This window comes from Lissotriton vulgaris, chromosome 1_2 (genome assembly GCF_964263255.1).
Source record: "Lissotriton vulgaris chromosome 1_2, aLisVul1.2, whole genome shotgun sequence".
Classification (NCBI taxonomy): domain Eukaryota; kingdom Metazoa; phylum Chordata; class Amphibia; order Caudata; family Salamandridae; genus Lissotriton; species Lissotriton vulgaris.
This window is the reverse complement of record NC_141686.1, coordinates 322041860-322113948: the sequence shown is the minus strand read 5'-3', so window position 1 is coordinate 322113948 and position 72089 is coordinate 322041860. Positions and strand designations below refer to the sequence as shown.

Genomic DNA, 72089 nt, shown 5'->3' with positions numbered 1-72089 from the left:
CGCAGTGTGCCTCCCACACACTTAAAGGAACCGCAGGCATCCGAGGTTTAGTGAGCCAGGTACAGTGACCCCCCACAAGCACACAGTTGTGCTCCGACAAAGTCAGTTCTCAGCTTGTCCCGCTCCTTCGTTAGTTGTGTGGAGCATGGCGAATTACATCCCTCGAACCAACTCCAAAACAGACCAGCTGTTACTCTTTCCCCATTGCTCACACAGAGTCCAGGCTGGGGGGGCGCCGCATTTGTGCAGTCCATGCACGTAATCCAAAAGTTCATCGGCAAATGCGGAGCACCAAACCAAGAGGCGTGCCAGTACAGCGGGGCCGACCCATAAATCCAAGGTTGCCGTCATGGAGTCGCCACACACGGAAGGTTGACAGCACAAACCGCCACAGGTGGCAACAGTAACAGCATGCCCCCAGCTTCTCATGTGGCCATACGCGTTTCGAGCAATGGGCTGCTCTTGTTTACTGGCACTGAAGACGGACTAAGCAGGTGAGTTTGAACACAGCAAATGTATTTAATGTTAAGTCCCGCCCACGTGGGCGTCACCACAGGCATTCTGGTCATAGTAGTTCCATAATATGCCCCAAGACTTGAAAGTTCGTAAAAACAAGTGCACTGCTGCCTCCGTCTTGTACAATATCAATCCCTGTCGGGTGAAAAGTCCTGTCGACGTTGCTGCCAAAGCACCAATATGTACCTGTAGCTGAGGCCCCTCCGTTCCCAGCCGTGTCCGTGGTTACAAACACTAAGGATCCGCTTGCAGCGGCGGGGCAACTTCGCGGCCAGGCTAGCCGCCATAAATCATAAATCCAAGGTTGCCCTCATGGAGTCACCACACACGGAAGGTTGACAGCACAAACCGCCACAGGTGGCAACGGTAACAGCACGCCCCCAGCTTCTCATGTGGCCATACGCGTTTCGAGCAATGGGCTGCTCTTGTTCACTGGCACTGAAGACGGACTAAGCAGGTGAGTTTGAACACAGCAAATTTATTTAATGTTAAGTCCCGCCCACGTGGGCGTCACCACAGGCATTCTGGTCATAGTAGTTCCATAACATGCCCCAAGACTTGAAAGTTCGTAAAAACAAGTGCACTGCTGCCTCCGTCTTGTACAATATCAATCCCTGTCGGGTGAAAAGTCCTGTCGACGTTGCTGCAACAGCACCAATATGTACCTGTAGCTGAGGCCCCTCCGTTCCCAGCCGTGTCCGTGGTTACAAACACTAAGGATCCGCTTGCAGCAGCGGGGCAACTCCGCGGCCAGGCTAGCCACCCCTAGCACACATAGCAGAAGCATATGGTGCAAAGATCGTATCCTACGCAGACAATACGCAGTTGATTTTCACCTGCGAAAAAGGAGCAGATTTCAACGGAGCAGGTATCAGGACCTGCCTTTCTAAGGTTTTCCAGTGGCTGAAGGCGAACCAGCTCAAATGTAACTCGGATAAATCCGAGATTGTTTTCTTAGGCCACCCTGCTGTCAGTAACTGGAACGCATGGTGGCCTAAAGAATATTCGCCGCCGCACACCGAGCAATAAGTCATAAGAAACCTCAGATTTTTGCTGGATAACACCATATCCACGAAGTCTCAGGTCCAAGCTCTGGTTGGGACCAGCTGTGGCATTCTGCGCACGTTGAGAACATTTCTCCCTCTCTTGACGTTTGAGTCCAGGAAAATAGTAGTCCAGACCTTAGTGACATCATGACTGGACTACTCAAATGCCTTGTATTTGGGTCTTCCATGCTGTCTTGTACAGCGCCTACAAGTGGTACAGAACGCTGCAGCCACGGGGGATTCTTCAACCAAAACCAAGGTCTTCATTGCCCTCCCTCCTGAAATCACTTCACTGGCTGAGACTGAAGGAGAGGATTAAGTTCAAAGCTCTTGTTGTCTTCTTTAAAGCTTTTTATGGGATAGGAGACGGCTACCTTACCAAACGAGTCAAGCGTTATATCCCGGCTCAATCATTAAGAACCTCCTTCTCCAACTGTGCTTGTACTCCTAAAGTACGTCTAGCGCAGATGGGTGGTAGGTCCTTTGGGTTCCCAGTCTCCCTTCATTCCATCTTAGATGTCTTAGTCTTTAACACTTGAAAACTTGACTTTTTAAAAGCTAGTAGCGCTCCACAGCTTTCCCAACCATTTCCGGCAGTGCCGGGACACTCATTTGAGTAGCCGTTTTGCGCTTTAACAAATAGGTTTCATTCATAAAGAATAATCTCCTAGTTTGTGCCTATATCATAAGATCAATTTTACCTTGCAGATAACTTTTTATAATAAAATAGCTTATCCTTAGTTTTTCAAATGGATCCGCTCTCATTAATGTTGCCTCACATTTATTTCGAGCTGGGCTTGTATCCGTTTCGACAGGGATAGGCCATGTTGTAAAAACAGAAAAATCACATTGGGCTGTGCGTCATATTATGTGCAGTACCTACTTATAAAAAGTTGTGCAATTCCTCTTCCATATTTAATCCATTGGGGGATTTTGAATTGAGGCTGAGGAAATACATACTTTCCAGTCGTCGTAGGGCTTTCACCCTGTGACATAATACGTCATTTGTGTTACATTCTTCTGATGGCTTTCGGCACAGTGCCGGATAATTGGGTAAGCCAAATCCTTGTTTTTTATGGCACACATGTGTTGCAAAATGTGTTTATGCACCTGTAACACTGTATTGCCAATACAGCTCATATTACAGCTACACGTTAGAACATATATAGCAAAATAATTTTTGCAATTATAATTTCCTTTGATCGGTATTCTAGCACGAATAAACAGACAATATTATTCCTTAGTATTAATTCCTATTTTGCAAGCTTTGCATCTAGGACATTTGTGAAAACTGTTTGTACCTCTTAGCCGGCTTTCGGATCTTATTGTTTCTGGGAGAGATCTTACAAGGCTCTCTCTAATGGTGCTGGTCCTACACTATGTTATACAGGGTTTAACTGATACCTTTGTGCCTATGACGGGATCAGCACAAACTATATGCCAATTCTTTTTAACTGCCTTTTCAAGCTGTTTATGTAGATTACTATATCCAGTAATTAACCCTGCTGTGTTGTCTATCTTCACTTTTTTGCTTGTGCCAAACAAAATATGTTCCCTTGGTATTTTGCTCATCGTTTTCATTGTTCGGTGGATGGTCTGTGTTTGTACCCTCTTTCTGTAAATCTTTTGATCATCTCTTGTTGACTGGATTGAATGTGTTGCAGTAAACTGCAGTTCCTCTTGGCGGGCAATAACTTGCCATAAGTAATACTCGCTATTGCATGCCTGGGATGAAAACTAAGCGATACAAAAGGGGATGATGGACGGAGCGTTTGAGCAAATCAAACACTCACCCCTAGTCAATTGATCTGGGTTTAATCCATCACTATTCTTTAGCTCACTCAGCCACCCCAGTACTGACATGGCCATATGCAAATCAGTCTGACCCTGTGCCTCATGGGAACAGTCCAGTCCGAACTGCCAAGCCATGTCTTCCCTGGACCGGAAACAAGCATCCTGAGACCAGTTTCGGATTCATAATCCACATCAGCCAGGCTATCTTGAATCCAGTGGCCAAGTGAGCAAGGGACTCACGTCTGAGCATATCCTGCCAACTTAGGGCAAACAAAGCGATACAAAAGGTGAGGATGGACGTAACGTTTGAGCAAATCAAACACTCACCCCCAGTCAATTGATCTGGGTTTAATCCATCACCATTCTTTAGCTCACTCAGCCACACCAGTTCAGACATGGCCATATGCAAATCAGTCTGACCCTGTGCCTCATGGGAACAGTCCAGCCCGAACTGCCAAACCATGTCTTCCCTGGACCGGAAACAAGCATCCTGGGACCGGTTTCGGATTCATAATCCTCATCAGCCAGGCTATCTTGAATCCAGTGGCCAAGTGAGCAAGGGACTCACGTCTGAGCATACCCTGCCAATTTAGGGCGAACAAAGCGATACAAAAGGGGATGATGGACGGAGCGTTTGAGCAAATCAAACAATCACCCCCAGTCAATTGATCTTGGTTTAATCCATCACCATTTAATCCATCGTTATTTTGCTCACCAAGCCACCCCAGTTCAGACATGGCCATATGCAAATCAGTCTGACCCTGTGCCTCATGGGAACAGTCCAGCCTGAACTACCAAGCCATGTCTTCCCTGGAAAGACATGGCTTGTCAGTTCGGGCTGGACTGTTCCCATGAGGCACAGGGTCAAGGCTGGTTTGCATATGGCCATGTCTGGACTGGGGTGGTGTGGAGTTCAAAAAAACGATGGATTTAGGCCCAGATCTCTGTACTGGGGTGAATGTATGACATTGTTCTGCATTCTGTCCATCAACTGTTGTTTTGCATTTGTCACCCCGAGTGGGATGGGTATGCTTAGACGTGAGTCCCATGCTCTCCACACCACTGGAGTCAAGCTATCCTGGCGGAAGACGGCTGATAGCCAGACACCGGTCCTAGGATGCTTGATTCCGGTCCAGGAAAGACATGGCTTGGCAGTTCGGGCTGGACTGTTCCCATGAGGCACAGGGTCAAGGCTGGTTTGCATATGGCCATGTCTGGACTGGGTTGGTGTGGAGTGCAAAAAAACGATGGATTTAGGCCCAGATCTCTGTACTGGGGTGAATGTATGACATTGTTCTGCATTCTGTCCATCAACTGTTGTTTTGCATTTGTCACCCCGAGTGGGATGGGTATAGTCAGACATGAGTCCCATGCTCTCCACACCACTGGAGTCAAGCTATCCAGGCTGAAGACTGCTGATAGCCAGACACCGGTCCTAGGATGCTTGATTCCGGTCCAGGAAAGACATGGCTTGGCAGTTCGAGTTGGACTGTTCTCATGAGGCACAGGGTCAAGGCTGATTTGCATATGGCCATGTCTGCACTGGGGTGGTGTGGAGTGCAAAAAAACTATGGATTTAGGCCCAGATCTCTGTACTGGGGTGAATGTATGACATTGTTCTGCATTCTGTCCATCAACTGTTGTTTTGCATTTGTCACCCCGAGTGGGATGGGTATGCTCAGACGTGAGTCCCATGCTCTCCACACCACTGGAGTCAAGCTATCCTGGCTGAAGACGGCTGATAGCCAGAAACCGGTCCTAGGATGCTTGATTCCGGTCCAGGAAAGACATGGCTTGGCAGTTCGGGCTGGACTGTTCCCATGAGGCACAGGGTCAAGGCTGATTTGCATATGGCCATGTCTGGACTGGGGTGGTGTGGAGTGCAAAAAAACAATGGATTTAGGCCCAGATCTCTGTACTGGGGTGAATGTATGACAATTGTTCTGCATTCTGTCCATCAACTGTTGTTTTGCATTTGTCACTTCGAGTGGGATGGGTATGCTCAGACGTGAGTCCCATGCTCTCCACACCACTGGAGTCAAGCTATCCTGGCTGAAGACGGCTGATAGCCAGAAACCGGTCCTAGGATGCTTGATTCCGGTCCAGGAAAGACATGGCTTGGCAGTTCAGGCTGGACTGTTCCCATGAGGCACAGGGTCAAGGCTGATTTGCATATGGCCATGTCTGGACTGAGGTGGTGTGGAGTGCAAAAAAAACAATGGACTTAGGCCCAGATCTCTGTACTGGGGTGAATGTATGACATTGTTCTGCATTCTGTCCATCAATTGTTGTTTTGCATTTGTCACCCCGAGTGGGATGGGTATGCTCAGACGTGAGTCCCATGCTCTCCACACCACTGGAGTCAAGCTATCCTGGCTGAAGACAGCTGCTAGCCAGAAACCGGTCCTAGGATGCTTGATTCCGGTCCAGGAAAGACATGGCTTGGCAGTTCGGGCTGGACTGTTCCCATGAGGCACAGGGTCAAGGCTGATTTGCATATGGCCATGTCTGGACTGGGGTGGTGTGTAGTGCAAAAAAAACGATGGATTTAGGCCCAGATCTCTGCACTGGGGTGAAGGTATGATATTGTTCTGCATTCTGTCCATCAACTGTTGTTTTGCATTTGGGATGAACACTAGATGCCTTTAAGATTGAATTGCCAGCCGTGCTTTTCCTATAAAGATTAGTTTCTAGTTTATCACGATCACGTGAAATTGTGAATATTGGTGAAAAGTATCTATATACACACCCTCACTGGGAACAGTCTCATATACCTACTCATATATCCATTCAGACACCCATTAACATACCCACTCACACACTTATGCATCGTCATATACCCTCTCAGATACTCATGCACCCACTCAATATACCCATTCAGGTACGCATGCACCCACTTACAGACTCGCTCAGAGAGCAGAGCGACGCACCCTATGTACTGACCCATGCACCTACAAACCCACTCATAGACTCATGTGCACAGTTTCATTCCCACTTAGAGACTCTTACACTCATTCACAGATCTACCTGGGTAGTCATGTACCCACACACTGACCCCCTCAGATACTCATGCATCCACTTAAAGACTCACTCGGAGAGTAACGCACCCACTTGTGGAGAGGATGTGGCCTAACGGCTAGGGTGGTCAACTTCAAATCTGGGGAACCAGGTTCGTGTCTCAGCAACGATGCTCAACATCCAGTGATCTGGGCAAATCACGTAATGTCCTTATGTAACACAAACAGTGCTCATGTAAAGCGCTCCGATACCCGATACCTTCGGGTCAAGTTTGCACTACATAAAACTCGGGGGGTTGGGGGGAAGTTGCAGACCCTCTCAGAGACTCACGCACCCATTTACAGACAAACTCATTTGCACGTATGTACTCACAGACCTACTGACACACACCCACTGATAGACCCACTGACACTTCTACACCCCCTCATAGAGCCAGACACTCACACACCCATAGTCACTCACACTGTCACACATCCTGTCAGTTATAAACTCATTCACACATTCAGAGACTCACATACCCACTCAGAAACCTTCAGATGTACATGCACCCACTCAGACTTACACATCCACTCACAGACGCCCAGGCACTTGTCCTCCCAGTCACAGACCTGTCCAGCCAGTCATGCATGTACACGTTCACTCGACCACTCAGAGACTTAAGCTCTCACTCACAGACCCATTGAGACTTGTACACCCACTCACAGATACACCCACTCATACAGAGACACACACCCATACCATCACTCAAACACCCACTCGCAGATCCAGAGACTTCTGCACCCAGTCACTCAGAGACTTATGCACCTACTCCCAGTTGCACTCAGAGACCCACGAACCCATTCACAGAACCACTCTGACACGTGCGCTCCCAGTCATAGACCCATTGAGCCTTAGGTACTCAGTCACGGACCCACTCAGACACTCACTCACCCACTGAGACAAGCACTTAGCCACTTATGTATCCACTCACAGATCCAGTCAGTCATATACTTACTTTCAAATGCACAAAGGCACTCCTGCACCTACCCACAGATCGACTGAGACACTCATGGAATCAAATCACAGACCCATTGACACACTGATGCATCCAGTGATAGATGCACCGAGAGAGTCACGCAGTTTGTTAGAGAACCATTGATAGACTGATGCATAATCTCACAGGTCCACTGAAATACTAATACAGCGATTGAGAGACTATGCATGCAGTTGCAGATACCACTGAAAGATTTAAACACCGTGTTATAGAGATATTTAGGGAGTTATACATGCTATTAAAGATTCTTTTAGATAGTAAAGTGTTTAGTGTGTTGATTATAATCTATTTTGCAGGTGTAAGTTTTGTATGTGGTGGTGGCTATTGAATGAATGTCTGCTCTAGTTTTGTCATTTCGCACCTTTAATCAGGGCGATCACTGCTACTAATATCGCTGCACCAGGCAGCATCGCGAAAATGGAAAACCGGGTTAAAAGATTGTTTTCATACAAAATCCCTAAAATATTTGACTTAAAACAGTGCAGTAATAAATCCCTAGTGTCTGAAATACTATAAAATGTGTGCATATATGTGTTTTACACTTCCCACACAAGCATTTACAATGCAATGGTTTAGCCTTTGGAAAAGTTAGAGCTATTGGCATTGTAAATGACAAAATTTGTATTTATGTGTTGGTTTTGAAAACAGATAAATAAATGGCATTGTCATTTATATTGCCATTAGCTTAATCTCTCGCAAATGTGAGACCTATTGTATCCTACAGACGAGCTCAGCAGACAGCAATTACTACCACACACACACACACCCAGAGCCACACACACACCCAGAGCCACACACACACACACACACCCAGAGCCACACACACACACACACCCAGAGCCACACACACACACACCCAGAGCCACACACACCCAGAGCCCCACACACACCCAGAGCCCCACACACACCCAGAGCCCCACACACACACACCCAGAGCCCCACACACACACACACACCCAGAGCCCCACACACACCCAGAGCCCCACACACACCCAGAGCCCCACACACACCCAGAGCCCCACACACACCCAGAGCCCCACACACACCCAGAGCCCCACACACACATCCAGAGCCACACACACCCCCAGAGCCACACACACACCCAGAGCCACACACACACACACCCAGAGCCACACACACCCAGAGCCACACACACCCAGAGCCACACACACACACACACCCAGAGCCACACACACACACACACACCCAGAGCCACACACACCCCCCCAGAGCCACACACACACACACACACCCAGAGCCACACACACACACCCAGAGCCACACACACACACCCAGAGCCACACACACACACACACACACCCAGAGCCACACACACACACACACACCCAGAGCCACACACACACACACACCCAGAGCCACACACACACACACCCAGAGCCACACACACACACACACACCCAGAGCCACACACACACACACACACACCCAGAGCCACACACACACACACCCAGAGCCACACACACACACCCAGAGCCACACACACACACACACACACCCAGAGCCACACACACACACACACACACACCCAGAGCCCCACACACACACACACCCAGAGCCACACACACACACCCAGAGCCACACATACACACACCCAGAGCCACACACACACACACACACCCAGAGCCACACACACCCAGAGCCACACACACACCCAGAGCCACACACACACACACCCAGAGCCACACACACACACACACACCCCCCAGAGCCACACACACACACCCCCAGAGCCACACACACACACACACCCAGAGCCACACACACACCCAGAGCCACACACACACACACACCCAGAGCCACACACACACCCAGAGCCACACACACAGAGCCACACACACACAGAGCCACACACACCCAGAGCCACACACACCCAGAGCCACACACACCCAGAGCCACACACACACACCCAGAGCCACACACACACACACACCCAGAGCCACACACACACACACCCAGAGCCCCACACACACACACACACACACACACACCCAGAGCCACACACACACACACCCAGAGCCAGAGCCACACATACACACACCCAGAGCCACACACACACACCCAGAGCCACACACACCCAGAGCCACACACACACCCAGAGCCACACACACACACACCCAGAGCCACACACACACACACACACCCCCCAGAGCCACACACACACACCCCCAGAGCCACACACACACACACACCCAGAGCCACACACACACCCAGAGCCACACACACACACACACACCCAGAGCCACACACACACCCAGAGCCACACACACAGAGCCACACACACACAGAGCCACACACACCCAGAGCCACACACACCCAGAGCCACACACACCCAGAGCCACACACACACACCCAGAGCCACACACACACACACAGAGCCACACACAGAGCCACACACACACAGAGCCACACACACCCACCCAGAGCGCCACACACACTGAGGGGGCAGGGAAGCAAGCACAGCCAGGGGGCAGGGAAGCAAGCACAGCCAGGGGGCAGGGAAGCAAGCACAGCCAGGGGGCAGGGAAGCAAGCACAGCCATCTTAGCCATGACACATGTGCAAGCAACTCTGATAAAACAGAAGTCCTCATCTTAGGCTCCTCCCCCTCCGCATGGGACGACTCTTGGTGGCCAGAAGCCCTTGGAAAAGCACCCATCCCGACAGACCACGCACGGAACCTGGGCATCATCCTGGATTCCTCACTTTCAATGAACAGACAAGTCAACGCCGTCTCCTCATCCTGCTTCAACATTCTTCGCATGCTCAAAAAAACATTTCTCTGGATCCCCACCGAAACTAGGAAAACGGTCACCCACGCACTGGTCACGAGCCGCCTGGACTACGGAAACACCCTATACGCCGGGACTACCGCTAAACTCCAGAAAAAACTCCAACGAATCCAAAACGCCTCTGCAAGGCTCATATTAGACATCCCGCGTAAAGAACATATCTCTGGTCACCTGAAAAACCTCCACTGGCTTCCCGTCAATAAGAGGATCACTTTCCGGCTCCTAACCCACGCACACAAAGCACTCTACGAAATCGGACCAGAATGCCTCAACACACGACTGTCCTTCTACACCCCCTCCCGCCAGCTTCGATCTTCCAACCAAGCCCTTGCCACTGTACCTCGCATCAACAAGACCACCATGGGAGGCAGATCCTTCTCCTACCTGGCAGCTAAAACCTGGAACTCTCTTCCCACATACCTTCGCCTTACCCAGAACCACCTAGCATTCAGAAAGCAACTTAAAACATGGATATTTGACAAGTAACTCCCCACCCCTTCTCAAGCGCCTTGAGACCCTCTGGGTATGTAATGCGCTATATAAATCCTTGACTTGACTTGAATGCACTTTAGGACATCAGTATCCGTCTTGGAATGAGTTTTCTTTAACAGAAAACCTATTGCCCGATTGCTACCTAGGCTTGTGCATTAATCTTGAAACATCCAGTTGGGGGAAAAAAGCTTCTTTATGTCATCAATGGGCAAACACACTTTCCTTGTGACACTAGACATTCCTGACAGCTAGCTGCACCACAAAGGCATTCCCAGCATCCGTGTGTAACAGCACCACTGCCTGAACTGCTGTGTGAAATGGTTCAAACTGGTATAGCCTTCAGAGGACAACTGAAACTTCAATGACAACTGACTAGCACCATAATGTTAACTATAAAGACTGTCCACATCCCAAATGGCATTCAGATGGCTAAATGCAATACAGCGGGCACCAACTTCTCCAATACAGTCAGCCTTGGAAAGGCAGCTGGTGTGCACGCACAGAATGGGGGAAATCCGGTTTAAACAAACATCCACATGAACCAATCGTGGCTAATTACTCCAGAGTGCCAGAGGAACCATCCTTTTCGAATCTTGAACCACAGCAGATTCACCACAAAGTATCTCAGTTGAAGTGATTGCCCACCCTTGGGGGAACTTGCAGGGCCTGGAAGACCCAACCCGACATACAACTTCACAACATCAGAGGCCCAATTCCCACAGGCCACAATCTGAGTACAGGAAAAAAAAGAAGGCACCGTGGTCATCCCTGGCCTACCTGGGAGGGTAGCATGGCCATCGGACTCGGCAGGTTTCTTCCTCAGATATAAAGGGGGAAAAAAGCCCAGCAGATCACTAAGCAACCAAGAAAGAAGCGTTTCTGGTGGGGACAGACTAGCAAGAAGAATTCTGAACAAAGTGGGGCATTCATAACATGCACAAAAGTAACAAAAATCAAAATCATAGGAGCAGACAAAAAAACACTGTGGAAGCCGGCAATGACCCCATAAGCGGTACCTCCTGAAGGATCGTCGGGGAGACGAGATGCAGGCCGGCTCCAGTGGGGCTGAAGGGTCTAAACGCCCTGCTCAAAACACCCACGGTCCCACCGCGTGGAACGAAGTGCTGGTGAGAACGGGAATCTATGCAGAATAAACCCATCACGGGAGAGAAGGGGGGTTTTCCTGTTAAAAGTGAAAATAAACTCAAGGCCGCTGCCATACCACGACGGGCAGGTCATGCAGCGAAAAGCACCTGCGACTCCCTTCTGGAGACAGCTCTGTAAATGTGTAAATGCCCGGAGACACGGGAGCCCTGATCAATCCAATTAGAACACACACTGCAAAAATACAAGCGGCGCCGGGCTTTGCAGCGGGCAGCTGCCCTGCAAGCCTCGACATGTCTGCGCCATTCCAGCTCCGTGTGGACAGCCTGGAATGCCAGCCTCCCGGCACTGCCCTTTCCACTCACCGCAGCCTGGCACTGAGGTGGCCCCGTCTGATATTAGTTCAAGTTAAGATTAGACTATTAAACAAAGCACTTGTGCAAACCGTGGGTCTCAGTCTGCCAACAGCTATGAAGAAATATTCGCAGGCACCCTCCCGTCTAACTTTCACACACGGGGAACCGGTTTCTCCGGTTTGTGTGTGTGCTTCGCTTACCATTGCTCGTCCGTATACAACAGCCACACATACTCACGCCACTGTAAATATCACCGGACTTGGCAGACTGCTGCTTCAAGGAGCCCTGGGCTAGCGAGCTGCTTGGAAAAGGGAAGTCGGGCTTCACCAGGGCATAACACACAAGCAGGTCTCCCTGTCTTAACAATGTGTGTAACAACTTCGATTTACGTTCTTTACACGGATGCTCTACACGGGCTTAAGGGGGGGGGACGGACAGCGGGATACACAAAGACACAGACAGCGGGAGGGGGGCGGACAGCGGGATACACAAAGACACGGACAGCGGGAGGGGGGACGGACAGCGGGATACAACCATGCGGGACCAGGACGATTTTAGCAATGAGTAAAAACATCCACGTTAAAAAATAAAAAAATTTAAAAAAAAGTACACGCCCACAGCCGCATGACGTGGGCAAAATGCAAAAAACTGTCGGGAACACCCACGAATCTGGTCCGGCCATGACTGACAGATCTCTGTTCCAATGGCTAGCCTCCATTTATGGAGCTAGCCAATGGAACAGAGAGGCGGCACAAACATCCATACTGTAACTCATAAGATTTCGCCTGCGCGAAAGTCTGCTGCGCAGCTTTCGGCGAGGCGAAACCTAACAAGCATTTACAATGCAATGGTTTCGCCTTTGGAAAGGTTAGAGCTATTGGCATTGTAAATGACAAAATTTGTATTTATGTGTTGGTTTTGAAAACAGATAAATAAATGGCATTGTCATTTACATTGCCATTAGCTTAATCTCTCGCAAATGTGAGACCTATTGTACCCTACAGACGAGCTCAGCAGACAGCAATTACTACCACACACACACACCCCCCCAGAGCCACACACACACACCCAGAGCCAGCCACACACACACACACCCAGAGCCAGCCACACACACACACCCAGAGCCACACACACACACACACAGAGCCACACACACACACACCCACCCAGAGCCACACACACACCCAGAGCCACACACACACACCCAGAGCCCCACACACACACACCCCCAGAGCCACACACACACACCCCCAGAGCCACACACACCCCCCCAGAGCCACACACAAACCCAGAGCCATACACACACACAGAGCCACACACACCCAGAGGCACACACACCCAGAGCCACACACACACACCCAGAGCCACACACACACACCCAGAGCCACACACACACACCCAGAGCCACACACACACACACACCCAGAGCCACACACACACACACACCCAGAGCCACACACACACACACACACCCAGAGCCACACACACACACACACACACACCCAGAGCCACACACACACCCAGAGCCACACACACACACACACCCAGAGCCACACACACACACCCAGAGCCACACACACACACCCAGAGCCACACACACACACCCAGAGCCACACACACACCCAGAGCCACACACACCCAGAGCCACTCACACCCACCCAGAGCCACACACACACCCACCCAGAGCCACACACACACCCACCCAGAGCCACACACACACCCACCCACCCACCCAGAGCCACACACACACCCACCCACCCACCCAGAGCCACACCCACCCACCCAGAGCCACACACACCCACACAGAGCCACACACACACTCAGGGGGTAGGGAAGCAAGCACAGCGAGGGGGCAGGGAAGCAAGCACAGCGAGGGGGCAGGGAAGCAAGCACAGCGAGGGGGCAGGGAAGCAAGCACAGCGAGGGGGCAGGGAAGCAAGCACAGCGAGGGGGCAGGGAAGCAAGCACAGCCAGGTGGCAGGGAAGCAAGCACAGCCATCTTAGCCATGACACGTGTGCAAGCATCAACGCACTTTAGGACATCAGTATCCGTCTTGGAATGAGTTTTCTTTAACAGAAAACCTATTGCACGATTGCTACCTAGGCTTGTGCATTAATCTTGAAACATCCAGTTGGGGAAAAAAGCTTCTTTATGTCATCAATGGGCAAACACACTTTCCTTGTGACACAAGACATTCCTGACAGCTAGCTGCACCACAAAGGCATTCCCAGCATCCGTGTGTAACAGCACCACTGCCTGAACTGCTGTGTGAAATGGTTCAAACTGGTATAGCCTTCAGAGGACAACTGAAACTTCAATGACAACTGACTAGCACCATAATGTTAACTATAAAGACTGTCCACATCCCAAATGGCATTCAGATGGCTAAATGCAATACAGCGGGCACCAACTTCTCCAATACAGTCAGCCTTGGAAAGGCAGCTGGTGTGCACGCACAGAATGGGGGAAATCCGGTTTAGACAAACATCCACATGAACCAATTGTAGCTAATTACTCCAGAGTGCCAGAGGAACCATCCTTTTCGAATCTTGAACCACAGCAGATTCACCACAAAGTATCTCAGTTGAAGTGAATGCCCACCCTTGGGGGAACTTGCAGGGCCTGGAAGACCCAACCCGACATACAACTCACAACATCAGAGGCCCAATTCCCACAGGCCACAATCTGAGTACAGGACAAAAAGAAGGCACCGTGGTCATCCCTGGCCTACCTGGGAGGGTAGCATGGCCATCGGACTCGGCAGGTTTCTTCCTCAGATATAAAGGGGGAAAAAAAGCCCAGCAGATCACTAAGCAACCAAGAAAGAAGCGTCTAATTTCTGGTGGGGACAGACTAGCAAGAAGAATTCTGAACAAAGTGGGGCATTCATGACATGCACAAAAGTAACAAAAATAAAAAGCATAAGAGCAGACAAAAAAACACTGTGGAAGCCGGCGATGACCCCATAAGCGGTACCTCCTGAAGGATCGTCGGGGAGACGAGATGCAGGCCGGCTCCAGTGGGGTGAAGGGTCTAAACGCCCTGCTCAAAACACCCGCGGTCCCGCCGCGTGGAACGAAGTGCTGGTGAGAACGGGAATCTATGCAGAATAAACCCCTCACGGGAGAGAAGGGGGGTTTTCCTGTTAAAAGTGAAAATAAACTCAAGGCCGCTGCCATACGACGACGGGCAGGTCATGCAGCGAAAAGCACCCGCCACTCCCTTCTGGAGACAGCTCTGTAAATGTGTAAATGCCCAGAGACACTGGAGCCCTGATCAATCCAATTAGAACACACACTGCAAAAATACCTAAGGTCTTACACAAGAGCACACGTTACAAGCGGCACCGGGCTTTGCAGCGGGCAGCTGCCCTGTAAGCCTCGACATGTCTGCGCCATTCCAGCTCCGTGTGGACAGCCTGGAATGCCAGCCTCCCGGCACTGCCCTTTCCACTCACCGCAGCCTGGCACCGAGGTGGCACCGTCTGATATTAGTTCAAGTTAAGATGTGACTATTAAACAAAGCACTTGTGCAAACCGTGGGTCTCAGTCTGCCAACAGCTATGAAGAAATATTCGCAGGCGCCCTCCCGTCTAACTTTCACACACAGGGAACCGGTTTCTCCGGTTTGTGTGTTGTGTGTGCTTCGCTTACCATTGCTCGTCCGTATACAACAGCCACACATACTCACTCCACTGTAAATATCACCGGACTTGGCAGACTGCTGCTTCAAGGAGCCCTGGGCTAGCGAGCTGCTTGGAAACGGGAAGACGGGCTTCCCCAGGGCATAACACGCAAGCAGGTCTCCCTGTCTTAACAATGCGTGTAACAACTTCGATTTACGTTCTTTACACGGATGCTTTACACAGGCTCAAGGGGGGGGGGGGGCGGACAGCGGGATACACAAAGACACGGACAGCGGGAGGGGGGACGGACAGCGGGATACAACCATGCAGGACCAGGACGATTTAGAACACACACTGCAAAAATACCTAAGGTCTTACACAAGAGCACACGTTACAAGCGGCGCCGGGCTTTGCAGCGGTCAGCTGCCCTGCATGCCTCGACATGTCTGCGCCATTCCAGCTCCGTGTGGACAGCCTGGAATGCCAGCCTTCCGGCACTGCCCTTTCCACTCACCGCAGCCTGGCACCGTCTGATATTAGTTCAAGTTAAGATGTTACTATTAAACAAAGCACTTGTGCAAACCGTGGGTCTCAGTCTGCCAACAGCTATGAAGAAATATTCGCAGGCACCCTCCCATCTAACTTTCACACACGGGGAACCGGTTTGTGTGTTGTGTGTGTGCTTCGCTTACCATTGCTCGTCCGTATACAACAGCCACACATACTCACTCCACTGTAAATATCACCGGACTTGGCAGACTGCTGCTTCAAGGAGCCCTGGGCTAGCGAGCTGCTTGGAAACGGGAAGACGGGCTTCACCAGGGCATAACACGCAAGCAGGTCTCCCTGTCTTAACAATGCGTGTAACAACTTCGAGTTACGTTCTTTACACGGATGCTTTACACGGGCTTAAGGCGGGGGGACGGACAGCAGGATACACATAGACACGGACAGCGGGAGGGGGGACGGACAGCGGGAGGGGGGACGGACAGCGGGATACACAAAGACACGGACAGCGGGAGGGAGGACGGACAGCGGGATACAACCATGCGGGACCAGGACGATTTAGAACACACACTGCAAAAATACCTAAGGTCTTACACAAGAGCACACGTTACAAGCGGCGCCGGGCTTTGCAGCGGGCAACTGCCCTGCAAGCCTCGACGTGGACAGCCTGGAATGCCAGCCTCCCGGCACTGCCCTTTCCACTCACCGCAGCCTGGCACCGAGGTGGCACCGTCTGATATTAGTTCAAGTTAAGATGTGACTATTTAACAAAGCACTTGTGCAAACCATGGGTCTCAGTCTGCCAACAGCTATGAAGAAATATTCGCAGGCGCCCTCCCGTCTAACTTTCACACACGGGGAACCGGTTTCTCCGGTTTGTGTGTTGTGTGTGTGCTTCGCTTACCATTGCTCGTCCGTATACAACAGCCACACATACTCACTCCACTGTAAATATCACCGGACTTGGCAGACTGCTGCTTCAAGGAGCCCTGGGCTAGCGAGCTGCTTGGAAACGGGAAGACGGGCTTCACCAGGGCATAACACGCAAGCAGGTCTCCCTGTCTTAACAATGCGTGTAACAACTTCGATTTACGTTCTTTACACGGATGCTTTACACGGGCTTAAGGTGGGGGGACGGGGACAGCGGGATACACAAAGACACGGACAGCGGGAGGGGGGACAGACAGCGGGATACAACCATGCGGGACCAGGACGATTTTAGCAATGAGTAAAAACATCCACGTTAAAAAAAAAAAGTACACGCCCACAGCCGCATGACGTGGGCAAAATGCGAAAAACTGTCGGGAACGCCCACGGATCTGGTCCGGCCATGACGGACAGATCTCTGTTCCAATGGCTAGCCTCCATTTATGGAGCTAGCCAATGGAACAGAGAGGCGGCACAAACATCCATACTGTAACTCATAAGATTTCGCCTGCGCGAAAGTCTGCTGCGCAGCTTTTGGCGAGGCGAAACCTAAAAAAGGTGTGATCGTTGCAGTTACTGAAGTCATTTCGATCATCAGCGTCATCGTGAAGAAGGAAAGTAGGGTTCAAACACTTTTTATAAAAACCTACTGGAAAATATGTGGAGAAATATGTTTTTAAGCAGTGATTAAGTTAGTAATGTGTGTATTGTAATACTTAGAATGATTTTTTTAAGATAACATTTTTTAATGTGGTTAGTTGTTGAATGTCTGCTTTTGTTTTGTGAGGCGATTATGATCGCTGCAACGCCTTTGCAAATATAAAAAAATTCAACAACAAAAATATTTAACAGAAAATGAAAAACAATTTTGGGCTCTTGGGTGATCAAGTTATGAAATAGAATTTTAAAAAACTTTAGAAATTCACTGAAATAAACAATGATTGCACAGAGTATTTCCACAAGCATATTTTTGGGTACAGTAAAAGTCTGCGGTCCTCTGAATGACATAGTGATAGGCTGTGGTGTCATCAGGGGGCCCTGACCAGGAAATGTTCTAGATTGGGGTCACACAGGGGAATCAATAGTGTAGTCATCCCAGGGAAAGTCAGTGGGCATGACGGCTGACTGCAAGGGCAGTTAGCTCCTACATACTACGTGGATCTGAGTAGGAAAGAGGGGACCTCTCTGTTGGAGGCAGTGAGGATGTTGTGCAAGGACAATGTGGAGAGGATGATGGTGGTAAATGTAGAGGTGGGCTAAGTGGCAGAGAAAGAGTACTGGTTGCTCTGTCCTTGAATTTCTTTGTTCCCAGCTTGAGGGAGGGAAGCCTGGAAGAACTTTCCCCCTCAAATGAGTTTCCCACTTGTGAGGAAGAAATTCCAAAGGCTCAGTGATTTTGCCCGTACCCAGGTTAATGAGCAGGCACTCTTGCGTGTGTTCATTTCACTGGAGCCTCTCCAGGATGGGGGCCTCGACATACTTATCTCCTGGCATTGGCTTTGTAGTTGACTTTGATTTAATATTTAGAGTCAAGAAGGGTTTCTCCATCGATGGGATCTTAAGCACCGGAGCCTTTGGTGCTGGCTTTGCTCAGTGCTCTTGGAACGGCTTAGGCGAGAGAGCAACACCACCACCCTTCTGGACAACCTGGCCAATCTAGGACTCAAACAACTTGTAGACACCCCCACCCACTACGCCGGACACACGCTCGACCCTATCTTCACCTCCAGCAAGCACATCTCCTTCGATCACACCACAGCTCTCCATTGGACGGACCACAGCTGCGTTCACTTCAACTACAAAAAGTCCACGACCCACAACCCGCCACAACCTATTCCCCGAAGAAATTGGAACAAAATCACCACCGAACAACTCTTCACATCACTTCACCAAAACCCCCCCACCAAATCATCAGACCCAAACCAAGCAGCCACTAACCTCACACAATGGATCACCCATAGCGCCGACGAACTTGCACCCTTGACAAATCATCTAATCAAGCAAGGTAGCAAAAAAGCCCCCTGGTTCAACGATGACCGTAAGAAATCCAAGAAGCTCTGTCGTACTCTCGAGAAAATCTGGAGAAAAAACCCAACCACTGATAACCTAGCCACCTTCAAGAACGCCACCCGCAAACACCACCAACTGATCCGATCCACCAAGAAATCAGCATTCAAAGATCGACTTGACAACAATGCCCAAAACAGCAAGGAACTATTCAACATCATCAAAGAATTTACTAACCGCACCGCCGGCACCAACGACATTTCCCCCTCCCAAGACCTCTGCGACTCTCTATCCTCATTCTTCCACAACAAAATCGCCGAAATACACAACAGCTTTGAAAACCAGTTCAAAGACATGTCCACTCCACCCATTTCCGAACCAACACAGCCCTCTTAACAACCTTTGCGCCTGGAACCCAATCACCACCGAAGACACCATCCGCCTGATGAACTCCATCCACTCAGGATCACCAACTGACCCATGTCCCCACCACATTTTCAACAAATCAGGCTCCATCATCGCACCCCATCTCCGCGATGTCATCAACTGTTCCTTCAACTCCGCTACCTTCCCGGAAATCTGGAAACACACTGAACTCAGCGCCCTTCTGAAGAAACCCACAGCAGACCCCACCGAACTTAAGAACTACCGCCCCATCTCGCTCCTCCCATTCCCCGCCAAAGTCATTGAGAAAGCTGTCAACAGCCAGCTCGCCGCCTTCCTCGAATCCAACAAATCCCTTGACCCTTCACAATCCGGCTTCCGAGCCAAACACAGCACCGAAACCGCCCTCATCGCAGCAACAGACGACATCCGAACACTACTGGACAACGGAGAAACAGTTGCCCTCATCTTACTTGACCTCTCCGCAGCCTTCGACACAGTCTGTCATAGCACCCTTATACAACGACTCAGCAACGTCGGAATACAAGGAAAAGCATTGGAATGGATCATATCGTTCCTTGCCGGAAGAACCCAGAGAGTCCGCCTCCCCCCCTTCAAATCAAAGGCCACCGAAGTCATCTGCGGCGTACCACAAGGTTCATCACTCAGTCCCACCCTCTTCAACGTATACATGAGTCCCCTCGCATCCATTGCTCGCCAACACAACCTCAACATCATCTCCTACGCAGACGACACCCAGCTGATCCTCTCCCTCACCAAAGACCCAAACACCGCCAAAACCAACCTTCACGAAGGAATGAAAGAAGTAGCCAAATGGATGAAGAAAAGCCGTTTAAAACTTAACTCGGATAAAACGGAAGTCCTCATCTTAGGATCATCCCCCTCTGCCTGGGACAACTCATGGTGGCCACCGGCCCTGGGATCCGCACCCATACCTACGGACCACGCACGTAACCTTGGCTTCATCCTGGACTCCTCCCTCTCGATGACTAGAGAAGTCAACGCCGTCTCATCATCATGCTTCAACATCCTACGCATGCTCAAAAAAATCTTCCGATGGATCCCCACCGAAACAAGAAAGACGGTCACCTATGCACTGGTCACAAGCCGTCTGGATTACGGAAATACCCTTTACGCCGGAACCACAGCCAAACTACAGAAAAAACTCCAACGCATCCAAAACGCCTCAGCCAGACTCATACTGGACATCCCTCGACAAGCTCACATTTCCGGCCACCTGAAAGATCTCCATTGGCTCCCTGTCAACAAGAGAATAACGTTCCGTCTCCTTACCCACGCACACAAAGCCCTCTACGACCTAGGTCCCGAATGCCGCAACACGCGACTATCCTTCTACACCCCCTCCCGCCAGCTACGATCGTCCAATCAAGCCCTCGCCGCAATTCCGCGAATTCACAGATCCATCCTGGGAGGAAGATCCTTCTCCTACTTGGCGGCCAAGACCTGGAACTCTCTCCCCACTCACCTCCGCCTTACACAGAACCACCTCTCCTTCAGAAAGCAACTAAAAACTTGGTTATTCGATATGTAAAGCACCTCCTTCCTTCAAGCGCCTTGAGACCCTCTGGGTGAGTAGTGCGCTATACAAATTTTGGAACTTGAACTTGTTGATGCCCTTGGCTGGAGGCTTGTTATTGGTGCCGTCCGATGCACAAAGGGGCAGGGAACCCTTGACTTGCTTTTTTTCGTGTCTGTGTTCGGGCTAGACATCTGATTCTCTCCGGAGCGGTACTCTACTTCGCCATGTTCTGGGGCCCTGGCTTAGTGATGTGGGCTTTGGGGGGGCCGAAGGCATACACGGTCTTTATGAGAGGGTTGGATTTTGCACCAGTCCGACATCCTCCATATCATGTTCATCAGACTCACATCAGGGGTAAGGTACAACGGATGGGATCCATTGTATTGGTCAGAGGACAGGCAAAAATTGCACGCCTCGTGATGATCTGCCCAGGGATATTTCAAATATCAGAGAAAGTAGTTCTGATAGTGTGTCCATTCCTTCATCCACACAACATTCTCTGGTGAGGAAGGACTAAACACGGTCCTGCACACATCAGGGAGATGAAGTTACTGGAACTAATCGCACATCGGTGAAATTAAGGTAATGGAACTCTGTTGAATTTGATGCGATCGAAAGGTAATCAAATGGGTCCAACAAAAACACATGTCCATGACTCAACAAACACAGAGCCCTCTCATTTCAGGTACTAACACAGTGGCGGGGAAAAAATCCCCAAAAATACCTGCCAAATGTTCAGTACCCAAAAACTAGATGGCAGAGGTATGCTAAGCATGTACACCTACCGCCACACATTCTACGGATATATATAAACACACACACAGTAATAGTCACAGAGTAAAGAATTGGAAAATGTATTTAAAATGTATAAAAACATACTAATCTCATAGAATATGATGGCTCAGCTGCTTGCGGAGATCAAAAGTAGAGGGAAGGACAGAGGCATTAAGGGGCAGATGTTCTAAGCTTTTTTTGTAGTTGTAAACCCGGAGATACAAAAAAAATCACAAGGCTTGTGACTGCAAAAGGGTCATTTCTAATGTACAAAGCACATTTTGAGTTGTGCAAGATTTTCAGATTCGTAAAATGCGTTCTGCAACCCATAGCAAATCGCAATTCTGAAAGGGCATTAAAGGGGCATTTCTTCAAATTGTTATTCAGTATTGAATGTATTTATACCTTGAAACTATCAATTCAGTCACAAATTACTGACCAGTAACCACTGCCTCAAACAAAGTGGTAACTGATTCACAAAAGGGGAAGAAGACTAGCTGGAACCACTGCCTTTGGAATTTGGTGGTAGACTTGGCGAAGTAAGCAGTGTCTGCTCTCTCTGAAGTTTTCCAAAACTGTTTTTAGCAGCACCAGTTTATTTAAGGAACATGGACTGCTTTAGTTTTATAATACAATTTTCAGGATGGTGGTCTGCTGACTCTTTAAGGCCACCAAGCTGTGATTGGAGCCAAATACGGGGGATTTACGGATTGCAAATTGCCAAATGAATATTTATGAGGCAGGTTGTTTTGCTGCCTCTTGTGATGCGTTTATTTGTGAACAGACCTACTACTGCATAGGTCGTTTCACAAAATACGATTCCATTCCCAAAAATGTGTTCCACAAATTTGAACCACTTTTTGCGAAATGAATAATAGTGCATCTGGCCCCCATCCTCAGATATTGCTCTGAAGCACACAGCTGATTCTATACAACAGTGGCCATATGGTTTCCAGTTTTGGAGCCAAGCAACCAAGAAGATAATAGAAAAATAACACTGGAGTTCAAGGCTATTACTCTAAGGAGCAAAAAAGGAAGCAGCTTCCTTTCACAAATAAGTCTAAAAATACTTTTTGATCAAACCTTTAAAAAAAATGCAATTTAGCCTTAATAGTCAACCCAACACCGACTAGGACACAGCAAAAGATACTTTGAGGTCAATGAAATCCCCCAAATTATGCTATGGCAGATTGGTAGAAAGTCCTTTAGGCAATATTGTGGTTCAACATATATGTGCCATGAAGGCTCTGAAGCTCTGTTTGCTTAGTCTCTTGAGTAATCGCTTTCATCCATTTGCCATTCTGTACTCAAGCTGCTGAGGCCTATTTCAGATCCATAAAACGGATGTCCATGATGAGGAGGATACCCTTTGGCAGCGGGCGAGGGGCAGGTGACAGCACGGTGAAGACTTGTCGCTCAAGGTCCACGCTAGACACCACAATAAAACCAGCCACACTAGTCTCGGCTATGTTCTCATCTGTACTATCAGCAGTACTGACACTCAGTAAATGGTGCACCATGTCTCGACCTGGGGTGACAGGAACCAGTTTCAGTTGATTATCCTCCTGCGACATGCCCAGCGGCAGGCACGAGTCCGGGATGGTAGGAGCTCCCACCTTATATATCTTGACATCTGAAAAGCGTACATCATAAGCATGGGGATAGAAGCTGCCACGATACCCATAGAAATATTCACGGATGCGCTCATCCCTGCACTCCCGACGGAAGTCTTTGGAACGTTCCACCACTCCACCTGATTTAGGGAGGAGCACAGTTCGCACAAAGTGGGGCAGGTCCCTCTTGAGCTCATTGTAGATGCGTTCCTGATCCAGTACTACAACAACATCCACCTCAAAGGCAGAAGCAGCATGTACCAGGGCATGATATCCAGAGCCCTTCACCCACCCACAGGTGTTCATAATACAGCCGCTAATGGAGGCCCGACGATTCACCTCGCAGCGTTGATTGAAGACTTCTGCCAGCCGCGACGTGAGCTAGGGAGCAAGAACATAAAAAGAAGTTTGAGTTATACAGATACAGGAAAAACAGGTGAAATCAATAAGATAAACTGTGCAAAGGAGAGAAACAGAGTAAGAAAGAACCATAAATGGAGATGGCAACAAAAATGGAGAAAACCTGAACTGCGAAAGACAAATAGTAATATAATGACAGTCAAAGACGGGAAAAACCAGAAGACCAATCGAAAATATGATTAAGAAAATCTAAGAAGGTAAGGAATGGGGAAAACAGGAATAGAGTAGATAAAGAGAAATGGGAGAAATTGAGAAAGCTGTACATAGTGATAAAGAGCAAGAGAAGTGAGAAAGTTAGGAAAAGCTAGCAGGGGGAGCATAATGTTGAAATATAATGAAGTTTAGGACCAGATACAGATGCGCCATCACTGGCAAGCACCACAAACTTGAAGGTCAGAGGATATTATCCCAACAGGGTCAACTCTGCCTTTCATCCTTCTGCACTCACATAATTGAGTGCAGAATATGAAATAACATTGTGTGCTATCGAGTAAAACATTTTGATGCATAAATGATGCATCTTGATATGGGTTTTTTCCGACAGCTTTTTTCTTCCTGTTGTCCATGTATCCTAGGAGGATCTGGTCTTCAGTCCCCAAGTCCGAGCAGTCTGCATACCACAACCCTCCCCACTAATCCAGCCAAATGAAGCTCACTTCGGCCCAGTCTATGCGAATCTTGCTCAGAACCAGAAGAATCAAGGGTATGAAAGGAAACAGCTAGTGATGATAAATGTTTCACCTCAACCGAAACATGTCCCTCAGGGCTCCTTGCAACGGATTTTGGAAGGACCGTTCAACAATGTGTGTTGCTGTGTATGCCAAAAAAAGTCCACCAGAGCATGCCCCACTGGTCAAAGATGATCTGAACTAACTCAGAGTGGAGAAACAACTTGTTATCAGCAAGATGACGACAACTGTGGCACCAGGTCTGGTATACAGAAAGCGTGCCAGATGTTTGCAACCAGCCTCTCTGCACTGGTGCGCCCAAGACCAGAGTTGTGGGCTTCGTGACAGAGAGCCTGTGACACTACTCCTCCCTGTTTGTTGATATACCACATCGCAATCATATTGTCTGTTTAGATCAGGGCTGAATGGCCATGAAGGGAGGGAAAGAAGGCCTTGTGGACAATCGAATTGCACGCAGGTGTGCAGGAACTGCTGTATGGAGCCCACACTCCTCAGATCTCCACATGAGAGACACACCCTAGGGTGGAGGCATCAGTACCCATTGTGGCAACAACTAGAAGGAGCTAGAAGGACATCCCTGCCAGCAGGTGCTCCTCTGTACGCCACCAGGCTAGATATGCAGCATTGTTAAAGGAGAACAGGATGTTGTTCGACAGATTTCCGCTCAAGCTGGAACCCCTGTGTGCGGAGACACCACTGGAGAGCTTTAATGCTCAAGCGTGCATGCAAGAACAGGAGTCTTCAAGAAGCCAGCGACGTACGGCCTCAGGACCCGAAATTGAGCCATTCCCTGATATAATTGAATTAAGGTTTGAATGTCTCAAATCCATTCTGTAAGTGGAAGGCTCGAAGGGATGCTTTATCCAGTAGAGCCCCCTATAAACAGGAGGTACATAAAGGGCTCCAGGTGATATTTGGGTATATCTATTCAAATACCGATTGAACAGCACGGCTACAGTTGAGGGAGTGCACAGTTGCCATGCTTGTTTTGATCCACTCTAGCACAGAATCAGCCTTTTCCCCACATATGTCGGAGCCACCAAACATCAACTCCTCCCATTCTGATTCTATAGCCAGAGTTAAAAGAATTGTCCAAGCAAGATGGTGCCCACTACGGTAAGTGCTGCTAAACTACTAGACAGTGCCAGGTCCTGGGAGACACAGCATGAAAAAAATTGCAAGCGCAAGCCACATGCATTGGGATTTTCATCTGGCAGCAGCACGTTCTTTTTTCACTGCTGTGTCAGGCCAAATAAAATCTCAAATCACAGTACTCACTGGTGCTTCTGCTTCTTTCTGGGGAGACCGGGGGGCATTGGGGAGGTTATGAGGGGGGGTGCCAGGATCAAAGTGATCGCCTTTGTGGTTAAGGAAATAAGGAACAGGGTAAACAAGATGGAAGAAACGTTCTTTGGTGTAAAGGAGACAATACAAACATATATTAAGCAAGATATTGGAGTTATAAAGAATTAGGTCAAAGAGAATTTTCTGGCATTATAATTCTCAATTGTGGACAATAGCAAGAGGACCTTGACATTTGAACGAAGCAGCACATTTTGATTCTGATGAAAATAAATCCTCTTGTTATTAAACTATACTATGACACACCATTTTGACAACAAGTCCCCCATCCCATTAGAGAAGTTTATGCGACTATAGTTTGGATGGGAATGCCCAATGGGAGGGGAACACCACACTACAGGTGGTTTAATGGTCACCACCAAAGGAAGGACTGGGTCGCCGCAGGGGATTGTCATGTTTTTTTCTCCATTTGACCAGGTACTGGTACCACTGGTCTTCTAAGCACTGTTTAAGGGATCTCATTTGGAATGGAGCATTCAGAACAAGATGCAAAAAATGCATGAGGCTCGGGGGCATGGCTTGCTGCCAAGCAAAATGGCCGCAGTCTGACGGAGCTCCGAGGGTGAGACCTTCTCCCCTTTAATCTGCTCAATAATCCGAACACTACCATAAACCCAGAAGTCATCTAATTAAAGCTGAATATAAGCGACGCAGATTGGGCTGACTCTGGTGTTTTTCCGGCGAGCACAACGCGGGTGGAGCTGTGCATCGAGGGGCGGCCTAGACAGGCGGATGACGCAGCAGATTAAAGTTTGGCTGCTGTCCCGGGCCCTGTACTAGCAGCCGGACACCACGGCTGAGGAGGGGCCGCCGCCGGAGGTCTGACGCAGAGTGAGCGCCCAATGTTCGCAGTGGATAACCGACTCAATCTCTGTAGCCGACAGTACAAGGTGCCAGAGGTGCAAGGTGAATGATTGAACCAGTGCGGCGAGGGGTGGCCTCTACATACCGCGGAAGCAGCCGCCTGGAGTTTGGTGTCTTGTCCGGGGGTGAGCTCGCAGCTGATAACTACAGCTGGAGGAGTAACGGTGGTTAGGATCGGTTGAAGTGCGAGAGCCTGCTGTCTGCATTGGCACATAGGGCTTCTCCCTGCCAGGGGCTGTGGTGCGGGGGCGCCCTGCTGACGTGCACAGACTGTGTGTGGCTGCCGCAGTACTCGGCTCTCAAGGACGTAGGGTGGCGGAGCCAATCGGCTCCGCAGTGAGCCCCGGTAGGAACCTTTGGGGACGGTGCGATGTGTGCTGAGCGGAGCCAGAGTATGAATGTCTGTGAGACCCCACGGGGTGAAACATCGGAGGGAACGGCATTAACTGAGACACCTGTGGACAGTGTAGCAACTGGGCCCCGAGTAGATTCCGCAAGAAGACTGCCAGCGATAGGGGTGTGGCATCTGAATTTTACTGCGGGCCATAGTGGTCAGAAGAGCTTAATATCGTGCATGGGATCCGGCATAGGCTCTGCCGAGAGTATTACAGTGGTACCTTTTGAAGTCAGAAGAGATCCTCCCCAGGACTGAGTACGTGGAGATGTCTGCTGCGACGGAGTGGGCGAAGGGGCCTCAAAGAAAGTCGCAGTGACTGATATATGGAGGACACTACTGGTTGCAGTCCTAAGAGGTGAGCCAGGGACCAGCCTATGACGGCCCCTTGATTAACACACTAAAACAACTAACGTTGAGTGGTGCCGAAAGGGGAGCACAAAACTAACGGACAATGAGCAGTGAAGGGTCACGCACGAATCAACAAGGTAAATTGGATAAGTATGCGTACAACAAAGACTTTCCCCCACTGACGGACCGCAAAGGACCCACAGCCAAAGCCACGGATGATGCCCTATAACCCAAAGTGACACTAGAAGATATTATGGCTGCCCTCAGCAATGTACAGTCAACGGTAGGGTCTATCTCAGCAGACGTGTCCTTTCTCAGGGCGGACTGATAAAAACTAGGTTGCAACCCAGAGGTCTGTCCACCTTCTTCTCGGTGGAGCGTGCACATAGGGTACCCGGGGGCAGGCCTAAGTCTGGGGCCCCCCCTCGACCAGTTCTAGCAGGCATATTTAACTTTCGTGACAGGGACGCAATTTTACAAATGGCAAGAGTAGCACCACCAATGAGGGTGCAGAATTCTGTAGTGTCCTTCTTCCCAGATTACACAACAGCGGTGGCAGCTGGTCGCAGAAGCTACCATGAGGTCAAGAAGAAACTAAGAGCCTGTGAACTGCCGTACTCAATGCTATTCCAAGCGAAACTCTGTATAATTGCGGATGAAAAGCCATGGTTTTTTTAGACGACGGAGCAAGCGCACGACTGGCTTGAGGGATGGCGTCGGGTGGAACCCACAGGGCGGAGAGATAGACGACGCCAACGTCCCGGGAGGGAAGCCAATCTGGAAGACCAGGAGCAACGGGTGGAAGAAGACGGACAGCCGCAAGAAGAGGACGCAGAGTGAATGCAAAAGTGACACTTCTGACCCGCTGTTAGACACTGTGTATAACCGCCCACCTGAACTCGCATCGGCTAATGGCTGGAAATGGATATGTCCGCAATTATGGACTTTGGGGCAGGGGATGAGCGTGGTCTTCCTCGGACTTCCCGCTCCCATACACGCAAATAATGTTTTCAGGGTTGAGTGTTAAGCACTCTGCTGAGTTGGGGTGGCGGGCAGTTCTGAGTCCACAAGGCAGGGAGGGGGGGGTAGAAGGGATGGGAAGGTTGTAATGTTCTTTTCCGCGATTTTTAAAAAATGTTTGGATATGGTACACGGTTGGGCAGTACAGGCACACACTATGGCACACACGATTTACGCCTACGAATCCGTAATCCGCAATCCGCTTTTTGAGCCTTATTGAATATGGCACTGAACAATACCACAACTAATATAGTGGACGAAGGCCCCCCGGGGCTGGTACCACCCCTCTACCTGCTTACGTGGAATGTCCAGGGCCTAGGTGACAAATTAAGACGGGGCCTAGTACTACACTATATCAGGAGGGGAACACCTACAGACGTGTTACTGCAAGATACACACCTTACTGGGACTACCAGTAAAGCGATGGATAGATGGGGTTACAAGATGGTGGCACACTCCAAGTACTCTTCTGGGTCTAGAAGCGAAGGTATAATGGTTAAAAAACAGTTCCCATTAATAATGCACAAAGTCAAAACTGATGGAGCTGACGGTTTGCAGCTATCGTCGCTCAGTGCGAGGGGCGACCCCTTAATATTGTATCAGTCTATGTCTCCTGGCACTGCATGCGGTGGTGCTCCCAGATCTCAGTGAATTCCTGCTACACTTGCCGGAGGGGGAATTGCTCATCGGCGGGGGAGTGTCTCGTCTTGGGAGTTTTATGGACCCACTGGGGCTTACGGATATATGGAGGCGGTACCACCCAACAGCGCGGCAATATACGTACCACTCTGGGGTGCACAATCGTTTGACAAGAATAGATTATTTCTTGGGGTCGACGGCATCCTTAATAAGATAGATAGTGTAGAAATTAGACCTAGAGGAATCTGACATATACTCATCACCACCAGACACGACGACGCATCTATCTGATATATCCCGGATATTTACAGGTTCCCAAGATTAGGAGGGCAATCACTAAGACGTCAGACCACTATTTTCAAGAAAACGCAACATCAGTTGACTCTCCGACCATCTTATGGGAGGCATATAAAACGGTACTCAGGGGCCAAGCTATAGCATCATCACATCGCATAAGAGGGAGAAGCAGTTAGAGTTACACGTCTTAGAGCTAGAACTACACACTGTGGAAAGCCAGCATGCTGAAGACCCAACTCATGACACGACCCATAGCCTACATCTTAGACAGCAGCAATACAGGAACCATCTAATGGACTTACCAAACAAAGGATAGTGGCCACACGACAAGGTATACGATGCAGGTGATAAAGCCGGGAAATTGCTGGCATGGTTGGACAGAAGGGACCGGGGTAGCAGATGGATAGCGCATCTCTACTCAGAGGACGGGCAGACAATAACGGACCCACGGACGATAGTAAACACATTAGCGCAACACTTTCAGGCGGTTTATGCGTCTACCTCTGGGATGACACTAGAGGAGGCACCGACTTATGTGCAGGACATTAATATACCTAAACTCGCCCCGGAGGTGGCGTGAACGGCATACACATCGAACTTTATAAAAAGACGGCGGGGCCATCGCACCATACCTTCTAAACCACCATTGGCATCACCGGCCTTGCACTCGACTGGTTGACGTCTTTTTTTAGATAATAGGACGCAACAGGTCTGGATGCCTCCATTTGCTTCCACACCAAAGAAACTCTCTACTGGGGCTCCTCAAGGGTCTACTCTGAGCCCCTTGCTTTTTAATGTTTACCTAACCCCTTTGGTTTATCTAGCAGAACAGTTAGGGGCTAAAATTATGGCCTACGCCGACGATACCCAACTTTTGTTCACCTGGCCTAAGGACAATTTGGATACGTCGGCGGTCCAACTCTGCCTCTCATCGGTCTTCCGCTGGTTAGCACTTGCCCAGCTCAAGTGCAACGAAGGCAAGTCTGAGGTTCTCTTTTATGGCTCTTTTCCCGATAACTTCAGCGATCTCCTATGGCCCAGCGATCTGCCCTGTCCAAAATCCATTGGTGGCCCAGCAAAAAACCTGGGAGTTTGGTTTGGGAACGACCTTAAGTTTGAGGACCACATCAAAAAACTCACGGGGGTTTGTTTTTCTACTCTTAAAGCCCTACGTAGGTTCTTTCCCCTCCTCCCGAGAGAGGCTAAAGAGACGGTCTTGCGTGCTCTAATACTTTCCAGGTTGGATTACGCGAACGGTCTGTTCAGCGGCCTACCTGCCTATTTGATTCAACGTCTCCAGGTTATACAAAATGCGGCTGCAAGGCTCGTGTTTAATCTACCCAAGAGATCCAGTGTCCGTCCCTTCCTCCGCAGCCTCCATTGACTTCCAGTTGCCCACAGGATTAGGTTTAAAACTCTTGTCCTCTCTTTTCGTGCTGTCCATCAGACTGGCCCTGTCTACCTGAGAAAAAGGTTCACCCTGTACATCCCTAATCGATCCCTCCGGTCGGCTAACCAGTGCCAAATGACCGTGCCCAGATTTAAGTACTCCCGACTAGGCGGTCAGTCCATCTCGGTCTGGGCCGCGAGGGCCTGGAATGCTCTCCCCCTCCATCTCAGGACTGCTCCGACCATCTTGGCCTTTAAAAAGGGGCTGAAAACTCACCTGTTTAACATCAGTCTGTAAACTACTATCTTTTTTCTTTTGTCCTCTGAATCAGCCTCACCTTCTCGCGCCAGGATACTATTTTTTAGTAATAGAGCGCGCTACAAAAGCCTTTATATCATATCACATGTACACTGATAGTCTGAAAAAGGGCTAACTCCCGTTGGATCAGCGCACGGCCACCATAGTGGCTATACCAAAACCCGCGAAACCAGCTGATCAGTGTACCTCTTATCGCCCTATATCTTTAATTAATGCAGAGGCTAAAATCCTTGCAAAGTTATTGGCGACTAGGTTGACACCCCACTTAACGACACTGATACACCCAGATCAGTCTGGCTTTATGCCCGGCAGAAATACTGCCCTCTATCTGAGGCAATTACACGGAGTGCTCGCACGGGCGGCCTACTTGCAGGAAACGGCTGTGGTATTGTCACTGGATGCGCGAATGGCGTTTGATATGGTCGAATGGCCCTTTTTATTCGCAGTGCTCCGTCATCTTGGTTTTGGCCCAAACTTTTGTGCGTGGGTCCGGCTCTTGTATACCAAACCAATGGCCCATGTTAGGGCCAATGGTCACATTTCTGACGATTTCCCCCTGACGCACGGCATGCGTCAGGGTTGCCCACTGTCGCCGCTACTTTTTGCCCTTGTACTGGACCCACTGGCGGCGTGGATACGGTGGGAGCCAATGATACGGGGACTCAGATGGACAGAGAGCTGGGAGGATCGAATCTCCCTATACGCAGATGATGTTTTGCTGTATCTGACCTCCCCTAGGCGGTCCATACTGTCTCTTCTTAATATATGTACGCTTTTCGGGAGAGCGCCTGGCTATACCATAAACTGGTCAAAATCGGTAATGTATGTACTTTACGGTCCGCCGCCACAACTTCCTGCAGATTGCCCACTCAGAGTTTCAGAGGGAGCATTTAAATATCTGGGCATACACATTACTACGGACTCGGCGGATTTCTTTAAAAGAAATTTGCAACCGCCTCGGGACCGTCTCAAGAGGGATGTGAGTCATTGGGAAACCAGACCGCTGACCTTGCTAGGAAAGGCAGCGCTCTTTAAGATGATGGCCTTACCCCGATTTCTATATGCATTGGAGAACACGCCATATCCGGTGTCTCCTAAATACTTTAGGGCTATTGAGGCACTGGTCTCTAGCCTTCTATGGGGTAATAAGCCGGCACGCATAGCGCAGTCCAAGTTAACGCGTGGGTGGTACGATGGAGGGATCGCACTTCCAAATATACAAATATATTATTGGGCGGCGCAACTGAAGGTAATCAATCAGTGGCTGCACGCTCCGCAGGATGACCCGGCATTCCAGGCGGCTAGGGTAATATTAGGCACGAGGGGTATGCTTTCGCCTCTCTGATAGAAAACTGACCCCAGCAATGATCGGACCTCTGAGACATACTGTGATCCTTTGGCACGCCGCTCAGGCCAAACTAGGATGGAGCGGGGTTCTGATCCAACTCACTCCATTGTGGGATACAAAACGTCTGGGTAGGCTTCGTAATACCAAAGGTTTTGACAAATTGGATGATATAGGCATACCCACAGTGGGCGACTTATGGCACAATGGTGAAATGGTTCCATTTGAGAGTCTTCAACAGGAGTATGGACTAGCGCCTGGGGAAAGGTTCAGATACATACAGATCAGACATGCCCTGATGACGGCGCTGCCATCTGGTACGGAAGTCCTGGAGGCTTCCCCCCTGGAAGATAGGCTACTGACAGAATGTATACAAAAGAAAGCCACTTCACTCACTTATCGTAAACTGGTAAATAATATGTCAGACCCAACGGGTGCCCTACGAGACAAATGGTCCCACGAAGTAGGCGACTTTGATGATTCTGAATGGCAAAAGGCGTTGGCCTCTCCACGGGAGGTGGGCATACCCTCAAGACTTAGGCTGGTGCAGCTTAGAATTCTACATCACTCATATTACACTAGGCACACCTTACATAAGATTGGTAAAGCAATGCACCCATTTTGTCCGCGAGGCTGTGGAGACGAGGGCACCTTTTTCCATACTATATGGGACTGCCCTAGAATAATGGAATACTGGCGGCAGGTGATGAGGACAATCTCACAATCAGAAGGGGTGTCGCTGGTACCGGAGCATAGACGGTGCATTTTAAACGTATGGGAACCTAATGATTTAACCCGTTCGGCTCAAAGCTGGGCTACGTTGGGTATCATGGTTGCTAAGCGAAACATTTCCCCAAAAATGGGGAGTGATGGAGGCTCCCACTCTTGCTGCATGGGGGAGAGACAGATACCGCCATGATCGCTGAGAAAACAGTGTTTATTAATTGGGGGTGCCCCAAAAAATGGAGTAAACTCTGGGGAATTGGAATAAATTTAGGGGTGACATTTGTGATCCACCACCCGAGCAAGAAGATGAGGACTCTGATTTGGAATAAAAGAGAGGAGGGACTGGACCTCCGATAGGACTCGAATTGTAATGGTGCAATAATACAGAGATATGTAGTTGTGATTTTGGGTGTGTTTAACTGTGCTGAAAAGGGGAATGATTTCAATATGACTTGTACCAAAACTGTTTGTTTAAGGCAGATGAAAACGGAAAATAAAAAATAAAAATAAAAAATGCAGGAGGCTCAGTAGACAGGCAATCTGTCTGGCTGTCAGGTGTGTTGTCCTCTGATGTTTGTAACAAACGAGGACAGACGGTAAACTCTCCTCTGAAAAATAAATTCTAAAATAAGTACCTAAAATGAATACAGAGTAAAACTGTAAAAGATGAAGAATAATGATGAGAGCGTGAGCTCAAGACAGAATGAAAAATGACAAACCAAAAGAGATAAAAAATGAAAGGGATGCTGATAGCAAGATAGAACAGAGAAAAGGAAGACTTGGCCCACAATATACAAGAAGAGAAAAATCTGGAAACCAAGAAGCAATAATCTTCGCACAAAGTGCTGCTTTAAGAGGTAAAATAGAAAACCGAAGCAAAGAAGGAAACTGAAAATATGGATCAGAAAAAGCATTGTTCTACGGAGACCTACCTCTCCATGTATCCAGATTAGATGTATTCAGAGCAGAACTTTGACAAGAAATTTGGAAACTTACTAGACACAGAGTTTTTGATGACAGCTCTGAAACAGGCTTCACTAGCGAATTTGGCGCAAGGAGGTGAACAGCTGGGAAACATTCATAACCGACAACTTCGAATGCAGACACATGCAACAAGAAGCCTAGAGTCAAGAAGCCCACACCCCTAGAAAGGACTATCTGTGCTCACCTTGTTGTACAGCTTGATGTTAGTACCAGGAGTGGTTGACCCAAAGTGGTAGACCAAAGGAGCCTGCACAGAATAACCTTCCTCTACATCAGCAGGGCGCTCAATGTACAATGCCCCCATGGTGCCTGGGATAGATACATTGCCTTGCCCCACATCCAGCTCCACAAATGTTGGCCTGCGTCCCACACGTACAGCATAGTTGAGAAGCAACCGGCAGATAGTGGACTTGCCCACATCAGTGGGGCCCACCACCATCACGCGGGGTCCGCGCTCATCCTCCTTCTCAGCCTGCCTACGCATTTGCTCCAGGGCTGTGTGTATATTGAGGTAGAGGAGCATGGGCGTGTCCTTGGAGACATAAGCCACTTCGGGTTCACCAGTCAGCAAGACAGTACAGCCGTGCCAGGTAAAAACTGCGACTTTGCAGCCAGCATCAAAGACAAAGCGTTTGTTTCGGGTGAGTTCAGTTCCATAGATCTCCGCCATTCCAGAGAGCAATTCCAGCTGCACAGACTGAGCTGAATCCACTTCAAAACGCAGTTCTGTTTCTTTCTCCAGCTCGAACTTCGAAGCTGGTGGCCCTTTCTCCTCACTTGGCTCCTCCGCCATGATGCTGCCCTATAAAATAAGAGGACATTAAATACAAAATGGAAAAGCTTCCTGGGAATTCAAAAACAAACATGTGTCTCAATCTAAAGAACCCATCAAACCGACTAGTACCACCATGTGAGGGTTTAAACCCCAGTTGGAAGGCATAAATGCAGTATTTGCTCAGCCTGCAATTCAACACAAAATCATATTGGGAAAACAAAACAGGAAAGTCATATACTGTAAATGCTTGTTATTGGTTTATGCAAGTAGGAAAAAATTATTTTGCAAAACTTTTGTAAAATTTCAAGTACCATTTCTTTGCAGCATCATTTAGTAAACTGTGTCGATGTATGCCAGTATATCCCCAAAAATATTCATGATGAAAAATCAGTGTAAACAGTTTCAATAAGATTATAGGGAAAATAAAAATAAGCAAGCACTGGCAAAGCCAATAGGTCTGAAATTGGTGGTCAGCCTTTTGGTTTTATCAATGAGTTACTAGATTTGGCATGTTTTTTGTAAAACCTTCTTGGTGTGGGAACTGCCAGGCCCTCACTATTATAACAAACATTGGCAAAAGCAAAAGGTTTTGGTCTCAGAAAGAACACATTGCCACAGTAGTACCCAGCACTGAACAAAACTACTTTGTGAGCCAATATGCTTCTTGTGAAAGAGCAGAATGCCGTCACTCACAGTGAAGCCAGCCGATAGAGAGAGAGACACAGAATTTTAATAAACACAAAAGGTCATGGTTAACGCCAGACATAATATGGGGCCCAATTATTAAAGTCTCAAAGGTGGTATATTCCCTAGCATTAAGTGCAGATATATGGCTTTCGTGAATTCTCAAACATTTACAAAAGTAGGCCAAGAAATAGTACTCCTAGTAAATATTTATGAACTGCATTTTAGCATGAACAAATATGCATGTGTAGATTTGCTTTTGCAAAAATCTGAGTATTTGCAAGTTTACTTTCCCTCCAACCACTTGTTTCCCAAACCTGGAAGAAGTTATAAGTCTGCCATTGGAAGGAGCAACTTTTCAACTTTTCTCAGCGTGGAAAAAGATTGGAGAAGAGCTGGTGAAAAACCTTAAAATATTAAAGTTGGTAGGTTTGCATAGACTCAAAAGGGTATTCCAACCTTGGAACAATTACCTTCACCACCTTCAGCCCCAGTATGTAGATCTGCGGAAATGTAGCAACATAAGGGAATTGCTAGTATTCAAACCCTACTATGGTAAGAGCCCTGGTATAATCAGAGGCTGTATCAGAGTTGTTAAATAATGAGATTGCTGCCATAATTTGTCGCTGCATTACATTGCACAAAAGGGACAAATGATTTTGTTACAGGACAAGTAGATTTAGGAACCAACAGGCTCCATGGACAAGTAAATATTTTATTAAATTCCTCATGACTGGTAGGTGCCCAGTACTTTCTGGATATCTTAAAAGTTTTAAAGCATATTAGACTCTACCCTAAGCAGTTCTCCTAGTAAGATTTGTTCTACAGAAATAGCTTTACATACATTCATATAATACATAGCCACATCCTGAACTGGATTGTGTTAGGTGTATGCCTTTGTACGGTGTCCATTGCCTGCATGGAATAGTTATACAAGTGCCTTTAGGAAATAGGGGACCCCTATATATGAAAACCACTAGTTATACATAGGGAAAGAATATCTAGTTTGAGAAAGGTCTATAACTAGTATACATAACATATAAACAAATAGTGATATTAGAACCCACTATATATAAATGATCATGGACCACTTTGTTGTACTTTTATTCAAAATTTATTATATTTATTTGATTTTATAAAGGGTATATACTTTTTGTTTAAAAATTGAGTTTTTTATAAAAGGTAGCTGATCAAAAATAATTTATCATTGAAAGTGCAAAACATACATATGACAAGACAATAAATTAAACATAAGGAAGATGAATGAACATGATGTAGGCAAAGCGGTAGATACACACTACGCGCGTTTCGACTCGTTAGCCTTCATCAGGTGACCCGTCTTTGACTAAAAAACAGCTGAAGATGAGTGAAAAGCTGGTCAGCAATTATAGCTAGTTTGTATGTTCAATCTCGTAGCCTTAGCATAATGGTAGGGAAAGTGCTGATATAGAATTGATATATAAGCGTGTAATTCCCTTTAATGTATTTTGATCACGACGTAAAAGATATAATTGATTCCGGAAGTGAATATGATGCTAATAATAAATCTCTTCAAGTATCTTGGCGTTGTGGATATAGGCTCTTAAGGATTGGGCATCTAGAGGAAAAGCCAGATCGATTTTCATGTGGGAATGATAGGATGATTTTTTAGGGGTTAAAGTGTCGGACACAAGACGCCGGGATCCTCTATCGACGATGTGTTGAAGAAGCCAGACGACCGACTTCACTTTAACCCCTAAAAAATCATCCTATCATTCCCACATGAAAATCGATCTGGCTTTTCCTCTAGATGCCCAATCCTTAAGAGCCTATATCCACAACGCCAAGATACTTGAAGAGATTTATTATTAGCATCATATTCACTTCCGGAATCAATGATATCTTTTACGTCGTGATCAAAATACATTAAAGGGAATTACACGCTTATATATCAATTCTATATCAGCACTTTCCCTACCATTATGCTAAGGCTACGAGATTGAACATACAAACTAGCTATAATTGCTGACCAGCTTATCACTCATCTTCAGCTGTTTTTTAGTCAAAGACAGGTCACCTGATGAAGGCTAACGAGTCGAAACGCGCGTAGTGTGTATCTACCGCTTTGCCTACATCATGTTCATTCATCTTCCTTATGTTTAATTTATTGTCTTGGCATATGTATGTTTTGCACTTTCAATGATAAATTATTTTTGATCAGCTACCTTTTATAAAAAACTCAATTTTTAAACAAAAAGTATATACCCTTTATAAAATCAAATAAATTTTGAATAAAAGTACAACAAAGTGGTCCATGATCATTTATATATAGTGGGTTCTAATATCACTATTTGTTTATATGTTATGTATACTAGTTATAGACCTTTCTCAAACTAGATAGTTATACAAGTGCTCCATAGTAGTCACTGTTGCTTTACTGACATAAGAGACAGTGCATTAGATATCATGAGTGCGCCTGGTGGCTACTGCATATCACTTTTTTGAAAGTGTTTTTATTGTTTTTCCAGCAACTGTAGCTAAGTGAAATGTATATCAATCATCATTGCTTAGCATAAGTTCAAGATACCTGGTGCTATACAATATCATAGTATTCACAGAAACTGCACTTGTGTGTTGTGGGCTTAGGCGGTCATGCTCACATTAATGAAGCGATATTAAGAAGAAAAAGTAAGATATGAACAATATAAATTCCAAAGTATGCAGTTGTTCCCCTTCGCCCATCTCCCTTTTTGTATCTCAAATGGGCCACCCCATTTCTCCAATTTCCACGTGCACTACAACTTTCTTGTAATGTACCCGCATTCATAGTGTCTTGGACTTCAAAGCTATCTACGAGTAGTGTTTGAATTTAGGTAGTCTGTGTCAATTGGGCCTTAGTGCTATCACAGTAGTCGAATATCAGATTTCTGTTCCTGTTTTTCCAGGTATGTATCCCAAAGGTCCAGTGGACGACACGTGGGATCTTCAGCTCTTTTAGCTGCAAGTGCTGCTATCTCGGTTCTGGTCCACTTGGCTAGTGCATATCATTTTAATCAAGAAAAATATTAAATAAATGTGACAGATCTAGTCAGCTTTCTGTTATTACTGAGGTTTGTGATCCAAGTATCTTTACACTGACATTCTTCTTAAAATTTTAAAGGCAACACTAATGGGCCGCTGGCAGCTTGATGGAAAGGGTTTATATGAAGGATGCCTAAGCAGGTCAATGCGTGTATCTCTACAGTAGCTCACTCTGATAGAAAGGTTTAAACAAGTCTAAGTGCAAAGTGTATATTCATGTGTCTAGCTTGCACTATTACCGGCAGGGCTGTGCAGAGCAAATCGTATATTTTAAAGAGAACATCAATCTCCATGTACTCCTCAGGCATACAGGAGTACGGAGCTGTGGGCCAAGTGCATTTTGAAAGGAGACATACATTCTAAACGTTGTGGTCAGTGCTTTACGGAAGACATATTGACCTTGTGTTTTAGATATCGATGGTAAACGCACTGACGGCCTAGTGCCAGTGCCCTCCCCACAGCGGGGCCTGCTGCCCCGAGGTCACACTGTGCCTTGTATTCTTGCAGGTCCGCGGAGCTAGATAGTGTTAGGGTAAAGCAGGAGTGGCATTAAGCGCGGGGGAGGTGGGGGGTTCCTTCCTATGCAGCGCAGGGTCACTTGCATCCCCACCGAGAGTCACCCACCTTGGTGACTAAATGAATTTTTGATACTCAACGTATTTCCGGTCCCAGTTACTTGGCAAACAGTGCATTCTGGGAGTTGTAGTCCTAGTGTACGCCACACGCACTAGCGGGACTCAGATGGATTAAAACACTGATTTGTAAAACGAAGACCCGGAAGAGCGGGCCAGAGCGAGTGCTGCAGCCCCACACCCGGGGGCACACGTGCTTCCGGTGCGCGCGCACGCACCCCACCCACTCCGGGGAGGCATTCGCGTGAGGTAGGTGCGTGGGGGGCTCTCACCTTTCGTCTAAGGCTCCCCTGAACCTGCCCGTCGCCTCCGCTCCGTTACCGGTCTCGGCGCCCGACCACTTCCGCCCCAGGCGCCCGTGACGTCAGAGCCGCGCGACGCCAACGCCGAGACGCCGCCTGATGAGAATGAGGCGTTACCTCCCTGGATTGAGGAGGCATGATTGGCCCGCTCTGTCACTGCTCGTGTTGGACGAAGCTTAGGCAGGCTCTGATTGGCCCACTTTTTGACCTCCCGTTCATCGTAGCTCGGGCAGGCGTTGGAACTGGAGGCAGGCTCTGATTGGCAGGAGGAGGCAGGCTCTGATTGGCCCACTCTTCCACCGCTCATGTTTAACTCAGCTCGGGCAGGCGTTGGAACAGGAGGCAGGCTCTGATTGGCCCACTCTTTCACCACTCATGTTTAACTCAGCTCGGCAGGCGTTGGAACAGGAGGCAGGCTCTGATTGGCCCACTCTTTCACCGCTCATGTTTAACTCAGCTCGGCAGGTGTTGGAACAGGAGGCAGGCTCTGATTGGCCCACTCTTTTTAGGTCTCGCCTGTCGATGCGCATGCGCATCGAGCAAGCGAGAGTATTGGGACTTATCCACTCTTTATCCCCAACTTGCAAGGAATCGTGGCGATTCCTTGCAGTGTCCGTGACTTTTAAGCTCAATGCGCATGCGCATTGAGCTTAAAAGCGCGTGCACATGCCCCCAGCCGCCTGCCTTGCCTACTCTCCCGCCCCCTCACTTCTTGATTGCACGGCCGCTAGGCCGTGCCTCCCCTACTCTCCTCCTCCTACTCTCCTCCCCCCTCCCCTTATCTGGCCTTCCCTCCGTCTGTTCCCTCTCCCCGCTCCGCCCCCTCCCCTGCCCGCCGTCTGTTCGAGACAAGACGAGAATGGCCGAGCCCTGGAACAAGGCGGCTCACAAACTCGGTGCAAGGCAGCGCACCGGGGATGTACTCGTCTCTGGGGAGAATGTGGACTTTAGCTCACTCCTATTGTCTCAAACCGTGCTGCAAGGCCTGGCAGCCTCTGGTTTCGAGCGACCGTCTCCCATTCAACTGGAAGCCATCCCACTGGGAAGATGCGGCTTGGGTAAGTGGGCCGCCATGCTTTTTAATTTTTTTTTATTTAAACAGTGTTGCGTGACTAGCCATCTAACGTCTTTAAGATTGCTGCGAACATGACAAAGCTACGAAATACTCCCAAACCAATATGGATGTCTGCATCCTCTCATTCCCTAAGGTTGGCACGCCCCATCCGCTTTACTTCCGTATGTAACGCAGAGCTAGATGGCGAACAGATTGGCCGCCACCTTGGTGTGGTAGTGCGGGTGTCGCAACTACAGCAGTTAAACTGTTTAGAACTGAAAAAAAAAACACATGGCAGTTAGTAGTCGGTTGACAAAATACACGCACGGCGATCTGCGTATTATCTTTAACATACCGGGAATAAGAGCGTTTGAGGCATTTGTTTAGGGGGAAACTTTTTATACACGTTTACACTAAATCGTAAATGTTGCCTCTGCTTGAAGGATGCTCTTAGTTCGAAACCTCAGTGAGTGTCTATTCTTCTTCGTAGCCATATTTTAGTTATATAGTTAATTGTAAACGATCTGTTTTAATAAGGTACTAATGCCCAAACCTCATTAGTCTGCTTGTTTCATTTTGATTCCCTTTGTGGTTATAATATGTCAAGGGTCATGAAAATCATGCCAGTATTGCGGCTAAGTTTGCGTGTCTGCGAGGCAGTGCTGTGCAACTGTGAACTTTTATCCTACTGTTTTGGTGTATGGAGTCTCAATTGCTTTAACTTTGAATGTCAAAGACGCCTTCATTTTTTGTTTCTTTTGCAATTGTTACTTCAGACTTTTAAAGAAACTTAAAATAACACGTTTGTGAACGTTTAATTCAAACTTGGGGTTAGGTATACATAGAGCCCTATAAGAATTAACCTATCTACAATGCATAGGTTAGCAATCGCCGGAATATTGTGATACAGAGAGCCAAGTGAGGGATGGAATCAGTGGCGAATGGTGATCTTTGAAAGTGGTCCGGTGTAGTACCTGTACTGAATTTCAGCAAGCAAAGTATCTTGGGGAAGTTAACAACATGTGCTTTGCTAAAAAGCGATCGGTTCTGTACTTTTTTTTTTTTTTTTTAACAGTTTCTCTTAAAATGATTAAATGGCAATCTGTGTAGTAGACAAATGAGAAACTGCACGTTCAAACTGTCTTCCTTCTACCATGTTATTTCTTTAAATGTCAAAATATCATTTCTTTTTTCCGATAGCAAGTCAAAAAACTCCGTCATAAGTTATGACTGAGCACCTACATTGAATAGGTAGGGTTGAAAAATATAATATGGCAAATGTTGTGTTCGTAGGTAGAATTATGCAGCTCACCAGACTTCATAGGCTAGAATAGCAGCAGTGCTGTTTCACAGGTGATGGAAACCTTACACACCGCCTAACGCTCACACCCCCTAACGCTCACACCCCCTAACGCTCACCCCCTAACCCTCACCCCCTCACTCTCACCCCACACCCTCACCCCCTCACCCTCACCCTCACCCCCTCACCCTCACCCCCTCACCCCCCCACCCTCAACCCCTCACCCTCACACCCTCAACCCTTCACCCTCAACCTCTCACTCACCCTCACTCACCCTCAACACCTCAGCCTCACCCTCACTCACCCTCACCCTCACTCACCCTCAACCCCTCACACTCACTCACCCTCACCCTCACTCACCCTCAACTCCTCACCCACCCTCACCCTCACTCACCCTCACCCACACTCACCCTCCCTCAACCCCTCACCCTCACTCACCCTCAACCCCTCACCCTCGCCCTCAAACCTTCACCCTCAACCCCTCACTCACCCTCACTCTCACTCACCCTCACTCAGCCTCAACTACTCTCACTCACCCTCAACCCCTCACCCTAACTCACCCTCACCCTCACTCACCCTCAACCCCTCACTCACCCTCACCCTCACTCACCCTCAACACCTCACCCTCAACCTCAACCCCTCACCCTCACTCACCCTCACTCACCCTCACCCTCACCCTCACTCTCACTCACCCTCACTCTCACTCACCCTCACTCTCACTCACCCTCACTCTCACTCACCCTCACTCTCACTCACCCTCACTCTCACTCACCCTCACTCTCACTCACCCTCACTCTCACTCACCCTCACTCTCACTCACCCTCACTCACCCTCACTCTCACTCACCCTCACTCTCACTCACCCTCACTCTCACTCACCCTCACTCACCCTCACTCACCCTCACTCACCCTCACTCACCCTCACTCACCCTCACTCACCCTCAACCCCTCACCCTCACTCACCCTCACCCACCCTCACCCTCACCCACCCTCAACCCCTCACCCTCACACAGTGCAATAGGTCTCAGACCATTTCAGTTAGAGCTTTAAGAAATGTTTATGGCTTTTTTTATTTTTAATTCTTTAGCATTGGCTACAGGAAACAAAAATGCTAAACATTTACAAAAAAACCCATAAACAATTCTAAAAGCACTAACTCTAATGGTGCGAGACCTATTGCATTTCCAATGCTTGTTTACCGCTCATGTTTAATTCTATGTCAGTCCACGGAGGCTCTGATTATGCTTCTCTAACCTTTACTGACAATTACAGCAGCCAATAAAACTTTAAACTTGCATGACCCCGGAAGGGCAACCCCCAACACTGGTCTGCACCAATCACTGTCCTTTCTCACACAATAACAGTCACTGAACACAGGAAACCTCCTCTTTCTTTGCTGCTGCAGCAGCGAGTTAACACCTTAGCTGCTTCGCAAATATCCCTCCCCAGTGCTGCGCTGTCCATTGGAACTAGTGCTGAATGGACGTCCAATGGTCGTGCGCAGCACTGGGGAGGTAGCGCTCGTGACGACCGTTGGCCGTCAGCAGCGCTTAAGAGGTTAAGTGCCTTTTACCTTACTTCGTGTTGTGATATGGGTATTGGCATTTAAGAGGGCTTATATCGTAGTAGCGCTTCAGCGCTTTCATTGTTCTTGCCCCGATATTGTTTATTGCCGTGTGGTGAAAGTTTTCCGCATGTTTGTGAGCGCGCGTGTGGCGCGATGCGGCGGAGCGCTGTGTGAACGGCAGGGGGCGGTGGAGTAGGAGGAGGCAGACGCGGGTTCCTCGCGCACAAGGAGCAGGCGAGTGTCGGCCCCATACGCTGTGCGCACGCGCGAGGCGCCGACTTTCAGGTGAAATTGACGACTGCCTCGCGCGTCCCGTTTTCAGCCCTGCATCAATCCTTGGCCTCAATTTAACGCTAACCGGAGCGTGTCCGGATCAGAGCCAGGCTCGAGGGGAGCATTTGTGTGCTTATAAAAGGGGTCTCCTTCCACCTTTAAGACTTGCCTCATAGGGTTTATCTTGGACTTTGGTGACTTTGGTGTGTGTGTGTGTGAGGCACCCCTGGGCTGCTCCCCCCCTGTGAACTTCCTCCACACCTCCCAGCTTTCAAGCCATGGCGTACTACGCCGAGGAGGGCGACCAATGGGTTGAGTACAATGAGTATGATGAATATGAGCCACAAGAAGAGCAGTTGGAGGAAAATTTGGTGGAGGCCCTGGACAGTCAGGTCCAAGGGTCAGTTAATAAAGCCCTAATTAAGGCTCTCAAGCCTTTTACTAAACCCCTGCAGAATTATGGGAAGAGAAAGTTTAAATCGGCCCGTAAGGGTGGTACCTCTACTCCCTCGGCACAGGTTTTGGCGCAGATGGCCAGGAATGTCATCAGGGATCATGGCTCAATGGCTAATTGTACATCGGGGGATTCTTCCCCGTCCCCGCCTGAAACTTCGGATTCGGAAGCGGATTCTGTGGTTTCCAGGAACAAAAGCAGGAAGGTGAAACACACAGCAGGCAAGGAGGATGCCGGTCAGGCCCCTAAGACCTTGTTATTTGATCCCAATAACATTATCCATCCTAGATCTACGGAATGGGTACCCTGTTCCGAGGTGGCGCAGTATGTTGGCAATAATTTACGTCAGGGCTTTGAGGGTGGAGTTAGGGCCACCTTGAGATCCGAATGCCCTAGACCATCTTTGGTAGGAAAGGTGGCGGAAACGCCGGAATTGGATCCTAATATGGCGGCGTTCATGAGGAAGTTTGCAAAGGATCCCAAGAAGGGATTGGCTAGGGCATGGCGTGGCTGCCAGGATAAGTTGTTAGACATCTCGGGCCCCCTCACTAAAATTATGGAAGCCGCAGTTAAGGCGAAGGAGCAGAACGCGCCACTGAACGTGACGGATGTCTTGGAATGGACACAGCGTGCCATGTGCTTTCTGGGGAATGCTAATGTAGCCCTTTCCACAGAGCGGAGACGCTCTTTCCTTATGAGGATCGATTCCCAACTGGCAGAGATGGCCCTCACTGAAGCAGGGGCACTGGCTAATGGGATGCTCTTTGGAGATAAGTTCGTGAGAGACATGGGCAAATATGTTGCCACTTTCTCCGCATTGGATAAAGCGCAAACAAACATCCGGAAGGTGTTCAACTCCGGTGTTTTTGATAGGGCCGGACGTCAGCGAGGTCGAGGTGCCGGCCGTGGCTTTAATCAGACCTCGCGTGGAGCAGAGCAACGAGGCAGAGGCAATCAGCGACCCAATTTCTATCCCTCCCGCAATCGGGGAGGTGGTGGCAGAGGACAGAGAGGCAACTATCGTGGCAACTATCGAGGCCAACAGAATTCCTCAGGAGATACTTCCTACTCAGGTACGAGTTCTTTGTGCTTCAGAGCACATGGTGGGAGGCAGGGTGGCTCTCTTTCTTCACAGGTGGCGAGAGCTCACGTCCGATCCCTGGGTGCTACAAACCGTACAAGGGTATCACATAGAGTTTTATGCCTCCCCAGCGCAGCTTCATGCACCCGCTCCCCTACATTTTTCCCTACCAGAACAGAGTTTCATCGACGCAGAGGTACTTACATTGATCCAAAAGGGAGCGGTGGTGGAGACCTCACCACACGCTCAGGGCTTTGTGAGTACCGTCTTCGTGGTTCCCAAGAAAGATCAGGGCTTTCGACTAGTGTTAAACCTCAGGGACTTCAACGCCTGGGTGGTGTATCAGCACTTCAAAATGGAAGGCATACACTTGCTGCGCGACATCCTGTTAGAACAGGACTGGATGGTGCGTCTGGACTTGAAAGACGCGTACCTGGCGATCCCCATTTTCCCACCGCATCGACGGTTTCTACAATTTCAGTGGCGTTACCGGTGGTTCGAATTTTCCACCATGCCCTTTGGCCTCTCGTCCGCTCCCTGGTGTTTCACCAAGCTGATGAAACCGGTAGTCCAGTGGTTAAGAGAAAGGGGCGTGAGATTAATCATTTACCTCGACGACCTCTTGATCTTGGGTCGGTCTCCAGAGATAGTCTCGCTCCACCTGTCATGGACGATTCATCTGCTCCAGGAGTTGGGTTTCCTATTAAATTCACAGAAGTCCATTTTGATTCCCTCTCAAACGATGGAGTTCCTGGGCTTCCAGGTCGACTCGGTGAAGGCTCAATTGCTCTTACCTCTCAAGAAGAGGGTGGCGATCAGGAAAGAATTGAGGAGAGCGCTTGTCTCTACGACAATTTCCTTGAGGACCTTGGCGCGCCTGGTGGGCCTTTTGGCGTCCTCCATCCAGGCGATTTTCCCGGGCCCTTTGCACTACAGGGCCCTGCAACGGTTGAAGGCGATGCATCTGCGCAAGGGCTTGACTTATGCCCAACTGGTTTCCCTGTCGGCAGAGGCGCGTACGGAGATGAACTGGTGGTTAGAGCATATGGATGCCTGGAATGGCAGAGCCATTTTTGCTGCAACACCGGAGGTAGTGATAGAGTCGGACGCCAGCCGGTGGGGCTGGGGAGCCCGTTGCGGCTCAGTGGAGACGGGGGGTCGTTGGTCTCGCGAAGAGCTCAGTCTCCACATCAATTGCCTGGAACTCCTAGCGGGTTCTTTCGCGATTCGCACTCTGTCCCCGCAGAAAGTATCCTGCTGCATTCTCCTACGTATGGACAATGTGTCCGCGGTACGGTATATAAATCGCCTAGGCGGCACCAGATCACGCCTCCTGGCGGAGATTGCCAAAGACTTCTGGCATTATTGCCTGGCACATCAGATCTCGGTGACGGCGGAGTATATACCGGGCTCTGTCAACGTGACAGCGGATTGGAATTCTCGGTACCTGAGGGATGCCAGCGACTGGAGGTTGCACCCCAGGATTTTCAGGGAGTTGGACCACAGGTGGGGTCCGTGTGTGATAGATCCGTTTGCCTCGCGGCTCAACAGACAAGTGCCCCAGTTTTACAGTTGGCGGCCGGATCCCTTGGCGATCAGCTCGGACGCCTTTCTTCAGTCGTGGACGACGGGCCTTCTATATGCTTTTCCTCCGTTTATCATGATCCCGAGAGTGCTGGCTCAAGTGAGGAGGCAACAAGCGGAGGTAATCTTGATCTCCCCGTGTTGGAGAGCACAAGCGTGGTTTCCGGTCGCAATGAGTCTCGCGTGTGCCTTACCAGTGCGAATCTCATCGTTTCCGGATCTTCTTACGGACCCGGTGGGCCTTCGCCATCCGTTAGTGGTGCAGGATCAGTTGTCCCTCATGGCATGGAGACTTTCCGGCGCCGTTGGCAAGTGCCGGGAGTTTCTCAGGACACTCTCTTTTTCTTGTCACAGGCGTGGGCACCTTCCACTCACAAGCGCTATGAATCCGCTTGGAGACGATGGGTTGGTTGGTGTAACGAACGGCAGGGAGATCCGGTGGGATCCGATGTCCATATGATAGTAGATTTCTTGTCGGACCTGGCGCGGTCAGGCATGGCATATAGATCGGTGAATAATTTTCGATCTGCTATTTCGGCGGGACATCCGCATGTGGATGGCGAACCAGTCGGAGAACACCCCCTGGTGTGTAAGGTAGTCAGGGGGATCCGTTTAGTGAATCCCCCTCAGCCCAAGTATACTGAACTTTGGGATGTTGCAGTGGTCTTACGCTTCTTATCAGCGTGGCCGGCTAATGAGGGTTTGTCGCGAAAGCAACTCTCCGCTAAACTTACGCTTTTGCTCTGTTTGATTTCATGCAGGCGTGTATCGGACATTCGAGCATTGGATTTGGCAGGTAGAGTATTCACTCCTTCGGGAGTTTCCTTTAATGTTTCAAGGCGGGCTAAAACACATTCAAAATGTATTTCTTACCCTGCATTTCCTCACCACAGTAAGTTATGTGTGGTAAAGTGTTTAAAGGTATATGAGGATTGTACTAGGGAATTTAGGAATGATTTTGGTCAATTGTTGATTTCATTGCAGAGACCTTTTCGCCCAGTCACCACTGCGACTCTGGCCAGGTGGGTTTCCTGGTTGTTGAACCTAGCGGGTATTGATACCTCCAAATTTGGAGCACACTCTGTTAGAGGAGCTATGGCCTCAAAGGCCTTTGGTGCCGGTTCTCGGCTTCAGGATATCATGACTGCGGCAGATTGGTCATCTGACTCCACTTTTAAGACATTTTATCATATTATAGAATGAAAAATTGTCTAGCAGACGCGACAAAGAATTTTCAATTCTATTAAGGACACGGAGGCGAGGATTATCCCACCCGGGCTAGCAGAAATGTATTTTGCATTATTACTGTGAAATGTGATGTATTTTACCCACCCGAATGATGTTTATGGCTTATTGTATTCCTGAGTGTTGGAATGGCTATTACGATGTATATTTTCGTTTCAGGTGATCAGCACAAGCAGACTTGAGAAAGATTCCTGTGGACTGCGTTGTTGTGCTGTTTATGAGGAGAAGTTTATTCCCTTCGGAACTGTTTCAGAAGTTACCACATTGGGTTCCAGTCTCGGTTTGGACTGATGAAGAAATCGCAAAGAAAGAGGAGGTTTCCTGTGTTCAGTGACTGTTATTGTGTGAGAAAGGACAGTGATTGGTGCAGACCAGTGTTGGGGGTTGCCCTTCCGGGGTCATGCAAGTTTAAAGTTTTATTGGCTGCTGTAATTGTCAGTAAAGGTTAGAGAAGCATAATCCTCGCCTCCGTGTCCTTAATAGAATTGAAAATTCTTTGTCGCGTCTGCTAGACAATTTTTCACTCAGCTCGGGCAGGCGTTGGAACAGGAGACCGGCTCTGATTGGCCCACTCTTTCACCACTCATGTTTAACTCAGCTCGGGCAGGCGTTGGAACAGGAGGCAGGCTCTGATTGGCCCACTCTTTCACCGCTCATGTTTAACTCAGCTGGGGCAGGTGTTGGAACAGGAGGCCGGCTCTGATTGGCCCACTCTTTCACCGCTCATGTTTAACTCAGCTCGGGCAGGCGTTATAACAGGAGGCCGGCTCTGATTGGCCCACTCTTTCACCGCTCATGTTTAGCTCAGCTCGGGCAGGCGTTGGAACAGGAGGCCGGCTCTGATTCTATTACAGGACCGGAGGCTTTGTATTATGCTTCTCTTTCTTTTTAATGCTACACACAGCAGCCAATGAAAATCATTGTAAATGTGAACAAACTACATTTCCCATGATGCAAACATACATCACATCCTGTCAAAGCCCATAAGAACTAGGCAACACCGGATATAGTCCTCTTTCTTTGCTGCTCACGCAGCCAGTTAAGTGCCTATTTGATTAGCGCCTTTGCGAGATGTATTTTTGAAATTGTTGTGCTTTATTTTGTGCATTATTGTGCTGTGTCCGCTTTGCCCTTTGGGCTCAGGTTTATTGTACGCGCTGCGGCGCGCCCTGCTTCGAGCTTGCTGCTCGTTTCTTCCTCTCTCGGCGCCGAGTGAGTTCGCGCCTCTTCCCCTTGCGCACAGGGGCCGCGAACTCACCGGGTAGCCGCCTTGGTGCTTCGGGAGCAGCGCTTGTGTCGCGCTTGGTCCCGCATGTGTGTTTGACCTTCTGCACTCGCGCGGAGGCGCGGAGATCGCGGCGGCTGCCGCTTGACTTTGGGGGCATTTTAGATTTGTACTTTCACGACTGGGCACGGTACCGACTCGCCGACGGCAAGGTTCTTTCTTCTAATTAGAGCGCTTGGCCCTCCCTCATTGGCCTCAGACGCTCGGAGCCGATAGAGTTAGGCTATAGTTTCAACGTGCGTAGCCCAATTGGGCTGGTTTTCGGTAGGATTGGGCTACGCACATCGCTACTGCCCGTTTTTTGGTCAGTTTAGTTAGTTTCTCGATCATTCTCCTGCTGATTTCCATCGGAGGAGGTTTTGGACGCTTGGCAAGCTGCAATAACTGCTGGGCCTAGAGGGTGCACACCTCTTTGAACTGAATTTAGGATTTTGGCTCCATATTTACGCCTGTGGGCTGCAATAACTTTATACAGCCTTTGGCTGAGGAGCTAGGTACCTGGTTGCCCTTATCTCTATATCTTGTGCTGTGGGTTGGCTCCCCCTGTGACTCCTCTTCTTCTTTTGCTCTTGGTCATCATGAGCAAGTCTATGTATAAATTTGGTGCCACCATGGAGGACTGGGTGACATATGATGAGGAGAATGTCTATGCTGAGGAAGTGGTTAATCCTTCTGTTGAAGAGAAAATTGTTGAGGCTCTGGACGCCACTGTCCAAGACTCCGTCAACAAGGCCCTGGAAAAGGCAGTTCCTGGAACTGTACAGCAGGCTCTGGCTAGTGCTCTGAAACCGATCACAAAACAGCTGGAAAAGTTTGCTAAAATGCAAAAGGGTTTCACTCCAGCTGATACCGCGAAGAAGGGCGCAGCCAGGGCTTTAAGTGGGCCGGGTCTCAAGGGGTCTGAGCACCGGCAGTTTTTTTCAGGGGGCCTCGAAACGGGTCTCTGTCGGGCTCCGTTTTGAGCCCTGACACAGGCAGTCCGTTTTTTAACCAGACTGCAGTGACAGCTGTTTGCTGTCACTGACAACTATTTGCGGTCACTGCAGTCCGGAAAAAAAGTGCCAGGGCGCAAAACAAAGCCTGATAGAGACCTGTTTCGAGACAGCAGGCACATGGATGTGCGCTGCTCGCACTGCTCACTTCTCAGTAGTAGAGAAGTTACAGCGTGACGTCATGCCAGGGGAGCGTTGTGGGGGAAGGGAAATCCTTTAAGAGTCATTTTCTTTCTAGATTTCCCTTCTCTTTCTGAAACTCAGGAGCAGCAACATTGTGTCACCAGGGATTTAATTGGAAGCTTTGTCAATATTATATAATACAAGTCATAGTTGCAGCTTATTTATCTTCTGCAAGTAATAACCATTGACAAAGCCAATATTCCTTACTTAATGTAGGTATGATGTTACTTATATCAAATATCTGGATGCAATGACAGAAACAACAAAATACAAGTCGGGCGGCACACTATGCTAAGCACAGATTTTTTGTGTAAGTGATTTAAAGCCATTCCCCTAATTACACTGACCACGCCTCTTTGAAAGACCCCCCAGTTTTTTCATCCCACTTAAAGCCCTGGGCGCAGCGACATCTCAGGCGCCCTCAGAGGTTTGGCCTCACTCTTACTCTATGTCCTCCCTGCCTGCTCCTGATTCTGGTAGGAACACCCAGGTAGTGGTTACTGATACTGACACGGATACTACCACTGCTACTGACACTTGTGACGAATCTCCACCTAAAAAGCGGTCTAAGAAATCCAAGCATGTGGAATCTGCCCAGTCTCTGTCCACTCCCTTCACTTTCGACCCGGCAGATATCGTCCACCCAAGATCTTCCGATTGGCTCCCAGCCCCGGAGGTCGCTGCCTATATCCATGACAATCTCCGCAGGAGTTTTGACAAAGAGGTTAGGAATAGACTCCGCTCGGAATGCCCGCGGCCTGACATTTCCGACAAGGTGGCGGAGACCCCCGATATAGACCCTAGTATGCTCACCTTTCTCAAGAAATTCGCCAAGGACCCCAAAAAGGGTATAGACCGCGCATGGAGGGGCTGCCAGGACAAACTCCTGGACGTGGTCGGTCCTCTAGCAAAACTCCTGGAGATGGCTTTGGAGGCCCAGGAATCCAACTCGGCCATGGATCCGCATGTGTTGGCGGGCTGGACCCAGAGGGCCATTTGCCTTTTGGGCAATGCGAACTGTGCAATTTCGGCGGTGCGCTACATCAACAAACTAGGGGGTACAAGATCCTCCATGTTAGTCGAGATAGCCAAGGATTTCTGGCATTACTGTCTGACCCATCAGATTTCGGTCACGGCGGAATACATCCCAGGTCAGTCGAATGTGGTGGCGGATTGGCACTCGCGCCACCTGAAGGACTACAGCGATTGGCAACTCAACCCGAAAGTGGTGCACTGGTTGCAATCGATTTGGGGGACATGCCTGATCGATCTTTTCGCGTCCTGCCTGAATCGTCAGATGTCTCTGTTTTTCAGTTGGAGACCGGATCCGCTGGCTCTAGCGACGGATGCTTTTTCTCAGGACTGGTCTCAGTCACTGAATTATGCGTTTCCCCCCTTCTTTCTGATTCCCCGATTGTACTCTCGGGTTCTGCGTCAGAAGGCGGAGTTGATTTTAGTGACTCCCCTTTGGAAGTCGCAGCCGTGGTTCCCGGGCCTTCTGGAACTGTGCTGCGACCTTCCCAGGAAGATCCCGGATTCTCCGACGCTGCTCCAGGGCCCTCAGGGAGAGATACACCCGATGATTCTGTCGGGGCATCTAACTCTGATGGCCTGGAGACTTTCAGGAAACGTTGGCAAATGCCAGAGTTTTCGGAGCAGGCTTCAGCCTTTATTGACCAAGCCTAGGCTCCCTCCATCAGGAAGCGGTATACTTCCGCTTGGAAGGGCTGGGTTCGTTGGTGCATGGAACGGCACGTGGATCCCTTGGGGGCAGGACTGCCCTGTATCATAAATTTCCTTTCTGCAAAAGCATCGGAGGGGCTAGCCTATCATTCTGTTAACAACTTCCGCTCCGCGATTTCGGCGGGACACTCTCAGATTAATGGTAAACCGGTAGGTATGCACCCTATGGTCTGCAAACTATTGAAGGGGATTCGGGTTGCGAATCCGCCTAAGCCCAAGTATACGTCCTTATGGGACGTCTCTAAAGTGCTCGATTTTCTCGCGAACTGGCCTCATAACGATTTGTTGTCCAGAAAGCAACTTTCAGCCAAACTTGCTATGTTACTCTGTCTTTCGGCTTGTCGCCGTTCTTCTGACGTGAAGGCCCTGGATATTACGGGTAGAGTATTCACCCCGGAAGGGGTTTCCTTTAATATAACAGCCAGAACTAAGACTATGTCTCGTTGTGTTGATTACTATGCCTTTCCTAGCAATGCTAAACTGTGTGTGGTGCAATGCCTTAAAGCATACGAGGAATGTACAAAAAATGTAAGACCTCTAGGTGTTTCGCAATTGTTGATTGCTTTACAGAAGCCTTTCAGACCTGTTACTGCGGCTACTATAGCCAGGTGGTTGAAATTTATAATGCAAGAGGCTGGCATTGATACTCAGGTGTTTGGTGCACATTCTGTTTGGGGCGCCATGGCGTCTAAGAGTTTTATGTTGGGATGTACTATTCAGGATATAATGCATTCTGCTGATTGGTCTTCTGAATCCACGTTCAAACAGTTTTACTACAAACCGGTGGGTGATATTTCCTCGGTGGTGTTTCAAGAGCGTTAAACTAGCATAATACGAAGCCTCCGGTCCTGTAATAGAATACAAAATTAGCTAGCTATCGCGCCAAGAATTTTCAATTCTATTAAGGACACGGAGTCGAGGATTATCCCACCCGGTTATTACATGTATTGTAATATTATGCCCACCCTGATATGTTCTGTTTGACAGACTTTACGGGCATGTTTTTCTCATCCTTTCAGGTTCTGAAAAGAAGATGGACTGAATGTCTTGAGGATCGATGGGATTCTTTCCAGTTGACTGTTCTTCCACGTTGGAGGCGATTCATGTTGGATCAAGTTTCTTAATGGACTTATGTTCGTAGCAAAGAAAGAGGACTATATCCGGTGTTGCCTAGTTCTTATGGGCTTTGACAGGATGTGATGTATGTTTGCATCATGGGAAATGTAGTTTGTTCACATTTACAATGATTTTCATTGGCTGCTGTGTGTAGCATTAAAAAGAAAGAGAAGCACAATCCTCGCCTCCGTGTCCTTAATAGAATTGAAAATTCTTGGCGCGATAGCTAGCTAATTTTTTATTCTATGGCAGTCCACGGAGGCTCTGATTATGCTAGTTTAAAGTCCTTCACTAAAGCATGGGCCGGTCGGCCGCCCACAGAGATGTGCCCTGCTTGTGCCCATACTAAGGAGAATGAAGTACATGTTATCTTTTTCAGTCGAGCCTACCATAAAAGTAGACAATTTTGGCTCGTCCCTCTGCTTAAAAACCTGGGATTTAGAACATTCCTCCCTGCATTCAGAGTTTTAAAGACAGACTTATCTCCACCAACAGTGTTCGCCCTAGCCAAATTTTTAACAGCAATGTGGCACGCTAGAACCCGTTACATAAAGATGGCAGGAGACTCTTGAAAATCCCTCGCTTTTGTCACACTGTCACCCTAGTTTTAACACTCCTTTTTAAAAAAAATGTATGTATTTTACAGACGTACTGGAATTTTAAATGATGTGTTTATTGTATATCTTTTATGACCACTTGATCGAAATAAAGATTTGAAACTTGACTTGCTAGTTTAAAGTTCCTCAACTACCGCCGAGGCCACATCCACAATGGGTTTATGATAAAACGTCTTGAATGTGGAATCAGACAACCAATCCGCCGCAGTCATGGTGTCTTGGAGCCGGGAACCGGGAACCGGAACGAAAAGATTTAGAGGCCATAGCTCCCCTCACAGAATGGGCTCCAAATATGGAGGTATCAATACCGGCGAGACTCAAAAGCCAGGAAACCCACCTGGGCAAAGTCGCAACTGTGACTGGGCGGAAAGGTCTCTGTAGAGATATCAATAACTGGCCTAACACATCAGTTCTAAATTCTCTAGTACAATCCTCATAAACCTTTAAACATTTTACCACACATAATTTACTGTGATGAGGAAAAGCAGGGTATGAAATACATTTTGAATGCGTTTTAGTACGTTTTGAAATTGTAAAAGAGACTCCCGAAGGAGTAAATACTCTACCTGCCAAATCCAATGCACGAATATCAGACACTCGCCTGCATGAAACCAGACAGAGTAAAACCGCAAGCTTGGCAGAAAGCTGCTTCCGTGATAGGCCCTCATTAGCTGGCCAAGCCATCAGAAAACGTAAGACCACCGACACATCCCAAAGTTCCTTGTACTTGGGTTGGGGAGGGTTAACCAACCGGATCCCCCTGACAACCTTACACACTAGGGGATGTTCCCCCACAGGTTTACCATCCACATGTGGATGTCCCGCTGAAATTGCCGATCTGAAGTTATTCACCGTCTGGTACGCCATACCTGAACTCGCAAGTTCTGACAGAAAATTCGCAATCATATACACATCGGATCCCAAAGGATCACCCTGCCGTTCGTTACATCAACCAACCCATCTTCTCCAAGCAGACTCATATCGCTTGTGAGTGGAAGGTGCCCACGCTTGTGACAGGAAAAAGAGAGTGTCTTGCGAAACTCCCGGCACTTGCCAACGACGCCGGAAAGTCTCCAGGCCATGAGACTTAGGGGATTCTGAAGGACCAGCGGGTGTTGAAGGCCTAACGGATCTGTTAGGACATCCGGGAAGGGAATGATCCGCACTAGAGACGCACATGCGAGACTCATTGCGACGGGGAACCACGCTTGTGCCTTCCAACATGGGGAAATCAACACAATCTCTGCTTCATGCCGCCAGAACTCTCGGGATCATGACTAATGGGGGAAACGCATATAGAATGCCCGTCGCCCACAATTGAAAAAAAAGGCATCCGAGCTGATCGCTAGCGGATCTGGTCGCCAGCTGAAGAATCGGGGTAACTGTCTGTTGAGCCGAGAGGCGAGGGCAGGCGTTGGAACAGGGGCGGGCTCTGATTGCAGGGTTGGATGAAAAATTGTCTAGCATTCGCGACAAATAATTTTCAATTCTATTAAGGACACGGAGGCGAGAATAATGCTTCTCTAACTTTACTGACAAAAACACAGCAGCAAAAGAGTTAACTTTAAACCAGCATAACCCGGAAGAACAACCCCCTCCAGGTATGCACCAATAGCATGACAGTAATCAATACATAAGGTCCCAGTGACGTAAGCACTTCCTCTTTCTTTGCAAAGTCTATAAGTAAAAGAATTCGAATCCAAAGGAACTTGAATGGAACACCTCAGGAAACCTGCAGGAACGCAGAAGACTGGTAAAGAACGTCAGGATAGCGGAATCTTCAGGATTGGGTGTTTTGATCACCTGAAAAAGAAGCATAGCCATAATACCCATGTCGGACTAAATTAAAAACAGCCACAATGAGAATTGGGTGGGTAAAAACAAGAGTTTAAGCATAGCATCAAACAATGCATTCAATATAAAACAGTCGAAAACCAATAATACATTAAATATCATGTAACATCTTGGGTGGGATTATTCTCGCCTCTGTGTCCTTAATAGAATTGAAAATTATTTGTCGCGAATGCTAGACAATTTTTCATTCTATGTCAGTCCACGGAGGCTCAAATAATGCTAGTTTAAAGTTGCTCCACTATCACCGACGCAATATCCACAATAGGTTTGTTGGGAAAGGTCTTGAAAGTGGATTCAGATGACCAATCCGCTGCAGTCATGATGTCTTGTAACCGAGACCCAGGGAGAAGGGCCTTAGAAGCCATAGAACCTCTAACAGAATGTGCTCCAAAAACTGAGGAATCAAAGCCAGCCAAGGTCAAAAGCCAAGTAACCCACCTGGCTAGAGTAGCTGAAGAGACTGGGCGGAAAGGTCTCTGAAGAGAAATTAAAAGTTGACCTGCCACATCATTTCGAAATTCTCTAGTACAGTCTTCATAGACCTTCAAACATTGCACAACACAAAGTTTACTATGATGTGGAAAAGCAGGGTAAGAAACACATTTTGAATTTGTCTTTGTACGACGAGAAATGGTAAAAGAAACTCCAGAAGGAGTAAATACTCTACCTGCTAAGTCCAGTGCACGCACATCAGATACACGTCTACATGATATAAGACAAAGTAACAGAGTCAATTTGGCCGATAATTGTTTGCGCGACAAACCATCATTAGCCGGCCAAGACTGCAAGAATCTGAGAACAATAGAAACATCCCATAAGGTGTGATATTTGGGTTGAGGAGGATTTACTAACCTGATACCTCGTAGAATCTTACAAACCAAAGGATGTTCTCCGACTGGTTTACCGTCAATATGAGTATGACCCGCTGAAAGGGCTGATCGAAAATTATTGACTGTCCTGAAAGCCATACCAGACTTGGCTAAATCAGACTAAAAATTCACAATTACAGAGATTCGGGATCCCAAAGGATCACTCTGTTGTTGACCACACCAACGCACCCATCACCGCCAAATGGACTCCTAACGTTTGTGAGTGGAAGGTGCCCAAGATTGAGAGAGGAAAAAGAGAGCGTCTTGCGAAACTCCCTGCACTTGCCAACGTCGCCGGAAAGTCTCCACGCCGTGAGAGACAATTGGCCCTGCAGGATCAGCGGATGAAAAAGACCGACAGGGTTGGTCAACAATTCCGGAAAGGACTTGATTTGAACTGGAGGAGCACATGACAGAGTCATTGCTCCTGGAAACCACGCTTGAGCTTTCCAACAAGGTGATACTAGGATTACTTCCGCCCTCTGTCGGCGAATGTGGGCCAACAATCTCGGGATCATTACGAACTGTGGAAATGCATATAGAATGCCCATCGTCCATGATTGAAGGAAGGCGTCCGAGCTGATCGCTAACGGATCCGGACGCCAACTGTAAAACAGGGGAAGTTGCCTGTTGAGTCGTGAGGCAAAGAGATCTAGAACACACGGGCCCCATTTGGAGTTCAACGCTTGGAACACACAGGGATGCAGTTTCCAATCGCTTGAGTCCCGTAGGAATCTGGAATTCCAGTCTGCCACCACATTCAAGGAACCCGGAATGTACTCTGCCATCACTGAGATGTGATGGTTCAGGCAATAATGCCAAAAATCCTTGGTGATTTCCACTAGTAGGCGGGATCTGGTACCTCCCAGACGATTGATGTAGCGCACCGCGGACACATTGTCCATGCGCAGAAGTATACAACAACTGGCCTTCTGAGGAGAAAGAGTCCGAATAGCAAAAGAGCCCGCTAACAGCTCCAGGCAGTTGATATGGAGATGTAATTCCTCCTGAGACCAACGACCACCGGTCTCCAAAGTCCCGCAACGAGCCCCCCAACCCCAACGACTGGCGTCAGACTCGATGATGGCGTCCGGGATTGCCCGAAAAAATGGCTTTGCCATTCCAAGCATCCATGTGTTGTAACCACCAATTCATCTCCAGACGCGCCTCTTGAGAGAGAGCAATCTGTTCTGCATAATGTAGACCCTTGCGAAGGTGTAAGATCTTCAACCTCTGTAAAGCCCTGTAATGAAGGGGACCCGGAAAAATCGCTTGAATGGACGCTGCCAACAACCCTACGAGGCGGGCTAAGGTCCTCAATGATATTGTCGGAGAGGCAAGCGCTCTCCTCAATTCCTTCTTGATAGCAGACCTCTTTTTGAGAGGCAAGAGAAGTTGAGACGTCACCGAATCTACCTGAGAGCCCAAGAATTCGATCATCTGAGATGGAATCAGGAGAGACTTGGGAACATTGAGGAGAAAACCTAACTCCTGAAGGAGACTTATAGTCCAAGAAAGATGCAACTGAACTATCTCGACAGACTGACCCATTATCAGAATGTCGTCCAGATAAATATTGAGTCTCACTCCTCTCTCCATTAACCACTGAACTACGGGCCGCATGAGTTTTGTGAAACACCATGGAGCGTACGACAGACTGAAGGGCATGGCCGTAAACTCGAACCATTGATTGCGCCACTGAAACTGGAAAAAGCGACGAAGAGGAGGAAAAATGGAAACCGTCAGGTAGGCATCCTTTAGGTCTAACCGAACCATACAGTCGTGGCTCAACAACATGTCTCGTAAGAGATGAATGCCCTCCATTTTGAAATGGCGATACACTACGCCCACGTTGAATTCTTTCAGATTGAGAACAAGACGGAAACCCAGATCTTTCTTGGGCACAAGGAAAATTGTGCTCACAAATCTGTGTGGATGCAGCTCTGTCTGCACAATAGCCCCTTTGAGCAACAAAGACTGAATCTCTTTGTCGATGAAACTCATCTCTACAGGGGAAAAACTTGGTCTTGGAAACATCGTCTGAGTAGGAGTGGAGTAAAACTCTATCTGAAAACCCTGCACAGTTTGAAGGATCCAAGGATCCACAGACAGGGCCTCCCACCTGTGAAGGAACTGAGACAGGCGACCTCCCACCATGTGATCCCCAAAATGCAAAATGGGTACCTGAATATGAGGAGTCTCCAGACTGGTACTGCTGGCCTCGATAATTGCGTCGCTGACCTCGGCCTCTGTCGCCTCTATTCTTGGTGGGGTAGAATTTTGACCTCTGGGCACCTCCTCTGCCTCTCTGCTCAGAACCTCTAGAGGTCTGTTGTCCTCCACGTCCGGAACCGCGACCTCTAAAGCGGCCGGCCCTGTTAAAAACACCAGTATGGAATACTTTCTTGATATTAGCATGCGGCTTGTCCAAAGCCGAGAATGTCGCTACATACTTCCCCATCTTTTTAACAAAGTCATCTCCAAAAAGCATTCCATTGGCCAGGGAACCTGGCTCTGTGGTAGCCATCTCTGCCAATTGTGGATCAATCCGCATTAAAAACGAACGTCTCCTTTCGGTAGACAACGCAACATTCGCGTTTCCCAAAAAACACATGGCGAGTTGCGCTCATTCCAAGATTTCCAAAGGGTCTAGAGGGGTACCCTTATCTTTAGCTACCACTGCGGCATCCAAAATCTTAGTCAAAGGGCCAGAAATATCCAAAAGTTTATCCTGGCACCCTTTCCAGGCTCTATCTAAACCCTTCTTAGGGTCCTTTGCAAACTTGCGCATAAAGGTCGCCATATTGGGGTCCAAATCTGGCGTATCCGTGACCTTGCCAAGAAGAGAAGGTCGAGGGCACTCCGACCTAAGCGTAGCCCTTTCCTGGCTTTCAAAACCCTGACGGATATTGTTTTGGACATAATGCGCAACTTCCACACAAGGTTGCCACTCTGTGGACCTTGGATGAATCAAATTCTGAGGATTAAATAATAAAGTTTTAGGTGGGACCACATCCTGAGCATCATAGAAGGTATGCTTTGTCTTCTTGAGCTTCTTTGTTGGTTTAACAGATTCATCTGAATCGGAAGTAGTGGTATTAGGCGAAGATCGTCCTGAGTATCTTTATCAGCCAGGGAACCATGGTCTAACAACACACTCTTAGCAGCATGTAACAAGGCTTCCGCTGAAGCACGAGAAGAAGATGATGAGGTGCCTTTAGACTTAGACTTTCTTTTCCCCGAAGTCAGGGACTTCGCCAAAGGCTTCAGCGCCTTAAGAAGCGCCTTATTCATAGAACTCCGGTCGTGGGTATCCCGTGTTTCAATAGAATACTCCTCCACTGTGTCTGTATATGGTTCCACATACTCCTCATATTCATTGAATTCCACCCACTTATCTTCCTCCGCAGCGTAATACGCCAAAATTATTATTGGAGGTTATGAAGAAGTTCAAAAGGGAGGGAGAACCCAAGGGCTGAAAGACCACAGACAGTGAAAAAACAAAAAGACTGAGTCTAAACAAACAAATTTGAAGTGGCAGGAGCAAGCCCTGAAAGAACTCCCCTAATGCCAAGCATTAAATCTGGAAAACGCTCCAGTCAGCGTTAAATTGGAGTCAGGGATTTATGAGGCAAAGCGTGGGTTAATGCAGCGTGAAGAGCCGGGCTCAAATTCCTGTCACGGCTGTTCGCGCATGCGCAGACACGCGAAGGCGGGGCTTGAACACAGCCTGCTCCCTGAGCGCACCGAAGTGCGTAGCTCTGCTCCCTCGCCACAAGCCCACAACAAGAAAGGAGCCGAAGGGGCACCGAAGCCTCAACCTCAAGTAAGGCTCACATAAAAAGAAGCGCGAGAGAGCGTGACACGCTCCCAATGAAATGCGCAGTCGGAAAAGCAATACCGGCAAACAGAAAATACACGGGCAGGCAAAAGACTGCTCACGCCAGCAAAAGAAGACGCGAAGGTCGCGTCTGACAAGCAAAGCGCAGCGCGCTAATTTAATTCAACATTTACAACAAATAATAAACAATTAATAAACAAGAAGAATGTAAAAAGCACTTATCTCGCTGCTGCAGCAGCAAAGAAAGAGGAAGTGCTTACGTCACTGGGACCTTATGTATTGATTACTGTCATGCTATTGGTGCATACCTGGAGGGGGTTGTTCTTCCGGGTTATGCTGGTTTAAAGTTAACTCTTTTGCTGCTGTGTTTTTAGGTCTCGTAGCGAAAACACAGCGCGTCAGCGCTGTGTCTCGCTAGAGATCTATTGTTAGCGACTGTGCTTCCCAGGAGACAGTTTCGGCCGCGCGCTTCGCCTTGGAGCGGATTTGAAACGGGAACGCGCGCTGTGGCCAGGCGCTGTCTCCTGGGAAGCGCAAGCACCACACACGCATGCGCATACACACACACAAGCGCCCATGCACGCACATACATACATACATACAGAGACACCCCCCTGACACATACACACACGCGCGCGCACACACACACACAAGTGCACCGAGGCCCCCCCCTCCCTCCCCCGCCGTCACCGTCGCACACATACATACACACACGAGCATACACGCGCACACACACACTCAAGTGCACCAAGCCCCCCCAGCCTTTTAGAACTTACCTGGCCAGGACTCTGCTCTCAGCACGCGGCGCCCAACCTCCTGCTGGCGCGGCCCCGGGGCTCTACACCGCTCAAAGGAGCCCCGGGCCGCGAGACGCGAGACGCATTGACTTCGCCTGCCTCCTCTTCCGGTCTGGACGTGGCCCCGCCCCCGTCACAGGCGACCGTGCCTGACTTCCGGGGCGGCCGCGGCGGGATTCCGGTGTGTACGGTGCTCCGGTTTTGTGTATTTTATGATTTGAATCTATGAAATGGAAAGCCGATGCAAATTAATTTACCCCACAACTCACCCAACATTCCTTTCCTTCTGTCAGCCCACTTCCCGTTTTTCTTGCTTTTTCAACTTTTTATATTGTTTGCTTGTGTGGTTTTTGTAGCTTGGCCACAGAAACCAAATTACCAACTGCTCCAATTTACGAAGAGATAAATTTAAACTTGCCACAACATAGATCCAATAACGCGTACAAAATATATGAAGAGGCATATATAACCAGCCTCTTGCGGAGTAGTATATCCCAGGATAATTATGAATCAACAGAAATTATACACTTTATTCCGCTCCTGCGTGGTAATTAAGGCTGACAAAATGTTATATCCAAGACTACAATTGAAACGGAGCAGAGAAAGCGTTTGTTTTCGGCTCCAGTGTGGCAATGTCGGCTTAGTCCAATACAGAGTCCCCCAGCATGGTAAGCCAATCTTTTGACTCCCAACGCAAACACCTGATGACAATTGGACTCGCGGTGTTTGATATACATGGAGCAATCTCTTATGTCTTTTGTTAGCACTGGGGCGATGCAAGCATTTTTGGTATAATGATTCACACGCAGCACTGAATTTTATACAATAAGGTCAAAGAATGAATAGGGATGCAGAGGGCGGATAATTGCCTATTTATTACTGTCTGGGAGTGCTCTAACAGCAAACTACTAATATTAACTGTAGCACTGAAAATCTTTCTAACATTCTTACCCAGGCTTCCTCGCCCCTTTGCCTTGACCATTTCCTGTCAAAAGCTATCCCAGCCTTTTGACCTTATTTGGTCAAAAGATGAACAGATGACTGGGTACTGTTGTTTTGAACTTCACCTTTGCTACTAGCCTAAACACGAACCCCAGCGTGATGCAGCCTGGAGCTAAATTGTGTTAATTCCTTTATACCAGTGTTAAAAGTGTGAATGTCGGTTGTGGAAATGTTCTAAAATTAATTATCAACATTTCCTGAAACATCTGTTCACATAATCCTTTTTGACTCAAAGATGCTAAGTTCCCTTCACAGCTCATCATCTGCAATTCGAGAAGGATTTCCACAACCTGATTCGAAAGGGGTTTCTTGTGATCATTTTTCCTACAGTTCATTCTCTAGCCCACTCTCAGATAATTAATGCAAAGTTGCCCTATAAGATAAAAAGCTCGTGTAGTTGCTGAAAAATGTCACATATCCAAACATTTTGTAACAAGGGCTTTTCTTGGCTTACTCATATTGCATTACAAATGCTATAGGTGTCACATTTGCAAATGTTATAGCTATTGGCATTGTCATACACAATGCCAATAACTCAAACTTTAATGCTGCGAGACCTATTGCATTGCAAATGCTTGTTGTTAGTAAAGTTAGAGAAGCATTATTTGAGCCTCCGTGGACTGACATAGAACTGGGATAAAAAATTGGCCTGGGCAAAACAAAAAAAGTGGCCCACATGTGCCTATTGCCTTTCTGCAAAGCACCGTTTCAGCCAAATTTTATGAACAGAAAGCGGGTGGGGGCATGTTTTATTAACTTCACTTAGATAAAAAAAAATGCACAGATGCATCGAAAAGGTTAAAGTACATTCAATAAAAAAACAGTAAAACATTACAGACTACACATCCCATGAACAATAGTGGAGCAGTACCCATAGTCCAATCATATAACCGTCCATAGCATATAATCATGTGACGTCCTTTCCGACACCTCTTTCTTCACTGCTCGTCAGTTAAGGAACATTCCTAGCATTCTCCTCTTATCTGACATGTTTTATTGTAATTCTGTATAGCCTTTTTAGGTCTCGCCTGTCGATGCGCATCGAGCAAGCGAGACTATTGCGAGTTATCCACTCTTTATCCACACTGCAAGGAATCGTGGCGATTCCTTGCAGTGCCCGTGACTTTTAAGGTCAATGCGCATGCGCATTGAGCTTATGCGCATGCGCATTGACCTTAAAAGCGCGTGCGCGTGCACGTCCGTCTCCTAACAACACACACACACCCTCTCCCCCGCTCCGCCCCCTCCCCGCCATGTCTGCCCCCTTCCCGCCGTCTCGCATTTCTCCTCCCCCCTCCCCTCTCTTCCCTCCTTAAAACAACGTAATGAAAACCATCGACTTGTTCTTCTTTACTTTCTATGCTTTCGTTTCCATCACAACGGTGCTTCTCTTCTCCTCCCCTGTATTTTCTTTCATTTAAGGCTCCCTTTATCTCCATACTCCTCGCATTATATCATCACAGCCGCCTACTCTCTCTCTCAGCCTTCCCACAACTCCGCCCCCTCACTACTTGATTGCACGGCCGCTAGGCCGTGCCTCCCCTACTCTCCTCCCCCCTCCTCCTCTCCTCCCATGCCTGCCTGCCTGCCTCAACTCTCCGCCTCCCGATCTTTTTTAATGTTTTTTTGTAGGTACACATGACACGTGTACATAAGGAACTTCCTCTTAGCCCTACCGACACAGTGCCCGAAGACAGCCACCAGGACTGGTCAGTTTTATAATGCATTGAGCATTGCGGAAAAAATGAATGCGTTTCTGACACGGATCATTAAAAAAAACAAGCTTTTTCCTACATTACCGAGCTGCTACTAATTAAATAGCACACACACAAGTATCTCGGCAAGGGGTCTCTTTAACACTTCCTCCTGCAGACAGGACTGATTTAATGTTTCTTGTTTTCTTTGTAATTAGATCCGCTAGTGTATTCATTGCACAGCAGGCTTTCGCCTGAGAGCTTTCTCCCCTCTGTTCGCGTACCTCCCGGTGGGCGCACATGCGCTGTGGAGATTGTGTGAGGCGCGCAGAACCCGAACGAAGCCAGTCTGCCGAGCGCTCTCGCCGGCACTCTGTGTGCGCTTAGGGATTAGGGCTCTGAGCCTGTGGCCGGTCCGCACTGATACCGCAACGCAGTGATTCCTCCCCACACAGTCCCGATTGAGTGACTGCAGCACCACCTGGTGTTGACTGCTATATTAGCAGCTAGTTCTATTTTTGAATCCTTTCCAAGCAATTTCAGCTCAGCTGTTAAAGCACCTGCGATGGGGCTGCCCATTAAATCTAAAGGGTGTTTTTTCTTTGTGCTCAAACCCTCAAAGTTGAAATGTTCTCATGTTTATTCCTCATTCCAGGAGGTTGAAGAGGAATTGCCCCCTCAATGCCTTCCACCTATGGTAGACCAGTCTCTGCTGCAGGCAATTTCTAGGGCACTGGCTCCCCTGTGGGATCAGGTGGATAGGCTGGCAAGAAGCATCCCGGGGTTGTTCAGCGACCCTGATCAGGCGGAGGTAGGACCCAGTGACTCCCAGGTGGGAATAAAAGGGCCACAAAGCATACCGTAGGGCACTTGGAAGTATTCAACAAACTCCGGGAAAAGTGTGCGAATGCTAAAGCACGTTACCTGCAGGGAGGGAAATGAACCCGGAGAAAACTTTGACACAGTTGTTCCAAATTCTGACCCTGATGGTGGTTTTCCCTTGGAGGGGGAGTGTGAGTTGGAGGGAGATTTCTTCAACGAGGATAAGGACTCAGGTAGCCCCTGGCGGCCAGGTTCCCACTTCTCTGAGTCCCCAGATGGGGACAGGGACCACGCAGATATGCTCGACTCTACTCAGATATACCATCCTAGGTTGGCAGAGTGGATCCCCGGCGCCAAAGTGGCGGATTATGTGGCAGGGAAAATCTGTCAACCACTAGAAAAGGAAGTCAGGACTAGGCTAAAGGGAGAATGCCCCAGGCCCTCGCTTAAGGGGAAGGTGGCAAACACGCCGTAGACAGATAAAAAAGCTATGCACATTGTTTTCGAAATACATGAGGGATCCCAAAAAAGGAATAGATAGGTCCTGTGGAAATTGCCAGTCCAAACTCCTGGATGTAGTGGGCCCCTTGACCCAAATTATACAACAGGCGGAAAGTTCAAAAGCTTCTGGATCCCCTTTGTCAACGGACATGGTTTCAGGTTGGGCGCAAAGAGTGACATGCCTCCTCTGCAATGCGAACTGAGCCCTGGCAGCTGAGAGAAGGAGTTCTCTCCTTATAAAGATTGACCCCAAATTAGGAGACATAGCAACCTCTGAGGCGGGGCCCATAGCACAGGGTAAGCTCTTTTCTGAGCCTTTTGTTAAGGAGCTTAACAAGTTTGTTACCACTTTTGAAGCCTTGGATAAGGCCCAGACCTCCATAAAAAAGATTTTTCTAGAGTGGGTTTTTGCCGGGGCTGGAAGAGGCAGGGGTCGCTTTTCCGGCTGCATCTGTCAGCAATGCCCCTCCAGCAGAGGTCAACAACGAAGGAATAATGGCTGTAACGATGGCCGCCAAGGAACCTTCTATTGCAACAGAGGCTCTGGCAGAGGGAAAGGACAAAACAACAGAGCAGGTGGCAACACTTCAGGGGGACCCTCTGGTAAGGATTACACTTTTTCCCCACAAGATCTTGGGTGGGGGTGGGCTCCTACACTTTGCAAACAATTGGGGAAGGATCACAACAGACCTTGGTGCTGCAGACTGTAAGGGGCTTCCACATAGAGTTCTACGGTGCCCCTATTTAGGAGGTACATCCCAGACCCTTAGTTTTTTCAGCAGAGGAAGAGTGTCTGATAGAATCCAAGATTTCGGAACTCCTGAAGAAAGGAGCTATTTGCAGGTTAGTACTCCACCCAAAAGGGTTTCTAAGCAACTTCTTCCTAGTCCAGAAGAAGGACCAGGGCTCTGACCTGTTATCAATTTAAAAGAATTCAACGAGTGGCTGGTCTATCGCCACTTCAAGATGGCGGGGATACGCTTAGTCCGGGACATCCTCCTGTCAGGGGATTGGATGGCCCGACTAGGACTGAAGGACGCCTACCTAGCAGTCTTCATTATCCCTCCTCACCGGAATTTTCTCCAGTTCGCTTGCAAACACCAAATCTTCAAGTTTCGGGCTGCCCTTCAGCCTCTCTTCAGCCCCGTGGTGCTTCACAAAGCTGTTGCGCCCAGTGGTGGAGATGCTCCATGAGAGGAGGGTGAGAATGATCATCTACCTGGACGATATCCTAATTATGTATCAGTCTTTGGTGCATCTTACCCGCAACGTGAACATAACTATTGCATGTCTCCAGGATGGATGTATGACGGTACAACGCGTACCGTCACAATGCATCCCTTTACCACGCATCCCTTACAACGCAAGTCGTTACCACGACTTGCGTTGGGGGTGCGGATTTCGAATAGTATAATTTACTATTCTAACACCAGTCCCCGTGGACCCTAGGGAAGGTGTTGGGATAGTAAATATACTATTTGTAATCCTTTAGCGCCCTCCAGCGCAAGTCGTGGTAACGACTTGCGTTGTAAGGGATGCGTGCTAAAGGTACCGCGTTGTTAAAACATCGTCGTAAACGATGTTTACCCTCCAGGATTTGGGCTTTGTCATCAACGAACAAAAGTCGGAACTACGCCAAGCGCAGCAGTTGATCCTCCTTGGATTTCTCATAGATTCAGTCTCAGCTTCCTAAGACACAGAAGGAACTCTTGCAAGTCCTCCAGAGGGACAGAATCTTGCTACGTCAGCTGGCCAGGATAGTGGGCCTTCTCTCCTTTTCGATTCAGGCCATATTACCGGGTCCATTACACTACAGGGCCCTCCAGAGACTAAAAGATCAGCACCTTAGAAGGGGTCTTACCTACTCAGAAATCATCTCCATGACTGAGGTTGCCAGAACGGAACTCCAGTGGGAAATTAACCACATGGCAGCCTGGAATGGAAGGGCGATGTTCCGATTGACCCCAGGTGTGGTGATAGAGTCGGATGCCAGCAGATTGGACTGGGGAGCCTGATGCGGGGAAGTCTCTATGGGAGGCAAATGGTCAGAGGAGGAGTTGCAATTGCACATCAACTGTCTGGAAATGCTGGCGGGATCCTTTGCAGTGAAATACCTCACCAGGGACAGATTCTCTTGTTGCATCCTGTTGAGGATGGACAACATCTCAGAGGTCCAGTACATCAACCGCTTGAGCGTCCCTCGATCAAAGGCCTTATCCAACCTGGCAAAGGACTTTTGGCACTATTGCCTCCAGAGGCAGATCTCCGTAACAGCGGAGTAAATTTCCGGCCTGCAGAACACAGTAGCGGATTGGAACCCCAGGAACTTCTCAGACTAAAGCGACTGGCAACTGGATTGTGCGGTCTTCCTGGCTTTGATGGACAGATGGGACTCCTGCAATCTGGATCTGTTTGCCTCACGATTGAACCAGCAACTTCCACGATTTGTGAGCTGGAGACCAGACCCGAAATCCACTGCAGTGGATGCCTTTCTCCAAGACTGGCCAAAGGAGTACCCTTATCCGTTTCCACTGTTCATGATGATACCCAGAATAGCGGCCCAAGTTCAGTGGAAGGAAGCTTCCTGAGTATTGATCATGCCAATCTGAAGAGCCCAAGCCTGGTTTCCAATGTGAATGGAGCTGTTGTGGGATTGCCCGATACATCTACCCTCATTCCCTTCAATTCTCTGGGCGGCCTTCATCCATTGGTCCTTCAGGGTAATTTGCCACTCATGCCATGGAGGATTTCAGGAGACGCTGGAAGGACAAACTGCTTTCATCAGATGCTGCAAACCTCATCCAGCAGGCATGGGCAACAGGTACAGTCAAGAGGTATCACTTGGCTTGGAGACGAATGCACCGTTGGTGTCTGGAGAGACACGTGTATCTCATGGGGGCAAAGGTTACTCACATTCTAAACTTCCTAGCAGAATTGACCCAAGCTGGTCTGGTCTATCGAACAGTTGATTCTTTTTGCTCGGCCATCTCAGCGGGGCACTGCGAGATTGATGGCAAGCAGGCAGGGGAACATCCCTGGATTTGTAAGTTAATGCGAGGCATCGGCTGTCTAGGCCTCCAGAGCCTAGCTATTCGAGCCTGTGGAACGCTAATACAGGGCTGAAACTTCTTCTTGGCTGGCAGGATAACCAATTTCTGTCTCGCAAAGAACTGTCATTTAAACTAGCTATCTTGCTATATCTCATTTCATGTAAGCGGGTTTCAGATGTGAGAGCCCTGGGCATCTCAGCGAGAGTTTTTACCCCGGGGGGATCACCCTTAACATATCACGGAGGATAAAGATCAATATCAGGTCGGTATCCTATCCTTCTTTTTCAGAGCATACTAAGTTGTGTGTGGTTAGGTGCATTAAGGCATTATCGGAAATGACCTCAGAGCTTCAGCCCCCTGGGGAAAGGCAATTAATATCGCCATGCAGAAACCTTTCAAAGCGGTTTCCTCGCCTTCCATTGCCAGGTGGGTACGATGGATCATGTCAGAAGCAGGTGTGGATGTGTGTAAATGTGGTGCACATTCCACCAAAGAGACTATGGCATCAAAAACCATTCAGGTAGGTGGTTGGCTGGAAGATATTATGAATGCGGTTGATTGGTCTTCTGATTCTACCTTTAAGAGGTCCTATTTCTAGCCCATTTCGGAGGCCACGTCTCTGGTCTTAAGTAAACTTTGAACCTGCATAATCCTCGCCTCTGTCTTGACATAGAATGAAAAATGTCCTAGCTAACAAGAAGGAAAGTTTCAATTCTATTAAGGACTAGGAGACGAGGATTATCCCACACAAAGATTCCTTTTGATCTCAACCCGCCCGGGATGATTCATATCAGTAAGTACTATGCTTCCATGCTCATGTCTTTGCTGAAACATTAATTTCACTGAAATTTTATACAGTCAACATTTTGCACTTAGAATGGATTTTTTAAAATAATGTTGACATTCCAGTATACAGAAGAATTTGATAACAGGACTCTCTCTTTATTGTAGGGAATGACCAAAAGTTCTAATAAGCCAGCAATTACAGCTTAACATCCTCCAGTGAAGAAGAGGGAGCGAAAGGGACGTCACATGATTATATGCTATGGACTGTTTTATGATTGAACTATGGTTACCATGGAGACTGCTCCCCTATGGTTCATGGGATGTGTAGTCTATGATGTTTTAATGTTTTTTTATTGAATGTTCTTTAAATACTGCTATGCAAATAAAGTGAAGAAAGATATACACAATCTCAGCCTCCTTGTTCTTAATAGAATTGAAACTTTCCTTCTCGTTAACTAGGATATTTTTCATTCTATTATGGACACGGAAGCGAGGATTATGTTTTCTATTTCTTTATTACTTTTCAGCAGCCAATAACCATAAAGTTAAAATTTCACTACATTTCCCATGATACTCAACTATACCACGTGTCCAACCATAGAGCCACCGCCCTATATAAACCCTTCATGATGACATGGTGTCCTCTTTCTTTGTTCAGAAACAGTTAAGTCAATTTGAAATCATCCAACTTGCAGAAAATACTTATATGAACTCTTCATGACAGCTTATTCTTCACCCAGGAACCATAATACAAGACCCAATAGGGGTCCAACACGGAGCTCCGACTAGCAGGGGCAAGAACCTTATTTGCAGTCGCAGTCGACAATCGGAACTTCGACAAAGCAATCTATGTAGAATCCAGAAAATCCACTCCATGAGGATCTCACTTGCCCTCCGAACCTGAGAAAGAAGGAAGATACCGTAACACTGGTCTCACCACCCATGTCATAAATCAATGACATTAACAAAACAAAAGGGGGGGGGATAACAATCATCATTAGATTCATCACATCAATACATTCTACAATATCTTAAATATGGGTGGGATAATCCTCACCTCCGTCTCCTTAATAGAATTGAAAATTCTTGTCACAGATGTTTGCAAATTTTTAATTCTATGTCAGGACCAGGGTCTCCGATTATGCTTGTTTAAAGCTTAGGCACCACCACAGAAGCCACATCAATAATAGGTTTACAATAGAAAGTCTTGAATGTAGATTCTAATGACCAGTCTAATGATTTCATGATACCAGCGAGGGTAGCGCCCAAGGCAAAGGACTTAGAAGCCATGGCATCCGAGACAAATGGGCTCCAAACATGGAAACATCAATCCCTGCTTCGCTCATGAGCCAACGCACCCATCTCGCCAAGGTGGCTGGGGTCACTGGTCAAAAAGGTTTCTGTAATGCTATCAACAATTGTCTATTCATGTCTGTACAAAATTCCGCTGTACTTACTTCATGCGTCTTCAGACTTTGAACCACACATATTTTGGGATTCTCTGGAAAAGACGGATAAGGCACTGAAGATGTGTTGCATTTAGTGCGACTAGAAATAGAGAATGTTACTGCTTCCCGGGAAAATCTGAACCCTGCCAAATCTAAGGCGCGAACATCCGAAACCCTTTTACAAGATACTAAGCAAAGTAACATGGTTAGTTTGGTGGATAACTGCTTTCTTGAGAAATATTTATTGGCAGGCCATGCCTCCAGAAATCTTAGCACACAGGTACGTCCCAAAGCGCTGAATACTTAGTGTGCGGAGTGTGGAACATATGGATACCCCTCAGAAGTTTAAAACCCATGGTTTACCCTCCACCGTGAGTGGCCTGCTGAAATAGCCGATCTAAAATTATTGACCATCCTATACGCCATACCCGAAGAGGAAAGATAAGACAGAAAACGAATTATTAAAGTATAATGTACTCCAACAGGATTAATGTCCCATTCATGGCACCAGCCACACCATTGTTTCCAACAAGAGGTATAACATCTGTGTGTATTGGTTGACCAGGCCTCACTAAGGAAGTCGTTAGATTCCTTTGAAAGTCCTGGGATAGCCCATCTGTCCCAGAAACTCGCCATGCCAGCAGGGAGAGTTGACCCGACAAGATCAGTAGATGTGGTAGACCCCATGGATAAAGAAGGAGATTTCGCCGAAAAGGAAGAAGAACTGGGGAGGCACACAACAGTTCCAGAAGTACTGGAAACCATGCTTGCGCTCTCCAGAGTGGTATTATCATTACCAATTCTGCTCGTTTTCGACTTACCTGTGCCAGAAGTCTGGGAATTATTAAGATCGGGGATAACACATATCCCAGTTTGTAGGTCCAGTCCTGGAGAAAAGCATCTGTGGCCGAGGCTTACGGATCCGGACGCCAATTGGAAAAAAATGTGAATGGACAGTTGAGACAAGAGGCAAATAGGTCTATCTGGCAGGGTCCCCAGAGACGGTTCAGCGTTTGGAAGACTAGCGGGTGAAGTCTCCAATCACTGAAGTCCCGAAGGTGTCTGGACTGCCAAACCGTCACAGAGTTGTTGCAGCCTGGGAGATACTCTGCC

At 48.2% G+C, this 72089-nt stretch overlaps 2 protein-coding genes across 2 annotated transcripts; one reads left to right on the top strand and one right to left on the bottom strand.

Moving 5' to 3' along the window:
- Positions 1–22018: 22018 nt before the first annotated feature.
- CLP1 (cleavage factor polyribonucleotide kinase subunit 1) lies at positions 22019–40030 on the bottom strand. The gene is made up of 3 exons (XM_086953376.1): positions 39790–40030; positions 34551–35168; positions 22019–23948 (listed from the first exon to the last, which is right to left on the bottom strand). The coding sequence occupies exons 2-3, from the start codon at positions 35157–35159 to the stop codon at positions 23277–23279; spliced, it is 1281 nt and encodes a 426-aa protein (XP_086809502.1). The 5' UTR covers positions 35160–35168; positions 39790–40030; the 3' UTR covers positions 22019–23276.
- A 4260-nt stretch (positions 40031–44290) lies between these two features.
- Positions 44291–48558, top strand: LOC147736619 (uncharacterized). The gene is made up of 2 exons (XM_086952647.1): positions 44291–45539; positions 48536–48558. Exons 1-2 carry the CDS (start codon positions 44291–44293, stop codon positions 48556–48558), a joined length of 1272 nt encoding a protein of 423 aa, XP_086808773.1.
- Positions 48559–72089: the final 23531 nt, after the last annotated feature.

What these genes read in the sequence shown, in the direction of transcription:
- LOC147736619 (XM_086952647.1), top strand. Translation starts at nt 44,291, where the DNA reads ATGGCGTACTACGCCGAGGAGGGCGACCAATGGGTTGAGTACAATGAG. An exon ending in AGGAGATACTTCCTACTCAG is followed by an intron (nt 45,540 to 48,535) that starts GTACGAGTTCTT and finishes TTTTCGTTTCAG; the next exon opens with GTGATCAGCACAAGCAGACT.
- CLP1 (XM_086953376.1), bottom strand. Translation starts at nt 35,159, where the DNA reads ATGGCGGAGGAGCCAAGTGAGGAGAAAGGGCCACCAGCTTCGAAGTTC. An exon ending in ACATCAAGCTGTACAACAAG is followed by an intron (nt 23,949 to 34,550) that starts GTGAGCACAGAT and finishes CTTGCTCCCTAG; the next exon opens with CTCACGTCGCGGCTGGCAGA.